General features: G+C 50.2%; 1 protein-coding gene across 1 annotated transcript; it reads right to left on the bottom strand.

Annotated features, from left to right (window-relative positions):
- Window positions 1-14361: 14361 nt before the first annotated feature.
- On the bottom strand, window positions 14362-55494 carry Wnt3a (Wnt family member 3A). The gene is made up of 4 exons (XM_021177986.2): window positions 55424-55494; window positions 39558-39799; window positions 21080-21345; window positions 14362-14841 (listed from the first exon to the last, which is right to left on the bottom strand). Exons 1-4 carry the CDS (start codon window positions 55492-55494, stop codon window positions 14362-14364), a joined length of 1059 nt encoding a protein of 352 aa, XP_021033645.1.
- Between the last annotated feature and the right edge of the window lie 15595 nt (window positions 55495-71089).

Genomic DNA, 71089 nt, shown 5'->3' with positions numbered 1-71089 from the left:
GAGACTTTCTCCATTCACAGGAGGTAACATGGACTCCACCTTGGACAACCAGCTCTGTCCATAGAGAGTAGCCATCACCTGTAGCTCAGCCACGGCCCTCTGTCCCATGCTAACAGTCTCTCTGTTTCCTGTAGAACAGGAACCATTCCTTCTAGTTCCTGTCCGGTTGGGGGCATTCAATCTTCCTAGAGTCCTAGAGTCAGCTGTCCTCTGAAGGAGAAAACTGAGGCCAGAGGACAAGGGAAGCTGTCCAGGTAACTGCAGGGGAGGATCTGCAACCTGAGTCCCTATGGGGGGTTCTTTTATAAAGTGTGTTTACTGCCTCATAAGGAGATGTATGTGTGTACATAGAACATATTACTATATAGTAAGTGTGTGATCCAGTGAGCTTTGGGATATGTATATATTGATGTTATGTTACCCACAATCAAGAAAGACTTAAAACATCTCTTAAGCCAGGCGTGGAGGCGCACACCTTTAATCCCAGCACTCGGGAGGCAGAGGCAGGTGGATTTCTGAGTTCGAGGCCAGCCTGGTCTACAAAGTGAGTTTCGGGACAGCCAGGGATATACGGAGAAACCCTGTCTTGAAAAACCAAAAAAAAAAAAAAAAAAAAAAAAAAAATCTCTTAAACTCTGCTCTGCATCTCAGGACCCTGACCTCCAAGTCTCAGTTTGGTTCTGTTGTTCACAAGAGTATCTTTCTTGTCCCTGAATTACTTGTCAGGGACAACCGGCTCTGTTTTTTCCCCATGATCCCAAACTGTCCTTTTATCTTCAGAGATCTAATTTGTTTGTTTAAGATGGTCTCATGTGCAGGCCTGTGGTAGCACTTAATCTAGCACTTGAGGCAGGGGCAGGTGAATCTTAGGGTTTGAGGCCAGCCTGGTCCAGAATGGCTAGGGCTAACATAGAGAAATCCTACACAGAGAAATCCTGTCTTTAAAAACAGAACAACAGGGGCTGGAGAGATGGCTCAGTGGTTAAGAGCACTGACTGCTCTTCCAGAGGTCCTGAGTTCAGTTCCCAGCAACCACATGGTGGCTCACAACCATCTATAATGGGATCTGATGCCCTCTTCTGGTGTGTCTGAAGACAGCTACAGTGTATTCATATAAATAAAATAAATGATTCTTTAAAAAAAACAGAACAACAAAGCGAAAGCAAAACAAGCAATCAAAGATGATCTCACATAAGGTAGGCTAGCTCAGAATTTACTATGTAGCCAAGAATGACATTTGAACTCCTGGACCTCCATCTCTACCTCCTAAGTTTGGAGGTTACAGGCATGTGCCACAACCTCCAGCTCTGTATATTTGATTTTCCTTCTGGGGGGACCAGAGCTAGCCAACCTAAACAGACTTCTGAGATTTCGATGCCTGGGTGAGAAAGGACCCCTAGTCTATTTCTAGGTCAGTTGTCCTTCAGAAGTCAGAAGAACACTGCCTCAGATTCCATAAAGACAGCAACTTAAAATAGGGCCTGAAATTCCTCAGAGCCACCTGCAGGGTATCCAAGAGACTCAGAGCAAGTAACACAGGCCTCTCTCTTCCTCACCAGATAAAGTAGCTCATCTTGCCATGGGTCTCCATCCTCATGAGGTCTCTGATCCCAAATTACCTTCCCAGTGTACTGCCTTCAAACACCATCAGTATACGATTCAACGGGGTAGGTTTCCAGTCCATGAATTCTGGGGCTACATCCAAACCACAGCTTGTCTTGATTCCCTCTGCTTCTGCAAACCTCAAGGCTTAGAATGACAATCATGTTCGTTCCCCCAATATCCTATCGTTGCAATCAAGGCCTTGGGGTGTCTCCGTAGCACATTTCTTCCTTTCCCATGTGTTCCCTACTCATGGAAGCCACAGAGTAGCAGATCACTCGAAGACAGCCATCTAGGTTGGTCCTCTGGGCATTGCCCATTAGCTGGGGGCTCCACTCTGTCCACTCTGAATATGAGCTGTTATGTTGGTGACTAGTGCAGGGGCCAAAGCAGTTTTCTTCTGGGAAGAAGCCCATCAGAATCAAAAGAAGCATTCCCTGGCATAGAGCTTTGTGGTAACTAGTACTTGGGCACTCAGGTTGGGCAGGGCTGGGTTGGGGAAGCCTGAGTCAGACAGATGAGAGGGACTCACAGTGGCCCCGAAGAAGCCCCCCCACATTCCTCATCCCTCATTCATCACTCCCCAAAGTCCCATGTCTGGAGGAAGCCAGGCGTGGAGAATGTTGGCCCACAGCTGCAGTTATTCAAAGCTGTTGGAAGAAATATGGGAGGCCGTTGGGCAGGCCATGCATACCTGCCTGGTAGCCCCCAGCCTGAGTGCTCTCAGAGGCATGATTAGGGCCAATTGCATCAGGACATGCTGATGCTCAGGACCAGTGTTTGGGTCAAGATGCTGGAAGACATCCTGTCTTCCTAGCCAGTGAGATTCCTAGAGGGCTAGGATGCCTAGCAAATGTTTCTCCTCGCAAGAAACTCATGAAACACCTGTTCTTCCCAAGTGAAGCGCAAAGGCCTTATCCCCCTGCACGCTCGCACTCTCTCTCTCTCTCTCTCTCTCTCTCTCTGTGTGTGTGTGTGTGTGTGTGTGTGTGTGTGTGTGTGTGTGTTAAAATGCCCATAACATTTTTAAAAAATTACTTGGGACCATTGTAATAGGTGGGGAACACCTGCCTGGAATTTGCAGCAGGAGAGAGGCTGGGACTCTACTGTCACCTCAGGATCCAATTTTGTTGTTGCTGATGTTGTTTTGAAACAAGACCTCATGTAGCTCAGGCAGGCCCAGAATCCCTATGTAACTGAGGGTAACCTTGAACTTCTAATGCTGCTGCCTCCACTTCCAAGTGCGTGCATGCGTGTGTATAATAAGTATATGCTTACACACGCATTTGTGTGTGCAGAAGTCAAGGGGTAACTTGCAGAAGTCAGCTGTGTCTTTTACTGTGTGGGTTCCGGGCTTGGTGGTAGCTCACGGCCCTCTCCCAGGGTTTTCATTACATTTCCTGGAAAGCTAATTATGTCGAGAGTCCTCAGTAGTCTTCTGACCATTTGGAGAAAAGCCTGGCTTTCTCTCTTATTTTTGCTTGCAGGCTTTGGCCTTGCTGGTACCTCGGCAACTCAGCCCTGGCCAGATCCTGCTCTGGCTTTTACCAGGCCCTTACCTCTCCAGGTGAGCTCCCTCCCCTTCCTGCTGCTGTCTGCTCCTTTACCAGGTTAAACAGCTCTCCACTGCCCTCCCCCTCCCCGTCCTGCACCCCCCTCCCCCACCCCCTCCCCCGCCCAGCTTGCTTAATCCCATTGCCCATGCACATCTGATGGAATTGTTTGTTTTATTCCTTTTGCCGCTTCTGAAGTAGACATACCACAGATGCTTATTATACCAGGGACCTGCTTATTGAGAGGGTAGCAGATGGCTATTCCAGGTCAGGTGACAAATGAGAAGAGGTCAGAGAGGACAAAGTGGCTCGGAGAGGGGCTGCCTGGCAGTGGACACACAGGCTAGACAAGGCAGCCCTTGGTCCTGCTGTTATCTGGTGGGATCTCAGCCAGACAGGACTGCAGAGTTCTCTGTCATCTACCCGTCACGTGACCGCCTTTGAGCTGAGCAGGGCCTGTTGAGGAGGCGGTCAGGCGGGGGCGCTCCTGCCCAGGCCACTGCACTTTAATTAAAACCAGCTCCTCTCTTTGACCCCACTCTGCCATCGCATTCTGCACTTAATTGGGGCCCTTTGGAGCAGCCAGCAGAGGTTAATTAAAAAGCCCAGCTGAAGCATCCGCAGCCAGCACTCCCGCCAACACGAGCCCCACCCCTAACACCTGTGCCCCAGGCTGGGTCCGTGGTAAAATCTGGACTGTGCCAGGGGCTAGCCCGTCCATGTCTCCTCCTCAGGTGGTCTCCAGAGCCTGGAGCTGTCCAGTAGCCTTGACAGCAACATCCTGCTCACATAGTAAGGGCTGGAGGAATCCCTTGACCTAAGATACCAGGTGCCTCTGTATTCCCACTCTGGCTCTGAGGAAACCAGGCAGGTCCTGACTCCCACCATTAGGGACCAGATGCCGGATGTGGCCCGTAGACCATCACCACTCTGTCCTCTACCTTCAGGCTCAACAGAGCCTCCACACCTGCCATCTCTATTATGAGAGGGGTTTCCAGCACTTACATATGCTGGCCACTGTGTTCCAGCCCACACTAGTTAGGACTGTCAGAGGCGTAGTCAGAGGCTCCCAGAGCTTATTGCAGAGACAGGGATCGACAGCCACATGTATGAGGGAGGGAAGGGAAGGAGGAGGCTGTGCTACCTGCACAGAGCTGTAGCTCAAAGACCGGAAGGTCCCATGATTCCTGAGTGTGGTGGCAGCGAGGGAAAGAAGATAAGAGACAGAGGGAAAGGTACAGGCCATCATCGGCTTCAGTGGAGAGTTGGCAAAGGACACTGTTAACACCTTCAGGATGCCTGCCTGCTTAGAGCCAACACATTGGTCTGGGCAGTCTGTGGGCTGCCAGGCAGGCCTGGACCCTGGCAGAGCTGGGCTGTGGGTTAGGGATAGGGGTAGCCAGAGCAGAAGGGTGGGCCTGTGCCCTTGAGGAGGCCTAATGATGTCAGCACCTCTGTCAGGGATCTGTCCTGAAAAGGATTTCTAAACGGAAGGAAAAGACTGGAAAAGATCCCCAAGTAACAGAGGCAAAGCCGACTAGGACAGCAGTGGGCCCATGGAAGACCCCTGACCCCAGGAAACAGCAGGCTGTCCCAGGACTGTGGTGGGGTTTAGAGGTCCCTCCAACCAGGGCTACTCAAGTATCCGAGGCCTCTGACTCTGACCTAGTTGGCTCAGGGTACAGGTTAGAAAAGACAGCGGCCTTTCTACTCTTGCCTCAGGTTCAGCAGAGTGTAGGGTTGGTTGGGCACAGTGCACAAGACTTGCCTTTGGTTAAAGCACAAGGGAAGAACTGGAGAAGGGGTAGAAGGGTGGGGGGAGGGTGGTCTCCAAAAACCTGCACTTTCAGTACCTTGTAGGTACCATTCCCAGTGTATGTGTCCCTCATAGACCATGGCTAGGCTCATTGTTCTGGGCCACCTGCCTGATAGCATATGCAGGATCCCACCTGTACCATCCTCATCTGAATCTCCTCCACCTTCACCCTCACCACTGCACTGTCTCTGCTTGAACATCCTAACATGCACGATTCTTCCCTGTGCCGTCTTCAGTGCCTTCTCCAGCTTCTTCATCACCTCCTGCATCTTTCTTGCTTGCATCCTCCTTACTGACACCTCATCTGCACTGTCTCCTCAGGCCCGCCCATGAGGTCCTCTCCTGAACCATCTCCACTGTAAGGTCCCCTCCTGCATCCTTTCCACCTTCCCAGACCTCACATGGCCCTTCTCCACCTGTGCTGTGGCCTCATCCATGTCATGCTTGGATTCTGCATGGTTCACCCACTGCATCTGTCAAACAACCTACCATCACACAACAGCAAGGACCGGGCAAGGCCTCGGTTCTGAGGCAGCCCTTCCCGCTCTCACAGGTGTGGGGTCCTCTGGCAGATGGGTCACTTGGAAGCTCAAGCTCTTGGTTCAGCTGTGTATGCTTCAAAGCCCCAGGAATGAGCAAGGTTACACTGACATCAGAATCCCCTCCCCCTCCCCCCACTTTATTGCCATACAGGTCCCTGAGGTCTAGCTGGTACTTCCAGTGTCCCCCCAGAGACAGTGATGGGGGCTCCTGAATGTGACCAGAGGAGATCAAGGAATTGCAACCAGTTCCAGAGTCAGAAGAACCCATTGAAAGTTCAGGACCTGGGAGAGAAAAGGCTAGAGACCCGAGAGAGACTTCTTTTAGAACTGGTGAGAAGGCTGGTGTGGAGGTCCGAGAGCATCTGAGGGAATGAGTGATACAGGCGGGCGTCCGCTGCAGTCTGAAGAGTCATGTCTGTATACAGCTCCTGTGCAGGACAGTCTCTAGGTCTCTCATGCCATACATCAGGACTCTTTTAAGGGGCTAGATTGTCAGGAACGTAGGGTTGAGAAGTTAAACTTCATCTGGTGGACACCGGGAAACCATGGAATATCCTTGAGCAGAGGAGGCGTAGGATCAGGTCCATGGCATATGGATTGTTGCCTGGGTCACGACTCCCACCAGATTAGTCCCTGGTCCCCGAGGTGCAAGCTGGCACTTCACTTTATTGCCCCAACCCAGACCTGGACAATAAAAACAGTCGGGGAAGAAGCATGTGTAATCCCCAGAGTCTACTCCAAGCTACAGATGTCAAATGGCCTTCTTAGAGCTTTGGGACTCACCCCTCCAGGGCTGTGTGTCTGGTGGGCTGCTTAGAAGCCAGCTTGCTTTATAAAGTCTGGCACTGTGGGGTGGCAGAGTGTCTCAAGCTTGTGCCAGGAATGGAGAAGGGACAGAGTGAGGCTGTGGGAACACCCTGGGCATCCTGCAGTAGAGGGAGCTGAGGAGCCTGGGGGATGGGGAAGGGAGGCTGCTGAGCCACCACTGCCAAGGAGTCTGAGGGTTCTGCTCAGGCCTGCCTGCTCTCTGCACTGAGAGGCGAACAACTGGGGAAGTCCCCTTCTCCCGAGAAGCCCTCCCAGCCATCTGCTCGGGCTTGGAATTCCTCTGGCACCTGCCTTCCACACCCTGCACCCCACAAGCATCATACAGAAGCCATACATTCCTGTCTCAAATCTGGGAGGCCACTGGGTAAGAAGGGCCCATGTACTTGGATTTTTCTGTCTCTCTCTGTCTCTGTCTTCCTCCCTCCCTCCCTGTTCACCTCCCTCTCTTCCTTCCTTCCTTCCTTCCCTCTCTCTATCCCTCTCCTCCTATCCTTCAGTACCTCCTATGCTAAATATGGGTCCTGCTCTAGTTCTTCAATCTCCAGTCTCCCCACTGCTAAGGATGACGGAGGAGCCTCTTCCTGGAAGCTCTCCTGGATCAAGCAGCAGAGAGCTAGGCCTGGATGGGACGTGAAGGGTGCCCAGTCCCTGCTGGGCCTGTGCCTCCTTCCCTCTCTCCTCCCTCTTCACTGGCCTGTGTTTTGGTGGACTAGTCCTGGGTCCTCCTCATCTTCACACCATAAACACCAATTTGCAGGGCTCTGAGAGCCAAATGACTATTTACCATGAGTTCTAGACGCTCAAATAAAAAAGAGAGAGAGAGGGTGGAAAAAAGACCAGAGCAAGGAGCCGGCTTAGAGCTAAACAACAATTAGCACCTTCTGACAGCTTGCAGCTCCATCCCAGCTGCCCGTCCAGGCAAAGCAGGGCAGGGTAGGAAGGGTAGCAGTGCCCAAGCTCCTGGAGTTGGGGGCCCTTTCCCTGCACTACTTGTCTTGGCATCTGTATGGTATCTCAGAATTAACAAACATCAGAGGGCAGAAGCAGCACCTTGCTGGAAGCCTTCCCACATGACCCAGTAGTAGCATTGAGAGTACAGTTCAACTCAGGTCTATGAAAGACACTAGCCAACTGGACTATCCCAGACTCATATACCTGTCCAATACTAGACTCCAATAGGATGATGGCATGCTGGCCCCTTAGGGCTGCAGGGGCAGTAAGTGTGTATACCTGGTTTCTACTCTGGCTCTGGAAGTCAGAGGTCCTTAGAGAGGAAGATGATCCTAAAAGGCTATAATCTCAGAGTGTGTTGTTTCTGGGTACCCCCCCCCTCCAAAGAGAGTTTCTGAAAAGAAATTTGGGAACCCCTTAAAGGACTAGGTTGTGGAAGGTGAGCGACTGGTGAAGAGAGGTGGGACCTGGGGCCTGTGGCATGGTGCAGGGTAAAGCTAGGGGGAGGAGAATCTGTCCCAGGACGCTCCGCTCGATGGACTCCAGGGCAGTACCGTGTCCCAAAGTCCATTCAAGGTAGATCATTATGGCTGGGCCAGGTTTGCTAGGACTCAGAGTTGGCCCAGCTATTGATCACCTCAGCTACACAGCAGCAGAACTTCACAGACAGCAGGTCACCTGGGCTCCGTCCAGCAAACCAGGCTTTGCATCATATCATCTACGTAACATGTCATGTCTGGGAGGAGTCCCTGGGGCTGTGGTACCTCTACATCATAGTTTTCTCTCACCCCAACAGAGGGTGGTCAGCTTTCAGGAAGGTCCTAGGGACTTCTCAAAATTGTCTCCTGGCTGCCCTTTTGTCCCCAGTGTTCCCTGGAAAAGGCAGTGCCAGATCCTACTACCAAGACTGCTTGGGCTGGGGACTCCGGCTTCTGGTCATACACATGCCCACATCACGACCAGTTATTCATGGAAAGCTAGTCCTCAGGTCCATTTTCTCAGTCCCAAGCCAGGTGTGGGAACCACAGCTGGCTGCACCCTGGCTGACCAAGAGTAGGTTTTCCTGGAGGCCAGGCCATGGTGACAGCCTCCAGTCTGTCTCTGAAGAGAGGAAACTGAGCCCCAGGACCCAGAAAGTGGGCATCCAGGGGAGGGGGTGACAGAAAAAGGGAGGGTCAGTGGGGCCCTAAGGTGGGGGTTGGCCACACCCTTTCCAGTACTTCAAAGCTACTGAGTGTGAGATTTGCAAGGGGATGGCCAAGCCTGTCCTGGCTGGGTGGGGCCCCCAGCCTCCGGCCCTTTTATATGGTTATTCGGGGGCTGTCTCAACTACCTGTGAACAGGCCTCCTGCTCATTTCCTCCTTCTCTAGGGCAGCGGGAGGGGCTGTAAACTCACCAGAGAGGCTGCTTCTGAGGCCCACAGCTGCGAGCTTGGGTCTGAGTGGGGCCTGGGATTTCCCACCCCTAGGACTGGGGGAGTTGTAGTTCATCCTACTTCCTTCTGTAGGAAGGGAAACTGAGGCTCAGAGAGGAGTGGAGCTTGTTCTTGCCAGGCAATGAGTTCAGGGTTTCATCACCTAGTCTCCATGACTAGGACGTTATCTGGGGTCTATCTTGTGTTCCCCTGGAATGTGGATGCTCTGTTCATGAACCCTTCCCCCTGGGTCTCTACTGACCCTCCATTTTTCTGTCACTCCCCTCCCTGTCCACTTTCTGGATCCTACTCTTGGGCAGCTGGGGTGTAGCCACTCCTGGCTTGGGATGGAGAAAATGGACCTGAAGCCTAGCTCTCCATGAATGGAAATGATGGTATGGGCAAGGGTATGGCTAGAAGCTTCCTTTTCATACCATAGCCATGAGGACCACAGCCTAGTAGTGTATCTCCTGTGGATAGCCAAGACCATCTCTAGGGTAGTTTCTCATCCTGGGCTTATAGGAACTGCTGCTCAGAACTGACACCAGACACCAGAGCCCACCTGTGTTCCTGGCATGCCCTCAGGCCAATGCTCCCTCCTCTGTAGGCCTAGATGCTTCCTAGCCTTATTATTCAAAGGTAAGGTATGTGGGCCTTTGACATTCTAAAGTGATCTGTCTTCTGCCTGGGCATATGGCCTCTGCATCCCCAAAAGCCATGTGATACTGGACCCGACTGGGGTCTTGAGACAGCCTGGCGCTCCATACCCATTGGCCTCTCACTTTTCAGGCCCTCATGACACGCTGGTTTTGCCACTGCCCTGCCGCCTCCCAGTCGAGTCTGTCCCTTTCATCTGGGCACTAGGGCAGCAGGTAGCAATTAGGGTGGCTCCTGCCCAGGGTGCCAACTTAGAGGGACTACTCATCCGTCGGACAGGCTTAACTGAGGACTCTCATCACTGCCCTAGGGACTGATGGCTCTATTATTGTTAGCACCCAAGATGGCCCAGCAGGCTAATTGGACTCTTCCTGAACCTGCCCACTCGCCTGATGATTCACTGCCCTGAGGGGAGAATGGGCGCCCATCCTTCTGCCTTGGCTGGCCCTGGACCATGGCATCCTCTTTGTGGAGTATCCACCTGCAGCTAGCTGCCCCCCCACCCCCCACTGACCCTTGCCCTTACTGGGAAATCCTAGGTAGTGCTGCCAATAGTAGATCAGGACCTGGTGTACATACACCTGCAGCCCTAAGAATGAGGAGAGGGAGCCATGTGTAGGCATAGATGTCATTGGAGTACCTGCCAGCCTGCCAGGAGTCAGGGAATTGGAAGGCTAAAGAAGAGGTACTGAGAATCCAGAACCTGGGCCTCTTCCTCCACAAACCTGGAACAGACATGGCCAGAGGCCAGAGAGCCCCAGGATAGCACTCCTTTCCCAAGGCCACTTAGCTGTCAGCATCCCTCACAGTCTGTGATTTTTTTTTTCTCGTCAGTGCTTTGGTGGAGTGCAGAGCCTCACACATTAGGAAAGTCCTCTGGCACTGAGGTACACCCCAGTTCTTTATCACTTTTCATTTGGTGACACGGTCTCACTCAATAGCTTTAGCTGATCTTCACCTTGTTCTGTATCCCAGGCAATCATGAGTTTGTGGTCCTTCTGCCTTAGATTCTGTGGCAGCTGGGATTATAGGCCGATACCTTCAAGCCAGGCTGGCTGTTCCTTTTGTACCCTACTTGGACTCTGGACACATTGGTATTTAGGTTTGACAGTGTGACCACAGAGAGTCTGGAATCTTAGCATGGTGGACTGAGCTGATTCAGACCATGGATCAGCAGCTACAGGTTGAATCTGTGTTCTGGAAGATCAGAAAGCTTAGCCAGTGGGTTGGTGGACAAAAGATGTGCCTGGAGCATGCAGTGGAGCCATGCCTGGTCTCATCTTTATGCCCCAAGACCTGGGGTCTCCTCAGTATTCTTCTTTAAGGATCTTAGGCCTGCTTGTGATTGCTTTGAAGGTTTAAGGACCCCCTTAAGTGGTCCTGCCACAAAACCAGTGGCAGCCTGCTCTGACAAATGGCAGAGTTTCAGGCAATGTGACATAGTGTTCTGTTACCAGGCCTGTGGACAAGTTCACAGGGCATGTGGACAGCAGCCTCAGCTTTAGCTGTCATCACAGACCAACTCCACAGTGTTGAGTCAAATGGGTCTAGAAGGGCCTTGCCTGTTTCTCCTCTCACTTCACTGCCTCTCTTCCCAGCTTTTAGGGTCTGGGAATTGTCTTCCTCTCTTCTGGGACAGGCAGTCCCACTGTTCCCTGGGAGGATTGAGAGGGCACTTAATGATCTTCCTGGTTGTCCTAACCAGCATTCCCCTAAGTCTACAGTGACTATATTCCAGATCCTTTCCCTTGGTCCTCTAGAGGCCAGCAGGGTTTCCTAGCTCTAAGGTTCATGATGTCATGATGTATCACTACAGCTAAGGGACCTTGGACATCATAAGACACTTCCTAGGCTTATTCTTGTGGCCATCTTCTAACTGGCTTTCAAATCACTTAGATTGGGGTGGGGGCATAAACGGGACACAAGAGCAAGGACTGTGCTCAATTTGGGCTTTTTACCCCCTGGTTTTTTAATTTAATTTTTTTTTTTTTTTTTTTTTTGGTTTTTCGAGACAGGGTTTCTCTGTATAGCCCTGGCTGTCCTGGAACTCACTTTGTAGACCAGGCTGGCCTCGAACTCAGAAATCCGCCTGCCTCTGCCTCCCAAGTGCTGGGATTAAAGGCGTGTGCCACCACGCCTAGCTAATTTTATTTTATTTTTTTATTTTTCTACTTCTTGGTTTTTCAAGACAAGGTTTTTCTCTGTGTAGCCCTGGCTGTCCTGGAACTCACTCTGTAGACCAGGCTGTCCTGGAACTCAGAGATCTGGCTGCCTCTGCCTCCCGAGTGCTGGGATTAAAGGCGTGCACTGCTATACTCGGCTTCAGCTTGGGTTTTGAGAGGTAGGACTGGGATTGCTGCTCTCAGCTTCGCAGGACATCCTTTGCCATGGCATCTTGACATCAGGATAGGACTCAGAGGTGGGGACAGTATGGGGATGGACATGGGGGATCAGGGAGAGGAGCAGAGACATGGTAGGTTTGCTTGGGCAGATGTGTGGCCTTAAAAGAAGTATGGCTTTGTGAGAGATCTCCAGCCTCACTCCCAGGGCACCCTGACACCTGCACCATCATTTGGTTTGCCAACAGGATGATTATCCTTGCCAGTCTTGACTGAGGCCCTGGCGGCCCTGTGAAAGCAAGTGGGAACATGGCAGCTCCTGAGGCAGAGACCCCTCCCTCCCATTGCTTCCTTTGGGTGAGAATCTGAAACATTCCTGGTGACAGGCTCTGAGGACTAAAGTGTGCTCCTAGATTGATGACTTTACACATAAAAGGCCAGCAAGCAGCAAGCCAGGCCACTGTCCTCAAATACCAAGGGCTGCCCACCCAAAATACAATGATTCTGGGAAATGGGCTGTGTGAGCATGAAGTCACAGGGAGGCGATCTGCTCCACATCTCCTCTGCATCCCCAGCATGTGAGGGGGTCTTGGTTAAGCCTCTTCTCCTGTGACTTTTCATCTGTTCACTGGAACTACCAAAGTATCCTAAGTACTGTATGCTTCCCCCGATCCCATACTTGCTTAAACTTAACCCCACTTGCACCCCTCTATTCAAGCTCTCAAATCTACCCTGTTCCAGATTTTTCTACAGTTGACTGGCTCTTTTCTTGACTTAGCTATTTCACTTCTCTTTTCTTGGAATTCTCACCCCACATCCCTCCCTGGAGTCTTGTCAACAGTCTCTACTTGGCTCTGGGACCCCGAACCCAGAGTTGGCCTGTTTAGGTTCTCAGCATAGTGCAGACCCACAAGTGATAAGGGACAGGGAGGTGTGAATTACCCTTGGGGGTGGGGAGGATCATCGAAGAATTCCATACTAAACTCCATTAGTATGCGCACCTAATGCTTATTAATAAAAGGGAAAAATCTAGAACAAACCACAAACTTATTTTTCTCTCTCTTTTTACTTTCCCCATTATTTGAAACAAACATACTATAAACTAAAATAATTTCTTTCATAGAAAGAAAAGAAAAAAAAAAAAAGAAAGAAAATCACTTTTGTCTAAATCCAGTGGTGGGTGGATATAGCAGCATTGAAAATAAAGTTACAAGCGCGAACACAAAGTTCCAGGCAGAAGACAGTCAGTCATCACGCATGTGCAGCCTCTCTTCCTCTTTCCGCGCTCGTGCTCTCGGGGCACACTCCTGTGTGGCCACATTCCCTCCCCTGTCTGGAGGGAGGGAGGGACGGTTCACAGTGGTAGCAATCAGGAAGCTCTTGTGGCAGATGGCCTGTATGTAGCACCTCACTTCCAGGCCAGACAGACACTAGAGAAGCTCGGGACAGGCTGGTGGCCAACGGATCTGGCGACCATTGCCTCAACAGCAGGCTCTGGGGAATCAGATGGGTCCTGAAACAACCCTGGCTCTGCGGCTTGACTGTGTCCCCATGTCCCTGAAGTTCATACAACTCAAAGTGAGGCAACATCTCTGAGGCGTTTGGGGCGTGGACATCACTGACCAGATGAGCTGGGTTTCCCGGAAGATCTGAGTATTAAGTGTCAGAGTGGATGCAGGCTATCGTAGGAGGGTGTCATGCCCCAGGATCCTTCCTAGCAGCCCCCATAGAGGTTCCTAGAGAACCCTCTCTACTCAGGAGAGAGTCTGTTCTGTTCTATAGGTGTTCGCTTGAATCGGGGGACTGCAAATCTTCCTCAGAACAGCTCTGCCAAGGAGACTAGGAACGCCCTTGCAGAAAGGGTGCGGAGCTTTAAAAGAGGTGCCTAGGCACAGGGTTCGTTAGGTCTTGGTATCACCCCTGAATTCTTCTCCATGCCTCATTCTGCCAGGAGTTCCTGCTCTGCGCAGATGAGGCTTGCAGGTTGAACCTTACACCAGGACTGGAAAGGAGCCAAATGGGAGCTGGATGGCCTGCTCAGAGCCCAGGCTCGCTCAGGAACTCCTCCTTCCGTGGAGTTCCATCCCATGAGTCTTCAGTGAAGCCTTGCCCCAGTGGAAGAGGGTCTCCAAAAGTTCCACCCAGTCGGGGTGAAGTCCTGCCCCCACTGGATCCTCAAGCCCAAATAGGGCCCACTCTGAAGCACCCTCTCATGTATCTAGATAGAGCAGTGCCTCTGGGAGGAGGGACCCTAATCTCTCCTCTCCCACCCATCTGCGCGAACCCCACCTAGTTGAGGGAGTAGCTTACCTGTCTCCATTTGAGCCCTGTCGGGTCAAGAGAGGAGTCCAAGCCATTGAGGTAGGACTTCCGGCCCAAATTAGAATTCCATCCCCAATTGGAGCCCCACCCTCGGGTAGAAACCCGTATGTATCCCAGACAGGAGCTTCTCCTCTAAAAAGGAACCCAGATCCCAAATAGGAGCCCAGGTTGAAGGCAGAAACCGGGTCCTTAGGTAAGAGACCCTCACAGATAGGAGCTCCGCCCTCAAGTAAGAACCGAGTCCCCAAGTAAGAGACCCCTCCAAGTAGGAACCCCGCCCCCAGGTAGGAACCTTGCCCCTCGGAATGAACCCTGCTCCCATGTTAGGAGCTTCTCCTACTTGCAGGTGTGCACGTCATAGACACGTGTGCACTCCTGGCAGCTGACGTAGCAGCACCAATGGAAAACACAGTGGCATTTCTCCCTCCGTCGCTCAGTGCGCGCGTTATGCCCGCGCCCGCAGCACAGCAGGTCGCACCCATCTATGCCATGCGAGCTCACATTGCAGGTGCGGTCACGCGTCCCGAAAGAGCCGGTTTCAGGGTTAGGCTCGCAGAAGTTGGGTGAGGCCTCATAGTAGACCAGGTCGCGCTCTGTCGGCACCTTGAAGTACGTGTAACGTGGCCTCAGGGTCTCCACCCAGCCACGAGACTCTCGGTGTTTCTCTACCACCATCTCTGAGGCGCTGTCATACTTGTCCTTGAGGAAATCCCCGATGGTGCGGAAGTCCGGCTGCGACCACCAGCAGGTCTTCACTTCACAGCTGCCAGATAGCCCGTGGCATTTGCACTTGAGGTGCATGTGACTGGCGATGGCCTGAGGAGGCAAGCACAGAAGCCTGTGTCTGCACTGGTCCCTAGTGCGGCTCAACCAGGGGGTCTGCTCTCTGCAGCCCACCTGCTCCATAAGCCCCCCGACCCCAGATTCCTCTCTTTGGACATCTAGTGCTACTATCTTCTCTATGGTGGCCTGGGTCTTCTCTGACAGATCCAAGCCCTCAGGAGCCTGGGAGCTGCTTTCTCCCTGTGGGCCTAGCTAATCCTCTTTGCAGGAGTGTCTAGGACAGAGTACAGGAAGCAGGGAGCTTCAGGTTGGGGATGCTGTAGGGACAATGTGGAGAGCAGATGCTACGGTGTGAAGACTGAGCTGGGCTGCTTAGAGTGCTCCCTATACTCACAGGGCCGGGATGGACAGCAGCTTTCCCTATGAACAATGTAGACCTTGCTCCCTTCACAGGGAAGGAAATAGGTGTTTCAAGAAGTAGGGACTCCTGCCTCCTTTTCTATAGGGAAATGAGTGGGGACCAGGGGGCCTTGTCCATTGCCCTCAGATTCCAAGCCCCCTCCACCCCAGGGACCATCCCAAGTTTCTCTGCTCCAGACATGTAGCCTTCCTGCCCAGGCTGTAAAGCATCTGCTCTGGACAACTCCTGGTGTCTTTCCTCTTACATTCCAACAAGTACCGTAATGTGCAAAGCACACACTGAGTCTTTTAAGCCTCAAAGTAGGAAACACATGCAGGATACTGCATTCAAAATTTCAACATCCACTGCACTACTGAAATAACAAGCTGGCCATGGGGTTAGCTACTGTTTCGATCTGGCTGTGGCCAAGGCTCTCATGCTGGATGCTGGGTCCCAAGTGTGGCAATGCTAAGAAGTAGTAGGAGCTTGAAGGGGCCATCATTGGAAGGGAGGAATAGATATCTGTTGGTATTCTATAGCACAAAGCGCCCACCACAGTAGACAAAGTACTGCTTCAAAATGAAGACTAGGTTTTGAACCTTCAAACAGAAAAAAAAAAAAAATTCATTTTGAGACAGGTTCTCACTCTGTAGCCCTGGATGGTCTGGAACTCAGTGACATAGCCCAGGCTAGCCTTGAACTTGTGGCAGTTCTCCTGACTGTGCCTCCAAGTGCTGGAATGGCAGATAAGCACCATCATGCCTAGTTGAAATGATTTTTCGGGTGATAAGGATGCCTTCCTAGCCTGCTTGGCCACAGTGCATTATGTTCACATATTGAAAGGTCTCATTGCACCCAGTAAGTCTGTTCCATTACCATGACAGGTAAAACATTTTAAACCGAGGCAGGAAACTATTCGGTTGCTAGGGGCTTCCCTCTCAAGGACCTTGCCTGCTTCCCACCTGCTCTGTAAAACTACCATGAGTCTGAGACATGGGTCATAGCCACGTGTCACTGGCCACTGCCTTCCCTATGGTGACAGGTCACTTGTCATAAAATGGACGGAAGGAGGAGAGAGTGATGAAAGATCAAAACCACCCCAGCGTGCTGGAGGAGCATGACTATGAACAATCACAGTGGCACTGGAGATGCTAAGGCTGGGGCACTGAAGGCTGGAGATACACTGTCTGAGCTACACTGTAAGACTGCCTTTCAAAGGACTCAAGTGTATTTTAACTGTGTATTCTTTTTTTAAAAAAGATTTTATTTATTCTATGTATATGAGTTCACTGTAGCTGACTTAAGACACACCAGAAGTAGGCATCAGATCCCATGACAGATGGTTGTGAGCCACCATGTGGTTGCTGGGAATTGAACTCAGGACTTCTGGAAGGAATTGAACTCAGGACTTCTGGAAGATCAGTCAGTGCTCTTAACCACTGAGCCATCTCTCCAAACTCCCAGTGTATTCTTTTTTTGTTGTTTTGTTTTTCAAGACAGGATCTCCCTGTGTAACAGCCCTGGCTGTCTCAGAACTAACTTTGTAGACCACTGGCCTCTAACTCACTGAGATCCACCTGCCTCTGTCTCAGAGTGCTGGGATGAAAGGCAAGTGCCACCACCGTCCGGCTCTAGCTATCCTTTCACTATCTATAACTACCTGAGAGCTAGTAACTATCCAAGCAGCTCAGGTTGTGGCTTGCAAGGATTCGTATTGGACAGCATGGGCTTAATGCTCCGATCATTCTGGCTTCAGCCCGGCTTGCACCTCACCTGACTTTCCACTGCTTCTTTACCTTTCCTGCCTATCAAACTGGCCCGTGGGCATGGAAGGTTAACACCATGCCTGGCTTATCCAGCTAGCCTAGCGCCCACATCCCTCTCTCTTGCAGCCAGGCTTTCCGAGAGGAGACTCTTGCCATCTCTCCTTTTTCACTCTCTTTTACTTGGTCAAGAATCTCAATAGCCACTGAGACCTGCTGTTAAAACAGGGATGGGGCCGGTGCTTGCCTGTGTGGTGTGTTTCCTGACCACGCAAGGAAGTGCCTTGTGGTATGCGGGCTGTCACAGCACTTGTCTTGCTGTGTCTTGATTTTTGAATAGGAGGTATTTTCTGTTGCTTTCTTACCATGAAGTGTGAAAATTATTACTCCCTCTTACTTCCCACTACATAGCCAAACCCTCCCCGTTCCTGACCTGAAAACAGTAGGTGATCTCTCCCTTCAGTACTCACTGCCCATGGTTCTGGCTGTGTTAGCTTACTCTAAGGTGACATTTCCTTTCCCATACAACTTTCTGTTATGTGATTAACACACTCGTTATGGGTCAGCCCTGTATTTTCTCCTCTCTAAGCAACCTCTTTAAGACATCCAATCACCAGGGTTGGAGATGAAGCTCAGTTGGTGGGGTCCCTGCCTAGTGTGCTGGGCATGGAGGCCTGGACTGGATCCCCAGCATCTCATAAGCTAAAAGTGGTGGTACATGTCTGCAGTCCTAGCACTTGGGAGGTAGAAGCAAGAGGTTGGAAGATGGCTACATTGAAAATTCAAGTCATCTTGGAAGACATGAAACCTTGTCTCAAAAAAGAAAAAATTTTTAAAGGGATGGTAAGGTGGCTCAGTGGGTAAAGATCTACCACTAAGCTAGTTACTCGTGTTCCATCCCAGGAAGTCCATGGTCAAATAAGAAAAGCAACTTTTGCAGGGCAGTGGTGGCCCACACCTTTAATCCCAGCACTTGGGAGGCAGAGACAGGCAGATTTCTGAGTTCAAGGCCAGCCTGGTCTACAAAGTGAGTTCCAGGACAGCCAGGGCTATACAGAGAAACCCTGCCTCGAAGAAACAAAAAGAAAGGAAGGAAGGAAGGAAGGAAGGAAGGAAGGAAGGAAGGAAGGAAGGAAGGAAGGAAGGAAGAAAGAGAGAAAGGGAGAAAGGGAGAAAGAAGGGAGAAAGGGAGAAAGGGAGAAAGGGAGAAAGGGAGAAAGGGAGAAAGGGAGAAAGGGAGAAAGGGAGAAAGGGAAGAAAGGGAGAAAGGGAGAAAGGGAGAAAGGGAGAAAAAGGGAGAAAGGAAGAAAGGCGACTTCTGCAGGGCAGTGATGGCACACATGGTTAATCCCGGACGCAGGAGGCAGAGGCAGGGAGATCTATGAGTGTGAGACCAACCTGGTCCACAGAGTGAGTTCCAAGACAGGGAAGGCTACAGAGAGAAGAGAGAGGGAGGAAGGAACAAAGGAAGGAAGAAAAAATAAAGAAGAAAAAAAGCTCTAGAAAGGTGTTCCCTAACTTCTACACACACACTGGGAAACACACACTCATACACACACCTACACACACACACACACACACACACACACACACACCTACGCACTCACAGCCATCTGGTAAACCTTGGGAAATGGTACTGTCTAAAGTCAAACCTTTTCTAATGTAGTAGAAAAGCAAATCTTTCATACTCTAGCTGGGAATAAAATTCTTGGATTAAAATCGTTTTATCACTCAGAATCCCAAAGTGTTGCTCAAATTTCTTCTAGCTTCCAATGATGCCCTTGTTGCTCTCCTCCTCTTGCACTCAACCTTTGCAGGGACATCAAGTGGTCTCTTTGAAGGTTGGAGGGTTTCTCTAGGTTGTGCTCTGAATTTCATAATACATCTTGGGGTATTGGGGAAGATGGCTTCCCTATTTTTGTAGATTAAAAATGTTTTATGCACGTGTGTGTGTGCGTGTGTGTGTGTGTGTGTGTGTGTGTGTGCAGGTGCCAGAAGAAGGTATCAGGTGGTATCTTGGAGCTGGAGTTACAATCAGTTATGAGTCCCTTGGTGTAGATGCTGAGAACCAAATGCTGTTCCTCTAAAAAGCACATCAAGAGCTCTTGAGCCAAGTCATCTCTCTCTCTATCCCCATCCTTGCAGTCCGGCCTGTGTGGTCTAAAACATCCGTTCTAGGAAAGCTCCTGCCTATGTCTTTGCCAGCTTCCTCCTCATGTCCTCCCTTGTCTTTCATGAACATACCCTTCAAAACTCCTGATGAAATGTTGTTGTTGTTATGTATTTACATTATTAAATTTGTTTTGTTTTGTGTTTTTGAGACAGTTTCTTTGTGTAGCCCTGGCTGTCCTGGAACTCACTCTGTAGACCAGGCTAGCCTCAAATTCAGAGATCCTAGCTGTCCTAGAACTCTCTAAGATAGGCCAGGCTGGTCTTGAACTCAGAAAACCACTAGTCTCTGCCTCTGGAGTGCTAAGATTAAAGACTTGCACCACTACCCCCGCACCCCACATTGCTTTCTGGAAATCCCTGCAGGTGGGAGGCAGTTGTCACTCCCCAACACACTCACTGTAAAGTGATCTAACTGCCCTGTTCTAGGCACCCCCTCTGTTCATGCTGGAAGAGCTGGGTTTTCCAGAGAGAATATCCTGTTCTTTGTCTGAAGGATAAGAGCCTTTGAGCTAGTGTTGGGCTTTAGGAAGAGGTCAAAGGTCTGAAGTTCGTTATGTATGGAAGTAAGTTTCACTGTGACAGTTTGTCCTCAGAAAAGCACATCTCTGAATGTCTGCTACAGAGAAAGATAGGCAGGTGCCTGGATACAGTATCTTTTCTTTCCTTTCCTTTCCTTTTCTTTCCTTTTCTTTCTCTTCTTTATTTTTGAGACTAGGTCTTAAGTACAAGGCTGGCTTCAAACACATAGTGAGGCTGACTTTGAACTTCTGATCCTCCTGCCCTGCCTTTGTTGTGTGTCAGGATTACAGGCCTGCACCACCATACCTAGCTTAAAATGCCTTTAAAATACACTGTGAAGAAGTCTCTCTGTTTTGACCCCCACAGTCAGCTCTGTTTCTTTCCATACCTGACACCTGATGATAGGCATTCTTGAGTCGTGCGAGGTCGTTCTCCAGCCCATCACTCAGTTCTTGGCTCTGCTATGCCGCTGAGCACTACCTATCTGGACACTCAAAGAAGGGAAGCAGGGCTCTCTGGGTGAGGGAGGCTAAGCGTATTTGAAGATGAGCTGCTGTGTGGTAAAACACTGTCTGTGCATGAAAATTCAGACCTTCACTTCTCCTGAAATCCCAGTGTTAGCCCCTGAGATCCAGGTATGACCTGGTCAGAGGGAGGGAACCTTCAACATGGCTCCCTTCTGTATTTCCAGATCCTCGTGATAATCTCTCTCTGTCTGTCTGTCTGTCTGTCTGTCTGTCTGCCTTTCTCTGTCTGTCTGTCTCTGTCTGTCTTTCTGTCTGTCTCTCTCCCTCCTCTCTCTCTGTCTTCCTATATCTTTGTCTGTCTCTCTCTCTCTCTGTCTGTCTCTCTGTCTTTCTGTCTATCTCTGTCTCCCTCCTCTCTCTGTCTACCTGCCTGTCTCTTTCTATCTCTCTGTATCTCTCTATCTCTCTCTATTTGTCTGTCTCTCTCCTCTCTCTCTGTCTCTCTGTCTGTCTCTCCCCTCCCTTCCCCTCTCGCACCCTCTCGTCTGTTTCAGTAGCCTGTATCAATCATCTCTATCACTCTAACCCTCTATCTCTGTTCAATCTGTATCTACTACACGTGTCCACCCTCCATCCCTCTGCTCCTGCCTTCACGTCTTGTCCTCTCGTGGACATCTCCTCATCGCGGAATCCTTAGAGACCATGTGCTCTGCAGCTACCTCTGCCACCTGTCTACTTCCAAGAACCCTATGTCCGCAAGTGAGCCTGGCATTCTCTGGGAGCACACTGGACACTTGAGGTACAGCTGGGCACAATGTCCCTTGATTGAAGGCAAGCAGAGCAGCCTGGTCACCAAGAGCACCTCCCCTTTACCTCTTGTCCTGCCCCACTGGACATCCCAGTGAAAAAGCAGCTCTTGCTCTACAAGCCCTGGGCTTCTGTGCACATACCTGGCGCCCAGCCTCATTGTTGTGACGGTTCATGGCAGAGCGGGCATCCGGCCGGTTCTCCCTGGCATCAGCAAACTCCCGAGAGACCATTCCTCCAAATTCAATGTCCTCACTACAGCCGCCCCACTTCCAGCCCTCTCCTGGGGAGCCCTGGAGGCGGCTGCTGCACCCACAGATGGCAGCTGATCCCTCTGCACAGGAGCGTGTCACTGCAAAGGCCACTCCAGCGGAGGCGATGGCATGGACAAAGGCTGACTCCCGGGTGGCTGCAGAGGAAGGAGGTAGGGGGTTATGGAGGCCAGGTAAGGAGGGTTGTAGTCCAAAAGGCAGGAATCCAAAACCAGGGCCAAGAAAGGAGAACGCAGTACTCACAGGGTCTCACCACTGCTCTTCTGAGGATCTTTTGTGAAGAATATTGACCCAAATGATCCAAGTGTTTTTCCTAAGTGAATGTGTGTGTGTGTGTGTGTGTGTGTGTGTGTGTGTTTGCTGTTGTTGTTGTTATTATTGAGGTAGGGAATCATTCTATCTCTCTAGCTAGCCTGGAATGCTCTATGTATACCAGCCTGGCCTCAAACTCATAAAAGGGATCAAAGGCTTCATCACCATGCCCAGGCCTATGCTTTTTTTCCCCAGTAGTTTTAGGTCTTACACGGAGTTGGGTTTTGTGTATAGGAAATAGGAGGGACTGAATTTGTTCTTACGTAGATAGAGATATCCAATTTCCCAGCTCCATTCGTCAGAGAGACTTTTTTCTCCAATGTACGTTCATACCTTTTGCTGAAAAAACAATTGGGCGTGACTATGTGGAGTTAGCTCTCGAACTGCTGGCCTGAGTCGTCAGCTTGTGTGTGTGTCCCTTTATGCCAGCACTGTATGTATGTGCTTTGTTACGATAGCTCTGTAGTGTGCACAGCGAAATGTTATTTAGTCATAAATAAGAACAAGACCCTAGCCATGTGGTGGTGGCACACGCCTTTAATCCCAGCACTTGGGAGCCAGAGGCAGGTGGATTTCTGAGTTCAAGGCCAGCCTGGTCTACAGAGTGAGTTCCAGGACAGCCAGGGCTATACTAAAAAAGAATGAGACCCTGTCACTTGCTGCAGGATTGACAGACCCAGAGGACATAAGTGAATGAGCCAGGCACAGGAAGACAAGAACTTCATGGCCTAATTCAGGTGTGGAATCTAAAAGCACTCGGTTCCTAGCAGGAAGTGGAATGGGTTAGTTACGGAGGCAGGGCCTGGGACAGTGGTGGAGGGAAGGTGATCAGTGGGTCTGAATTTCAGATGATGGTTAAGGGGTCTTGGTGTGCCACTGAACAGTCATGTGAGGACAGTGGACAAGTGAGCGTATTTTTAAAATCGCTTTAAAAGGATTTTGAATGTTCTTTATGGACATGTTAAGAACCCTTATTGGGTCATTTTAAAAACATAATCCTATACTGAAATATTGCACAGCACCTTAAAAATACTTACAATTATGCTAACAGAAGTAGGGCCTGGGGTGCAGCTCAGCTGCTAACGTGCTTGCCTGGCATGAATGGAGCCCTGCGTTCACATCCCTGGCACCACATGAACTGGGCATAGCTGTACACTCTGTAATTCCAGCATCAGGGAGGAGGAAGCAGGAAGATTAAAAAATTCAAGGTCATAGAGACCAGCTTGGGCTATATGAGGCTGTCTCAAAAAAAATAAATGAGTGTGCTAGGGATATGGCTCAATGGGTAGAGAACCAACCTGGCATGCCAAAGGAACAGGGATCAAACCCCAGCCCTGCCTGAAGTGAGCTTGTGAATGCCTATAATGAAATCCCATCACTCCAGAGGTGGAAGCTGAAGAGCAGAGCTTCAGGTTCATCTTTAGCCTGAGACAGCTCAAGGCTAACCTGTGCTACATGATACCCCATCTCAGAACAACAAAAGGAAAATTAGATCTTTGACATAAAATTAGATCTATAAATAAACATTAAAAATGAAGGTAACAAGAGATTTTTAAACCAGAACTTATGTTACACACCTGTAATACCTGCATGTGGAAAACTGAGGCAGGAGGATTGCTTTGAGTTCAAGTCCAACCAGGACAGCTATTCTTGGTTGTCAACTTGACTATATCTAGAATTAATTAAAGGGGAACCTGCTGGGTATGCCTGTGAGGGGTTTGTTTTTTGTTTTTGTTTTGAGTCAGGGTTTCTCTATGTAGCTCTGGTTGTCCTCGAACTCAGATTTCTGCCTGTCTCTGCCTCCCAAGTGCTTGAATTAAAGGTGTGTGTCAACACTGTCTGGCTTTTTTGCTTTAAGACAGAGCCTTTACATAGCCGTGGCTGGCCTGCAACTCACTACGTAGACCAAGCTACCTTAGGTCACACAGAGATCTGCCTGTCTCTGCCTCCTGAGCGATGGGATCAACGGTGTGCAAAGCACACACTGGGAGGGATTTTTCTTGATTGGATCATTTGAGGTCAGAAAACCCACCCTAAATCTGGGCCACGCCTGCTGGTGACAGCCTATACAAAGGACATGGAAGCACCTCTGCTTTTGGCCTGCTTGCCCTCACTCTCCCTGGTAAGTTTATTCCTTCACTGAGTTTAGAGCCCATTTCTTGGGTTTCCAGTGTATACTGAAGAGCTGCTGAGGCATCCAGTCTGTGGACAACACCAGATTCTTGAGCTTTCTGTTGGAAGATAGCCATTGTACTATCCAGATCACAGCCTGTAAGCCACTCTACTAGATCCTTTTTGTATGGAGAGTGATTCACTCTATCCCTTCTGTCTTCCTGGAGAGTCCCGAGCTTGCTGCAAGCCAAGTAGACATAGGGATCACAAAACTTACCAACGAGAGAGAGAGAGAGAGAGAGAGAGAGAGAGAGAGAGAGAGAGAGAGAGAGAGAGAGAGAGAGAGAAGGGGAGGGAAGGGGGGGAGGGGAGGGGGGAGGGGAGGGGGGGAGGAGATTTACCACAGCTGTACTGTAACTGTTCTGTTTGGAGATTGGTCATTAAATCTGACTGTGTCTAACATAGCTGATACTTTATCACAGGTCTGCATAAACAGGAAAAACCACAGTCCAGACTTTGTATTATTCCCGACAGTAGGCATCCACTGTAGGTCTAGCCCAGGGGCCTCAGATTGGGAGGGCAAATCATGTGGATGGATCTTGAAATGATAATATTGTGATAACGAAATATAATATTGACTACAAAAGGCAGCAAAAAATAAATCAAGAGATGAATAGTATCCATTTATATATATATGCAAAACGTTCACTATCGATTCATCTGCTAATGGACAACTAGGTTAATTCCAATTCTTTGCTATAGTGAATAAAGCAGTATTAAACACGGAGGTGCAAATATCCTTATGATAGAGTATGGAGTTCTCTGGATATATGTCCAGAAGTGAAATAGAGTCTTGTGGTAGTTCCATTTTTCATTTTTTGAGAATCCACAAACATTTCTATAGTGGTTGTATTGACTCACACACCCACACACACCAATTGTGCATAGGAGTTTCTTCCTAAGAGAAGACACTCCCTCCTCTACTTGACACCAGATAAAGGTTTGCCAAGTGCTTGCTGCATGATAAGCACGGTGTTCTGAGCAAGATGGATAAGAATCTGACATGTTGACTAGCAGAGATTCTATGCACCCGGCTAGAAACCATTCCAGACAGAAAGCCTCGCAGGATTTCTTGGGCCGGGGAACCCTCTTGGGATTGTGAGACTTTTCATAAAAAGTTGTGGCCTCTTCACCCCTCCTGCACACACTAGCTTTCCATGTTTCCTCAAGCTGCATCTAAGACTCTGTGTGTCCCAAAGCCCAAACAGGGACAGAGAAACTGCAAACAACTACACTCACACTCAGACTGACCCACAAAGCTCAGTCAGCATCCACACATAGAATCAAAGAACACACATTTACTCTCGTCCTGACAATACAGAATGAGCTGTGGTTATCTCTAGCTGGCTGGCAAAGACCTCACAGAGCCCTTGGCTTCTCTTGATGGGCTTGCGCCTTTCCCCCAGATGTCTCTGAGCAGACTCCAGCTGTTTTCTGCCCCCAACCTGGGGCACTATCAGAGCCTGGACAACTTCTGCAGGTTTCTAGGAGTCCAGCTACTTCCCACTCTGGACATTATGATAGACAAGGAACTACCAGAACCACAGAGTAGCTCTCAATTGAACTGTCACCCAGTATTCAGTAGCCTCCACTGGCCAAGCACACAGCCACCCACTGCAGGCCCATCTCCGTGCCCAGAGCCAGTGTGATACACAGCCTTCCTAAAGTTCTCTAAAGGTTTCCTGCCGCCAGCCTTGCCTTCCTCCTCTTCTCAGCACTCACTGGCCACTGGTCATACTCAGCCTTCATTCTTCCCTGGACTCAGGCTCTACCCCAGCCTCAGTGTTACCAGCTTCACTCTTCAGCATGGCAGCCAAGGTCCTGGGCACTGTCTACCCAACATGTCAGCTGTGCCTATTCCTCGGGAGGACTTGTCTTCAGGAATCCACTTCCAGCCCAGATCCTCCCCACGGGTGGGATCTGCATCTTGTCCACTGTTTATTTCCATTCCAGAGCACAGGCTACCCCTTTGAGCCTTCTTTTTTCTTTTTTTCTTTCTTCTTTCTTGTTTTCTTTTTGGCAGGGACTTCAGCCCAAGCTTGCCTAGAGTTTACTGTGTAGCCTAGAAGGACCTTGAACTCCACCAGATGTTAACATTACAGCTGTGTGCTACCACGCCTAGCTTTGCATAGTGTTGGAAATGAAACCTGGGGATTTTGTCCATGCCAGGCAAAGATTCTTCCAACTGAGCTACATCTCTAGCCCCTATTCGATCTTCAAAGGAGCCAAGGCATTCCTCCTGGTACCCCTAAGACTCCAGCCTTCTTTCTTTCTGCATAGAACCTGAGTCTGGGGCCAGAGGCCTTGAGCTACCTCCTCTTGGGTGCGACTCAGAAGTCTACCTCTCTGCCTACACCCTCACATTCCAACTCTCAAGGCAGCCTTGGTTACCTTATCCAGCTCAAGTGTCACCCAAACGCTCCTCCCCCATCCTTCTTGGCTCCAAAAGATAAGGGGGCCAGCACTCTAGGCCTTGCCCTGCCCAGAACAAGGCCTTCAGGCTCCCTGCTTATCAAGACACACGCAAACAGCCTGGAGCTGGTAGACACACTCGAGGGGTAGGGTCCTTGGGAGAAGGAGAGAACAACATAGAACTTGAAGTGGGCAAGAGTTCATTCTTGCTCAGCTCTGTCACCAGCAGGCTGGGAAGTCCTCCCTTTCTGTTGAACCTCAGTTTCCTCTACTGTCAAATGAGGAGGTGGGGCTCCCCATCAAGTCAAGGCAGGGCAAGCTCTGGAGCTGGCTTTCAACAGGCTGGGGAAGAAATAAAGGCCAGAAGTCAGAAAGTCCAAGTAGTCCAGAAACTCCATTTGAGAAGCCAGGGGAGGAACTGTGGGCTGCAAACCCACATTTGGCTAGGTGAATGTGAAATGGAACATGCTAGGAAAAGAAGGATGGAGGCAAGCTGCAGCCAAAAGTCTTAAGCAGTTCCCCACCTCAACCCCACCTCCCAAGATATCACCATCACACACTAGGCAAGGAGTGGAGTTCACATTCCTAGCAGTGAATAGGAGGTGGATGGTATCTAAGAAAGATTGTATCGTCTTCAAGGTTTTCTTGCTAAAAATGTATAGTCTCTACTTAAATGAATTGGAGGCAGCTGCTAGAGCCAGATTAAGGTCCTTCCTATAAATGGTGATGATTTGGGCAGTACAAAAGGGAAGGATGGTGGAACTCAAGGGACATGGAAGCACAAAGACCTGGGTTATCGAAGTCAGGTTGGCGTTCATGATCAATCATAATTTTGATGGATATAGCATGACCATGTACCACAGCAGTGTGCAAGGCTGTGTGTGGGGGGAGGAAGACAGGGACCTGAGATTCCACACCATTCCTGCAATGTTTCTCTATACTTAAGATACCTAATAATAACTGAGAACATGTCTGCAGGAGACTGAGAAAGGAAAGGCTCCAGAATGTTTGGGTGACATCCTAGGATGGCAGGGATTTTAATCCAACAAGATTAGGTCTACCCAGGAGTCAGAGGCAAAACGTGGATCTTGGGAACAAACACATTTTCCTCAGAGAGGAAACCCTTTGCTTCCATCAGAGTCCCATAGGGTTTTAGGCCCACCATGGTGAATGAATCACTCGGCCAGAGCTATGAAGCACTCTCCCAGAGCTATCTCTTTTGCAGAGAGTGAATGGGAATGGGGCACACCGCAGCAAAGTTCCTGGCACACACAGCACCTTTCAGTTTCTATTGACTCAGCAGAAGTGGCCAGCATAAAGGTGAGGGCTTCCAAGAGCACACCTCCCTCCAGAAAACAAGTGCATCACATCAGACCTTTCAAATGGCTATTGATCGTCAAATGAGGGGTGGGTGCCTGAGCACAGGACTCTTACAGACTAGTGTTACCAATCTGGGGCAGTCATCTGGGGGCAGAGCTAAGACGAGCTTTTAGAGGGCTGGAGATACTGTCTATTTATCAGGTACAGGTAAAGATGAAGAAAAGAAACTACCTGAAGAAATTGTTCTATAAAAGACGCAAATTCCAAAAAAAGTGTCATGGTTCAGGCCTGTAATTCCAGCACCAGGAAGGCTGAGGTGGGAGGATTGTGAATTGAGGCCACTGTCTCTTCACCCAGATCCTGGGAGGTGGGGAGCAAAGTCCCCCTGCAGAAACAATCTCAGAAACCAGCTTTGCTGTGCTCTTACTGGGTTTAAGGAAAGTATCACTATCTGGGCTTCCTTCCTTTCCCTTCATCTAGTTCATTATTTATCATACGCCCATCCTCCACCAAAATACCACCCACTCAATTATCTGTCTACTGTCCATCTATCACATACTCATTATCCATCTACTACCCACTTATCATCCATCCACCCACCCATCCGTTCATCTGTCCACCTGTCCATCACCTATCCAGAATATGAGAGTCCATAATGAGCTAGGCACTCGGCTCAGAACTAGAAGTGAAATGAATCATATGGAAGGTGTCTACTTTCCAGAACCAGGTACGAGCTGTGTGAGTGTCCGTGTGTGCATGTGTGTGTGGGTTTATTGAAATTGCCTACTATTAATGAGTTGAGGTTAATCTGTGCCTTTAAATCCAGTAGTACATTTTTATTTATTTATTTTTTTGAAATTGGGTGCACCAAAGTTTGGTGCATGAACCTTTAACATCATATGCTATGTATGCGTTTATTTAGGACCCTCTATCTCTGTTGAAGCTTCCCTGCACAAGACTAGAACCAGGGAATCCCAGCAGATAGAAGGTTCACCCTTACCTATGTCTGCACATTACATCCACCACATCCTCCTGGAGACCACAGAAGGCTTAGGGTTGGCAGCCTGCGCTGAGTTTGTCAGGCAACAACCTCCAGATGGTCTCTGTCCTCTCAATTTCCAGACTCCAACTGGGAGATCACTCTCCGACCTCTGGTGGGAAGAAGGCCCAACTATGGCATAGCCATAATTGCTCAGACTGGCCAGAGCCTGCAAGTCATGGGGCATCACCTCCCTTGGGAGTGTCACTCTCCTGTCACGCTGAGGAAAGACAAACCATCAATCTATCCCATTCCCATCCCGATGTCTGAAAGTGCTTCCATAACACATTCAGTGGGTGGGCATCCCTTCCCCCACCCGTGTTCCGCACAGCAGGCAGAGGGCAGACGGGAGAACCGAGCAGCCCCAGCTGGTAGCTTGCAGCCCAGGCCCCGCCCTGGCGCCTCCCCTCCGAGGCTGCCCACCGTCCCTCCTTCCCCAGGCCCTTTTCCTGGCCTCGAGGAGCCGGGCGGCCCGGAGGGGGTGTCGCGGTGGCATTTGGTAATCACACGGAGGCACAAAAGGCCCCGGAGCCACCTGAGAGCGGAATGCGCCGGTGCCCCACCGTGGCCGCGGCCCCTGACACCGCCCGGGCCCGCGCGGCCGGGCGCCTGGCTGACCTGCTGGGGCTGATGAATCCGGCTTTGTGCGACACTGTCACGCCGCGTTAGCCCCACAATGGCCAGCGATATTTTATATGAATTTCCCCCTGGCCGGTGATTAGGCGATCGCCGGCCAGTCATAGCAACCTGGAAGTATGCGCTGCCCGCCGCGCCGTCGGGCGCGAGGGGAAATCCTCTTTCAGACGCTTTAATTCAACACCCCGAAGGGCGTGTGAATCGCCAACAGCATTTTCACTTTTCCCTTGTGCTTAATCTTGTCGTCCTCGCAGGGACATTGTGCTCCGAGCCGAGCGCAGTGGGATATCGGCCGGGGTCCCCCCTCCCACAGCGGAGAGTTAATGATATACCGGAGAGGCCCCCGGAGCCAGGGGAGCCCCCCACCCCCAACGCATCGTAAATGGTAACACTTTCGGATGGGGGGGGTCAGGGGTCGCAACCTGGATTTGGGGACTCTGCTTCCCTAAAAAGCTGCCCTTTCTGTCCCTCCGGAACCCCTAGGCTCCGGCTGTCTCGCTGGCTGGCCCCATTGGAGTCGATCCTTCCATAGGCTGAGCACACAGAGAGGTGGAGGACCACCCCCTGAGGAGCCACGAAGCTGAGGCCAGTCATCAGGAAGGGGTTTTGCCTGGGGGAGGGGAAGAGGCCAAGCTGTTGTTCCCTGCCCAGAAGCCAAGTAGGGCTTGGGGTGAGTTGGGAAGAAAGTTAACTCCTCAGTGGATTGACCAAGGGCAGGGTTCTAACTAGTCAGCAGATACTGAGAGTCTGATGTTCAAAAGCAACCAACTCTGCCAATAGTTGTGGCAGAGGTTTTGGGTACCCAACAAAGTCCAGCCACTATAGGCTGAGGGTATGGCTGGCCTGGAGGTATGTCACAGGCTGGAGGAAGGGACCACACCCAACACGAGGTAAGAGGCTCTGGCTGGAGACACTGTCCAGGCCAGCAAGGTCCAAATGAAGACTTCGAAGTGAATAAGGGTTGCCTGTACAAGCAGTGAGCCTCCAGGAGTCCTTAGGGACTTGGGGAGACCACCCCTAAGAGGGGTGGAGTGTTGCAAGGTGGGTAGAAGATGCTCCTCCCTCATAGGGAAGCCAGCTAGGAACTTCTGAGGACTCCAGGCACAGCCACCCCCGTACACAGGCAGGTAGAGACCCCAGTTTCCACGGCTGTGGGCTCCAGGCCATGTGCCTTTATGTCTTACATGCAAATGTCACACACAGCCAAAAGAAAGCTGTCCCCTCACAAGGACACATAGTGTTTAAGAACCTGCTTCCTGGACTCTGCCCCCCCCCCAAGTCCTGTGAGTCTCCCACTTGTCTCCTTCCAGTCTGACCAGCTGTTTTATTGACCTTAGTCCTGTGACCCTTGCCTCTGGCCCAGGCTGGCCCTGCAACCACCCCACCCATTTCATCTTGCCAGAGGTCAATACAGGGGAGTCACCTAGTACCTGCCTCCAAGTGTCTGAAGCTTGCCTCAAGGGATATAAACTGTTCACAATCATCCTGTACTCAAAATTCTTCAAATGCTTTCTGATCCCGAGTAGGTAGGTAGGTCGCTCCCTGCTACCTTTGGGTGCAAGAGCAGAGAGAGCCCTCTAGGACCTCGTTCTGCATTCAGGGGCTAGAGCTTCCTCATGCTCAGGTTAGCATCCTGAGTTTCAGACTAGGCTGACACACGGCAGATGGTTCTGGGATTAGATATGAGCAAACACTTGCCTTGTATACACACAGGCACCCATTCACACATGCATGCTCAATGCATATACATATGCACACACGCCTGTACCGTGGACATGGTCACACCCACACAGAGACAGTCAGATACCTGAGCACACATGTACGTGCAGTTGTGTGTAGCTACCATTCACACATCTATACATATATAATCAATACCTGTGAGTACATACACAGGTGCACAAATGTATATGTGCACTGACACGTGCACACGTCTCCACATATTCATACACAGCACATGCAGTCATATACTTACACACATACCCACATAAGGCACATCCACACAAATGTACACTGCCCATGCATGACACACATGCGGACAGACATATTCACTAACATGGGCACAAACACATTCATATTCACAAGTGTGCAGGCCCACGTAAGACATTCATGCACACATGCATATATAAAACACATGCACACACGCTTTTCTATAACACATGGGTGCACAAGCTCGCATACATGCACACATGCACGCAAGAGGCTGGCTCCCTTTCTCCCAGCTGGCTGGTAGATGTTAAACTCTGTTCAACAGAGGCCACCTCGGCAGGGGTGGCCAGGCACCCCTGTGGTCCTTGCCACAAAGCCTAGGGTAACCTTTGACATGATTAGAGTTGCCCTGACCCTAATCCAATCAGATTGATTACTTCGAGGCCAGCGGGCAGCAGGGGGTGGGGGGCACAAGGGCTTCTGGAGCCAGTCTTTCTGGGGGCACACGGAGGGCTCCTTTCTCCCCTGACCACCAGAAGAGAAGGAGAACAAGGACTGAGAAGGGGAGCATGAGCAGGAGGAGGAGGACGGAGCTTTCGGGGACCGGAGGGAACAGAGTGAAGAAGGGAGCAGCAAACTGAGAGGCCTAAGTCATGTTTGCAGGGAGGACAGTGCAGGGGTGCAGGTTGCTGTCTGGCAGGAAATCCTCCAGCGCTGCCATGGGAAAGCGGGATGGGATGCTGAGGCCAGACAGCCTAGGTTCTCTCTGTCCTGCAGGTGGCTTCTAGGAGGCAAGGGTGTAGGCAGAAGAATGTGGGCAGGCGTGGCCCTCAGCCCCAAGGCTGATGTGACTATCTGCTCTCTAGGGTAGGACCTGTGGCAGCTGCTTGTCCCTAGACAGCCTGTGTTTGCCCAAGAGCATACTGGGAGACCCTCAACATTCTGCAGCTCCCCTAACCTCACCCAAAATTATGTGATGGGGCTCTAGCCTCAGGCACAGCCATCCTTTCTCTTCCTCCACGGTGCCTCAGGCTCCAGTTTAGTCAGACTGCTGAGCCCCACTGCCTTCCCCTGCTCCTTCTTTTTCTCTCACCCCAGAGAATTTGTCCTAGAAATCAAGAAAGAGGTGCTTGCCGCTAGCTACAGTACCTTGTGAAATTCTGCTCACCTCCAGTTATGTTTCCCATGGAACTTAAGAAAGGAAAATGAATGGGTGGCCCATGCCTGTAGCCTCAGCTACTCAGAGGGTTGAGGCAGTAGGATTGATTGAACTGGGGCATTCAATAAGAACCCAGACAACATAGTAAGATGCTATCTCTAAGCAAGCAAACAAATAAATAAAATGAAGTTGAGTTGTGTGCTCATGAATTTGGAGAACTTGTTTTATTTTGGAGACATGGTTATGTAGACCAGACTGGCCTCGAACTCACAAAGATCCACCTATTTCTGCCTTCCAAGTACTGGGATTAAAGATGTATACCACTATGTCCCATCTATAAACCATTTGATAATAGATTGTCATAAAAATGTTGGTATAATTCCAAAAGATCAAAAGAATGGATTATTGAAAACAAACTCTCAGGGCTAGAAAGATAGCTTAGCCAGTAAGAGTGTGTGTTACTCTTGTAGAAGATCCAACATTCTAAAGGGCTCTTCACGACCATCTGTAACTCCAGTTCCAGAGGATCCAATGATCCCTTCTGGTCTCCAAAGACACTTGCATACATGCTCACACATGTGCGCACACAATCATGTGTGTGCGCACATGTGTGAGTGCATGAGTGTGTGTGTGTAAAACACTGCTAACTTTAAGGGCTAGAGCAATGGCTCAGCCATTAAAGAGCACTGGCCACTCTTCCAGAGGCCCCAAGTTCTATTCCCAGCACCCACATGGTGTCTCACAACCATCTTAAATGCTAGCTCCAGCGACTCAACGCCCTCTTCTGGACACTGTGAGCACTGCATGAATGTGGTGCATAGATGTATGTATAGGCAAAACACCCATATGCACAAAATAAAAAATAAATAAAATATTTTTTAAAAAGTCCTTTATCTACTTATACATGAATAAAGGGTTCTTACTTCTGAATCTACAAAATTAAAAACTTGGATGGACCCTCAGAAAGCAGTCACTCCAAGGCTGGGGAAATATGGATGCTCTCACCCTGGATATCAAGAAAAGGAATGAAGAGCATCCAGCATGGGAGGAAGAGGTGAGATCACCCTATGTGTAGAGCAGCCCAAGGAACCAATAGTAGACAACAAACAACCGGTTGGAGCCTATCAACAGCTTCAGCCAGGTCACGGAGCAGCTGGTCAATTGTACTGCACCTCATTGAGCTCAACAGATCTCTGCCTTCTAGCAACAAACAATCCAAACACAATACAAAACAGAAATAAAACAATGATGAGCAGGAAGCCTCGTGCACTCCTTTAATCCCAGCACTTGGATGACAGAGGCAGGTGATCTCTGTGAGTTAGAAGCCAGCCTGGTCTACAGAGTAAGAAAAGCGAGATGGGGCTAAGAGATGGTTATCCCAGGAGAGAGACTAGATGCTCCTGGAGAGGACCCAGGTTCAGTTCCCAGCACCCACGTGGCAGTTCACAACTATCTGTAACTCCAGTTCCAGGGAAACCGACACCTTCTTCTGATCTCCTTGGCACTAGGCATGACAGTGGTGCCCAAAAGCACTCAGGGACATAAAATTAATTAATTTTTAAAAAGAGAAGAATGTCACAGTAGAGAACAATGGAAGAAATACTCAGGAACAATTTAGAAAACAATGTACAAGACTCAGAGATGGGAGCCGCCAAGCGTCACTGATGCAGTAGGGCTGTGAAGATGGCCTATGCTCATGGATCAGGAGACAATACTGCTAGCTTGATGGTATCCCTCCTCCTCCTCCCCTCTTCCTCCTTCTCCTCTCCTCTTTCTCCTCTTCCTCCTCTTCCTCCTCCTTTTCTTTCTCTTCCTCCTCTCCCTCCTCCTTCCCCTTCTCCTTCTTCCCCCTTCTTCTCCCCCCCTCCTTCTCCCACACAGTCCCTAAGATCTCCAAGATTTTATCCAAGTGGGAGCTGAAGAGATGGTTTAGGAATCGAGAGCACTGGCTGCTCTTCCAGAGGACCTGGGTTCAGTTTCCAGTACCACACGGCAGCTCACCACTATCTATAACTCTAGTTCCAGCAGATCCAATGCTCTCTTTTGACCTCTGTGAGCACCAAGAACACACACGGTACACATACACACATGTAGGCAAAATACTCGTACACAAAAAATAATAAGTCTAAAAAAACGGACATTACCAGTGGATCCTAACATATGTATGATAACATACATAAACGGCCTCAGATACCAAAGCAACTTTGAGTTTAAAAAAAAAAACACAGGGCAAAGCTATAGACAGGAAAACTGCATGGCACTGCTATGATAATACTCAGTGACCAGTGGAATGGAGCAAACAGCCTATATGTTCATCAATGCAAACATACAGAGTCAGGCGATTTTCAATGAGTGAGCTAAGGCCACTCAAGGGGGAGCAATACTCTTTGTAACAAAGGCTGTTTGAATAACTGCATTTCAACACAGTAAAGAATGAAGTTGGAGCTCTTGCTTGCTTATGCTCTTGTCTCTTGTCCCCTTGTCCCCCCTTTCTCCTTACCCCCTTCCCCCCTCTCTCCACGTGGTCATGGCCTGCCTCCTCTTCTCTACTCTCTCCTTCTCTCCGCCTTTCTCTGCCTCTACTACTCTCTTAACTCCCCTCCCCATGCCCTAAATAAACTCTATTCTATACTAAAAAATAAAAATAAAGAATGAAGTTGGAGGTGGGTGGTGGTGGTACAAGCTTTAAATTCCAGCACGTGGCAGAGGCAGATGGATCTCTTTTAAGCTGGAGTCCAGCCTGGTCTACATGGTGAGTTCCAAGACGACCAGGTCTTCACAGAGAAACATTATTTTGAAAAAACAAACAAACCAAAGTTAAAAAAGAAAAAAAGAGAAAAGAAAAAAAGTTGAAGTTGGATCCCATTCTCATACCACAAGTAAAAATAACATAAAAAAATATATATCAAGCAGGGCTGGAGAGATGGTTCAGTGGTTAAAAACACTGGCTGATCTCCCAGAGCACCTGGGTTCAATTTTCAGCAGCCACATGGCAACAACTGTATAGAACTCCAGTCCCAGGGGATCTTCTAGCCTCTGTGAGCACCAGGCATGTGGTACATAAACATGCGTGTATGCAAACACCCATACACACAAAATATAAATTTAATCAAAAAATTAAAACAAAATCATAGACCTAAATGTCAGATTAAAAGCTATAAGACTCTTTACTTTTTTTTTTTTTTTTTTTTTTTTTTTTTTTTTTTTTTGGATATAAAAGCACTGTAAGCTGAGCCCTGACTGGTCTGGAAGTCACTATATAGACCAGGCTGTTCTTAAATGCATAGAGATCAGGTTTCTGACTGCTGAGTAGGAATAGAGCCACGTGCCATCACTTCTAGCTTGAAGCTGTGAGACTCTTTCAAGGAAACAGAAAAAGCAGGCTCCTGTAGCTGGTATGGTGGTGCACCGCTTTAATCCCAGCACTCGAGATGTAGAGGCAGGTGGATCTTTGTGAGTTCGACGCCAGCCTGGTCTACAAAGTGAGTTCTAGGACAGACAGAGCTACACAGAAAAACCCTATCTGGGGAGGGGTCGGGGGGGGGTGGAGGAGCAAACATCTGTGACCTTAGGTTCAGCCAGATTTTCTTAGAGCTAAAAAGCCAAAGAAAGAGTTGGGGACTTGTCATCAAAGTTAAAGACTCTTGTAGGAGGAGAGAGAGACCAGTCAGCAGTTGATAGCATGGGCTGCTCTCGCAGAGAACCAAGTCCAGTTCCCAGCACCCATACTGGACAGCTACAACTGCCAGTAACTCCAGCTCAGGAAGGTCTGGACCCTGTTTGGCCTCCAAGGGCACCTTCACACAGGTACACTAAACCATACACAGGCTATACACTAAAAGAATTTTTAAATTTTTAAAAAGTAAAAATAAAAAAAAAAACTTTAAATGTCTGCACGTTTTGTCTCCATGTTGTGGAGGCTTGAAGAGAGTGTGAGAGTTCCTGAGGCTGGAGTTATTGAAGGTTGTGAACTGCCACATCGGGGCTGGAAATTGAACCCAATTCAATCTGAGTTCAATCCCTGGGATCCACAGGTTAGGAAGAGAACCAGATTCTTACTGACTGACTTTCACATATTCACCAAGGCAGACATAGGCATTCACACACACACACACACACACACACACACACACACACACAGAAACTAAAACTATGATTAAGAAAAACACAAATAATCAAAACTCAAACCAAATAGAAATAACCTTATTAAAACATGAATAGAAGAACTGAATAGATAATATTTTTTTATAAAGGGCACACATAACTGATAAATTCAAGAAAAAATGCTCACACCCATGAAGACAGCTGCGAGAAAATAACAATAACGAGCGCTGGTGAAGAGGGGAAACTGAGCGCTACCCGCTCTGTTAGCATGACAGGATATAAAAGCCTGCCCCTTCCTCAGTTCTAAACATAGCTGGTGAATCATGGGGTGCCCTCCTTGCTCCTGTGAGAGACTCACTTTAGCATTGTGAGGGAGGTGGTGTGTGTGCATGCTCCCACAGACTCCCCCATGGAGGTGGATGTATTAGTTATAATTGCTGTGATAAAATACCCAACAGAAGTAATGGTTGGCTCATTTCAGTCTATCACAGAGAAGCAGGAGGTTGGAGGGGCTCTGTCTGTGGTAATGGGAGTCAGGCTTGTTCACTGCAGCACAGACTACAGGCAGAAACCTTCAAAGGCCAGCTTCTCAAGATCTCTAAAGGCTCCTCAACTGTCATGGTTTGAATATGCTTGGCCTGGGCAGTGACACTATTAGAAGGCATGGCCTTGTTGGAGTAGGTGTGTCACTGTGGGCGTGGATTTAAGACCCTTGTCCTAGCTGACTGGAAGTGAGTATTCTGCTGGCAGCCTTCAGATGAAGATGTAGAACTCTCAGCTCCTCCCACACCATGCATGCACACAGATTCACATGTGAGTGCAGCCCCACTCTGAAGCCATGTGTGCACATGTATGTACATACCATAACCACACGTGCTGCTATCCTTTGAAATGGAGTGTTGTCTGGGAAGGACTGTTGAGGTGACTGGAACCTGAGCTTGGAACTAATGAGCAGACTTGACAGAGTCAGGATATCATGGTATCATTAAGAGACAGGGACCTCGTGGGGGAAGAAGGTAGAAGCATGCTTGGGATATGTCCTAGAAAGGTCTTTCACCTCTGGCTCCTTCCTGTTGCTTCCTGTGCTTTCTGGTTCCAGTGAAGGAAGAAACCTTTGGTAACACATTCCGGTTACCTTGCCTAAGGCAGTGAAGTCATCTAACCATGGGCTGAACCCTCGGAAACCAAGAGCCAAAATCGATCTTCCCTCTTCAAATTATTAGTATCAGGTACATTGTAATAGCAACAAAACAAAACACAAATAGACAAAAACAAAAACAAAAAGCAACAGAATACATGTGTGCTGCTCATATGTGGTCATGTAGGAAAACATGTGTACACACTAGCATTTTTTATTGCTGCACGTACACACATCACATTCCCATGAAGACACAGGATGGACCACCCGTGCACATACTATAAGGCATGCTTGGTAAACTGTACCGGCCTAGGGACCTGATCCTCCCCTGTATACAGCAGTGCTGTTCTGTGGGGAGCAACTGTGTAATTAGCCCGACTCACAGCTCTCAAGTTGCAAGCTGCAATTACTTTCCCATTTTATAGATAGGGACGCTGACACCCCTGGAAGTGAGCTGGTGAATGCTACCAGGAAGGACAATCAATGGTGGGTCATGACGTTAGGTGAAAAGGGGTCAGAGGAACCACAGGGTCAGGACTGGCGGCATGATGTCATTATATGAGGTGAAGAGCTGGCTTGTGAATGGAGGCTGATGGGACTGGGTGGAGCCACGCTGACAGTGGACTGCTAGAAGTGAAAGGCGGGGGAGGGTTAGACTGCAGGGAACAGAGTTACATCCACTCCAAAGGCTCATGCGGCCATCTGCTTTGACCTCACGGGAAGAAAGAATTTAAACACCTTCAAGGTCACAGGAAGACCACTGCAGGAACCCAGCCCCAGCCTCTTCTCCACAATGCTGTTCTCCTTGGGGACAGTTCAGTGGCCATGCTTCCTAGCCAGGCTTGCAAAGCCACAGGTGCTGTATTTTGACCTCTGCAGCAAACACCAAGACTGGGTGACTCAGGAAACACGGACATTCACTGCTTAGAGTTTTGACCCACTCTCTCCACTTTGGTCCCGCAGAGGACTGATGTCCTGGGCAGCAGAATTAGGTCAGGTCAAAATACATTCTATATGTGTATGAAGATATACATAAAACCCAATACAATAAACATATACCAATAAAAGAAATGAAATCCACAGATGGCATCATCTTTTACATATAAAATTCTTTTTTTTGACATGCAAAATTTAAGATGCACACGAGTATGCACGCATGCTCGCACGCATGTGTGCGCTCACACACACACACACTGAAATGGAATAGTATTCAGTCATCAAAAGGAATGAAGCATTGATATGTATGGCAACATAGATGAACTTTGTAAACCTCACACTCAGTAAAAGGAGCCAGCTACAAAGGGCCACAGAGTGCATAATTACACAGAGAGGAAATGTCCAGAATAAGAAAACCACAGGGGTAGAAAGCAAACCAGTGGTTGCCAGGGGCACTGCATAATGGGTTTGGGATTTCCTTTCGAGAGGATGAAAATATTTTGGAATTAGGAGTGGTAGTGTCGCAATTCTGTGGGTGTGCTAAGTGTGCTGAGATTGTATGTTCTAAAGTGATTTAAATTATATGATTTTCCCTTCTTGTTCAAGGCATGAAAGCTTTCATTTGGTGTGTGTTCTCTCTCCTTCGCCCCCCCCCCCCCCAGTCACTGCCATCTTTGTCTCTCTTCTATTTCTCTGCCTCTCTGATTCTGCTTCCTCTGTCTCTGTCTCCTTCTCTGTCTCAGACCTGGGTCCCAGAGACCGCAGAAAGAAGCCTTTGCCCCACTTCAGAGCCCTCTCTAGCAACTGGTGCTGAGACAGCCTCCTGTGGACCTCCCTGTGGATGGGAAGCAGAGCCAAGCCAGCCCCTGACCCCCGGCAGCAGGAGGTCAACACATGGTAATTACTGCCTTAACCACTACACTTTAAGATAATTTGCTCTTTGCCAGCAGCTAACTAACACCTAGCCCTCCTGCAGTTCTCTCCTTTCCAAACCAGCCCAGGGGTGCTGGCTGGCGAACCACCTCCCCAACATACTCCAAGCCTCTCCCCCACCGCCTGGTGGGCTTATGGTTCCCTTCCCCTCCCCCTTTCTTCTCCAAGGCCCTCCATTGGTCGGGAGGAGCAAGCCCAGCCAGGTAGAGTTTGGAAGGCCTTATGATGCCCATATAGAGATGACCCTAACCACCCAGGGTACCTTTGTCCAGAACAGGGCCAAAGATGGCCAGGCTGTTGCTGACGGTGGTGCAGTTCCAACGCCGGCCTCGGAACTGGTGCTGGCACTCCTGGATGCCCGCTTTGACACCCTCGGCCACGCTGGGCATGATCTCCACGTAGTTCCTGCAGAAGCGCAGCTGCTTGGGCACCAGGCCTGGGATGCTGGCACAGAGAATGGGCTGAGTGCTCAGAGAGGAGTACTGGGGTCCCACAGCCAAGGACCTGGTGGAAAGATAAGGAGGTGATTGAGACCATCTCTGGAAACGGACAGACTCTGGGCTATGAACATGTGATTGGCCCGGAGCTGCTTCCGCCAGGAAGGGCACCTAGAGACAGCATGTTGACCATGTACCCAGGATGTAGACCACATGTCAAACTGTCATGACTCACGGTGCATAAGAACCAGACCTGCATTCCTGTTCTGTACAGGTCCAGGTACCCTCAGCTCGTGGCTAAGACCTCTATAGGCATTGGAGGATACAGACACTGATGGAGAAGGTAGGATGAGGATGGCTCCTGAGGTGTCTCAGTGGAATGGGGCACTAGCCAACTCAGGCGTGGGGGAGGGGGAGAAGCAAATGTCCTCTAAAAAACCCCCGTGTGAGAAGGGGAATTGGGGAGGAAGGTGTTGGTCAAATGCCTGCCAGGTAAGCGTGAGGACCTGAGATACAATCCTTAGCGCCCATGTAAAAACCAGGTTGGCAAAGGTCTGCAGCCATAGCACTGAGGTGGGGAGCAAAGGCAGCCAGGGGAGTTCTGGGTTCAGTGGCAGACCCTGTACCAAAAATCAAAGTGGGGAGTGACAGAAGACGTCCACCATCAACTTTTGGCCTACACACACAAACCCACACGCTCACAGCAGACATTTGGATCTTTGGTATTAAGTAGCATGGTATTTGCACATAGTCCACACATCCTTCTGTCCATGCCAAACCTAGATGACAAGGATTCTAAGGCAGTAGACTGTCACATTACACTGCAGGGAGCCAGCACAGGAAGCCCACACACGGTCAATACACATGCAGCAACCTTCCCAAATAGTGTCTCTCTCTCTCTCTCTTTCTCTCCCCCCTCTCTCTCCCTCTCATGTTCATTTTCATGTTTTTCTTATTTTTAAAAAAGATTTATTTATTATTTATTTGTTTTATGTATGAGTACACCATTGCTTTCTTCAGACACACCAGAAGAGGGCATCAGATCCCATTACAGATGGTTGCAAGCCACCATGTGGTTGCTAAGAATTGAGCTCAGGACCTCTGGAAGAGCAGTCAGTGCTTTTAACCGCTAAGCCATCTCTCCAGCCCTTGTTTTTCTTATTTTTGAGACAGGGTCTCATGTAGCCAAAACTGGTTTCAAACTTGCTGTGTGACCTTGATCTTCTGGTCCTCTGGCTGGAATTACAGGCATGAGCCCCTGGGCCTGACTTCCAACACCCATCTCTCCTCTTACCTTTCTTTGAGACAAGGTCTTGTTATGTACCTCTGGCTGACCTGGTTCTCACTGTGTGGTCTCAGCATCCTGGGATTACAGGTCTGTGTTGCCGTACACGGCTTTTCCAAACACTTAGGACTTTTCTGAAGCTAAGTCTGTGACTATAGAACCCTCACATACAGAGATTTGGCTGTCCCCAACACATCCATCCTTGTGGTCTACAACCCATAGAGCTGGCCTCTCTTATCTCCTGAAATACTCCAGAGACCCGCGTCACACATCATCACATGCCTGGCCTAGGTGCAGTGTGCATCCCTGAGCACACCATGACAGGGCCTGCTCTTTGCTCCTTCATCCTTCCTCTCTTTGCCCCACATTCATAAGAAGGCCAGCCCTGTATAGGCTGGGGACTGCTTCCACTCTCAGCAGCTGTCTCTCCTCTCCAGGCCCCTGACCTCCATGGTTAGTCTGGCTCAGAGATGCCCTCCTCCCTGCCTGCAGGCAGATTCAGCACTTTCTTCTCTAGGTACAGACCACCATGGCTCTCTGTGTGTCCCTGATGGCACTAGATGGGCCACAGAGGAGTATGGGGAGAGCAGACACTTGGCGGGGGAAATGAAGAAATCACTGTCCAAGGTCCTGGCTTGAGGGCTGAGCCACGTCCATATGAAGTGGACTGGGATCTGTGCTCCTTGCCCTCAAGGACAGCAGAGAGGAGGGGCCTGGCTAGGTGCTCTGAGTAGAGAGGAAGAGACTAGACCAAGGTGGAAAGCCACTGCTGTACCTTGTCACTTTTGGCTGGTCACCTTAAAACCAGAGGTCCCATCATGTCCCATCAGGCTCATCTGCTCTCTGCCTGTTACCCACATCCAGAAGGTTCTCCTTCCTTCAACCCCCATGAACCCCACCGCCCACTGCTCCCACACTTGCCAAGACTCTCCTACCTGTTGCAAAGCAGGATTTTCCTTTGGCCTGGGCAACCCCCCCCTTCCTCCTTTCCTCGTCTTCCTTCTCCTCCTCCTCTTCCTCCTCTTTTTTGTTTGTTTGTTTGTTTTTGTTTTTTGAGACAGGGTTTCTCTGTGTAGTCCTAGCTGTCCTGGAACTCACTTTGTAGACCAGGCTGACCTCGGACTCTGAAATCCACCTGCCTCTGCCTCCCAAGTGCTGGGATTAAAGGCGTGCGCCACCATCGCCTGGCCTCTTTTGTGTTTTTTTTTGGAAACAAGTTTTCTCTACATAGCCCTGGCTGTTTTGGAGCTCACTATGTAGATCAGGCTGGCCTCAAATTCACAGAGATCCATCTGCCTCTGCAGTGCCAGGGATCAAACATAGGACTTCACAGATGCTAAGCATTCATTCTACCCACTGAGCTACATTCATAGCTCCCAGAAAGAGGGTAAGGGCATCTGTCTATCCATCCAAAAAGAAGACAATCTTCACTCTATGAATGCAGTTAACTAGGAGACTTAGAGACAATGGAAAGCATGACCATTCTCAAATAGCAGAAAAAGAGAACCTGGCCAGAACCTGGCCATTTCTGTCTTCCCAGCAGGAACTGCCTAGGCTAGTGGCCAGTTCCCAAGAGTAGGTGGTCTCCTTTGTTAGATGCCAGAAACCAGCACTCATCCTGGGTGCTGATGATGTGGGTTTGGAAGAAGAAGATGCTGCTGAAGAGGGGGCTCCTGCCAATGGCATGGAGTGGTCAGATCTCAGCTCCCCACCCACCTTGCTGGGAGTGGCCCCCAAGGAAGGCAGAGAAGGGACTTCCCAGGTCCATGGCAGCGCCCCAGCCCCCTTCCTCTGGAGATGCTGAGTCAGCCTTCTCTGCTTCCCTTCTTCTGGGCAGGTCCCTGCTCGCCACCTCCCCTAGCTAGGAGGCCAGGGTGTGGGCAGCTCCAGCAGGATCCCTCCTGCTCTCTCTCATGGACTTAGAAAGGTGGAAGAGAACATTCTCTGGACCCAAGGGCCTCTGAAGTGCCTCGAATCACAGCCTGGGTCATTTCTTGTTCCCTGAGAGCTGGACCATCAGGAAAGCCCAGGCACAGAGGCCTTGTGGGAAGGAATGCTGAAGACTGAACAGGGTGGCTGTCGTACAATGGAGACGGGCAGGCAGGGTCGAGGAGGTTCGATAAACTTCTGGACTTCACCTGGGCTGTGATGGTCAGCTTAGGTTTGTATTAGTTTGTTTAGTTCTGTCTGTCTGTCTGCCTGTCTGTCTGCCTGCCTGCCTCCTCCCCCTGTCTCTGCTTCCCGAGTGCTAAGATTACAGGTGTAACCTTTTGTGTGTGCGAGGCAAGCATTCTACTAACTAAACTCCGCCCTGGAACTCACTCTCTAGCCCAGGCTAGCTCAAACTCACAGAGATCCACCTGCCTCTGCCTCCTCCAGAGTGCTGGAATTGAAGGCATGTGCTACCATGCCCAGTTTTTCCAAACATGTTCAATTCTCAGCTGGCTAAGCCTGTGCCTACAGAATACAGAAGGAAAGCTGTACAAAGTCAAACATTTATTTATTTTTCTGTTTTTGAGACAGAGTCCCATATATCCCAGTCTCTAATTCTTCATGTAGCCAATGAAATTCTGACCTTCCCCCAGGACTTTCTCAAGTGTTCTAAACTTCTGGCTAACTTACCATTTCCTGGCTCTCTCCCTCCTCCTCCTTCTCCACTAATGAGACTTGCCCCAGCCAGGCAACCACTACTAAGTGACAAGCTCAGCCTAGCTCAGGCTAGCCTGGGCTAGGTAGCCCAGGCTAGCCTCTCAAACTCATGATTCTTTAGACTCAGCCTCCCTCACCGGGGACCACAAGTATGTACTGGTTTACTCTTTCTTAACATCAGAATGAGGGGACACTGACTCCAAGGTGAGTGCCAGGAGCCCTTTGTACAGTCATCAAGACACATTCCAGGGTGGGAGAGAGATTTCAGTGACTAAAGGTGCCTATTGCCAAGCCTGACAAACATCATTGATTCCCTAGAATCCACACCGTGGACGGAGAGAACAGATTCCTGAAGTTGTCCTCCGACCCCCACCCCAAGCATGTTGTGGCCTGTGCACAAGTGCAAATGGACACACACAATAAATAAACAGAATGTATTTAAAATGAAAAACTAAACAAAATGGCCCAGAAGGAAAGTGAAGACAGCACAGCTATGAGGAATCAAATCAGCTGAGCTATAGGAAGGCAAGCAAGGTGGAATATTTTAGGGGGCGGGGGGAAGTCCTGCTATTGTGTGTGCTAGACTTCTACGGGCTGCGCTAAACAGCAACAGCATCTGTAACTTCTTCTCCAGTCCTCACCCACTATAATGATATCTGTCTTCCCTCAGTGATGTGGCTGTAACAGCAGCGTGCCACCTCCTTTTGTGATCAAGGGTGAGGTCCCAGGGCAATGAGCAGAGCTGGGGGTGAGAATGTCATTTCTTGTCCCATTGGGAGCATGGGCACAGGATTAGCACTGAGACACTGCACAGGAGTATGATTCAAGGGTCCGTATGCCCACCAGGTTTCTACAGCTTAGGCTGAGTACAGCTGCTCTCTAGCACACACAGCTACCTGACTCCATCCCCTATCCCCAGAAGCCTCCCCAAGCCCAGAATCTAGCAGCACCTCAAACTCTGAGGTATTCCCAGAGTTCTGAGGTCCAAAACTATGCCCAGAATATCCTATCAGGACTTTGGGGCATACACTGAGGTCTGGAGTTCTAAGTTTATGCTACTCATGTGTGCTTTCAGAAGTTGGATCCAAAGCATGGAGTTTGCCTCCGAGTTTCTGGCTCTGAGACCACAGAGGGACTCTCAGGGGCTACCCTAAGCCACAGCCACCCAGTCCTGGAGAACTCAGTCCTACAAATACACAAAATGACCCCCAACAATGCGAGTGAGGTTAGAAGTGGTTTCCTGGTCTTGCTGACACCTTGAGCTGCAAAAGTTCTTAAATCTGTGGCATCTGCTCTGCTCTGACAGGAACCAAGGGACACAGCCCTGTCCTTCTCACTGCACTGGATTCTTCTACCCCTACCCGAGTCCCAACACCCAGAACAAAAGGCATCTCTGGGAGATGCCACCTTTTAGGCACCTTGTGTCCAAGCTCTAGGGGCACATGACACAAGGACATGCCACAAGCTTGTTGGCTTAGCCTGTGGACAGCTGCTCCTTCCTGATGCTACTCGGGACCTATCCACAGATCATCTCCTGCTGTGTGTGTCCCTTCAGATCTCTCGTCTCATTCCCATATCTGCCCACCCTCAGCTCCAGTTGCCCTGGGTGGAGCTCATGGGTGATATGTTCACAGACCCTGTATGTGACAAACTAGGACAGGTGCGACCCAAGACCACCTGGGACAAGAAACCAAGGCTTGGTGAGTGGAGCCTATATCAAGACTTCAGGTTGATATGGCAAAAACAACGGTCCCAGCACACTGGCTCCCAAGGACACCCCCTCAACGCATTCCTGTTCAGGTGTGAACACATGCACTAGATGGGCAGGGATCAATCTTGTGTGTTGTTCCTTAGGAACTATGTCTTGTTATAGGGTCTTTCATTGGAACCTATAGCTCACTTTAGGCTAGGCTGGCTGGTCAGTGAGCTTCGGGGGCCTGCCTGTCTTTCCATCCTCAACACTGGTATTTCAAAACTATGCTACCAGATAATGTTTTTTTATGTGTGTCCCAAGGATCAAACACAGGTCTTTGTGCTTGTGTAACAGATACGTAATCTACTGACTGAGCCATCCTCTTGGCCCTGATACACTGTAACAGTCTTAAAATGTATTAAGCAAAGTAACATTCATGAATGAGTCCAATACAGAGAAACGCATCAAGCCAACTGTGCAGCCAGCACATCTAAATGAGACAGTGTTACAAAAGGTATGCTTCCCTTACAGGACCACTTTCATCAAGGGAGAGTCACCAAGGGAGATGAGAGCAGTGATCTTAACTGTGAGGACTCATCATCTCATCACTGTGCTGGTCTATTCTGGTCTGCCCACTGAGACTCTTGGAGCCTCAGTGTTCCTAGCTGAACTGTAGGTGACCAACCGTAGGGTTGGAACATAGTGATGGAAACGCAGTTTTAAGCTGCTGATCTGAGGTCTCTTCTAGCCTGACATTCCATAACTGTAAAGATACTCCAAAGACAAGCATTTCTCTAAGGCTTGAGTCCAAACTCGAAACACCTGAGTGCCTTCATGGGCCCTGACCTGGCCTTTGCCACCTGCCTTTTCTGCTTTCTCCACCTGATTCTCCCAGAACTTAATGATAGACATAATTTCCCCTAGCCATCTGAAATCCCACTGGCCTCTTGAGCCATTGCTCTCCCTTAAAGGCCAAGACTTATCAGATCCCAACCCCCAAGAGATATCAGGGGTTGGAGAAGGGACAGGAACCAGTGGGACCTGAGCCCTGGCAGTTAGCCAGTCGCCCTTGCCTGCTTACAAGGCCCAAGAGACAGCCAGACAAACGGGGGTCTTCATCCCATCCAGAACGCACCTAGTCTTTCCTGAGCCCCTGGGCCCACCCTGAGTCTCCAGGAGTGTTGGATGGACTCTTTCCTCCCCTTTCACACAGGATCCCTCTAACGTGTGCAAACCCATGTGCACACAAAGACAGAGAACCCTCAGGTTACTCAAAGGACCCGTGTCCTGACTTAGGCTGCGCCCTTATCTTTTGCCCAGGAAGAGCATTAAGAATAGGAGACCCTGTAACCAGTCACTTCCAATCCACATCCAGCTCCTCCAGTTGCGAGGTCACCGTAAGGTCTGAACCCTGCCTTGGGGTGATGGAAACAGCTAGGGTAGGAGAGCCCTGCCTGGGCCTGGGGAGAAGCTGGGAGGAGGCACACCCTCGCTGCACCCATTTCTCTGCACCTGGCCTTTGTGATTCACGGCGGGAGGAATTCATTCCATTTCCCCTCTCTCTGCCAACCTGGGTGGAGGACAGCCTCTTGGGAGAAGCCTACAATCTTACTTTCAACTAGAATTTTAACTGTCCAACTTGACATCACATTGTAAGGTCCTCTGGACAACCCCCCACCAAATAAAATTAGTGTTCTCCTACCATTCCTTCTCTGAAAGGTCCAGCCACGCCACCCCACCCCAAGCCTTTTCTTGGGTCCTAGCAGAAGGACTGGCAGCCAAAGTTAGGTAGTGGATCCTAAGCACTTCAGACCTCAGGTAACTGCTGAGGCCGCCCTCAAAATGATCCCAAAATGCAGATGTTTAAACTATGCCTTAGAAAGTGAGGCTGAAACTTTTTTAACCTTACAAAAACGTGCACGCACACTTGCATGTGTGTGTGTGTGTGTGTGTGTGTGTATGGTGAGGGTGTGTCAAACAAGAACAAGCCATACCAGTGAAAATGCCCATGTTATGCCAATCATATCTCAGACTCCTCTTGCTTTCGTTTTCACTAATGCTGTTAATTTTTTATTACTTGTTCCTAGTTTGTCTTTAAAGAGGTAGACATCACCGTCTACTTAGAGCTCGCTATGTTTTGGAACATAGCCCCATCCTTAGACTCGGAGTTTCATCCTGTGGCTGCAGCCACGTGAGCCACGCCTGCAGCCGGCAAACACTAATGGTTTTTCTCCCTCCTCCTTCCCTTGCTCCTGTTGAAAGGCCGGGCACCTGGCCAGGGATATAGCAGAGACGCTGGCTGTGACATGCAGTAGAGGAAGAAGGCTGGTCCAGGACTGGGAGATGGGCAGCAGGCCAGCCCAGCCTGGGCCAGCACTGGCCTCCCCGGGCCAAGGCTCCCCAGCTTCTATTTGGTCGCAAGTGGATTTTCCCATCCTTGTGTCGTGGCACCGGTTCCATGTGAGCTAGTGTCGAGCCTCCAGGAGCAAGCAGGGGACCCACTGTTATTTATGGTGGAAGCTTGTGGTCGCAGAGAGGGGCTGTGTGAAGAAGTAACTTGGTGCTGAAGCGGGTTGCATTTGGACAGACATAGGTGAGGAGCCCAGACTACAGTACTATTATTCACTTGAGTACTGTGACACCCTTTCCTGGTGTCCTGGGCTTTAGTTTCCCTATTTACCCAATGAGATGGTAGACTTTATTCTAACTGAGGCTTCAAGATAGGAGTGGGACATATAAGTCTCCATTGCTTTTCTGACTTTGGAGAGTCACATCCTATGGACAGAGCCTCTGCGTGCATGTGCTCTCACGTGTGTGTGTGTGTGTGTGTGTGTGTGCGCGCGCGCGCGCGCGCGCGTGCGCGTATACTTGTGCCCCTGCTACCTCCCTGTCTGGGACTGTCTCTGTCCACCTCTCTCTGCATCTATATCTGGTGCAGGAAGTGCCTTGCTTGCCTGACTTCTCTTGTCTGCTGCTGGCTGCATGCTGGCATGGAATCGGGCACTGCCCAGGCCCAGAGGGAACAAGGAGGACCATGAATAGAGAAGTCTCTGTTGATAAGGGTCCTGGGCCAGGATGCTGTGGGTCCCACTCAGGTCTTTCTTTCTGGAGCACTGAGCCTCTCAGTGACATCACCAGGCTTCCACACTCATACCCGAGACCCAGGGAATGAGGCTCACTCTGTTCATGGACAAAGCACACTGTCCTCTTTTGAATGGGGCTGCCCAGGAACCACTCAGATGGAGAGCTGTCCCCACGGTACCTGTGTTCCTGAGATCCCCAACAATCCGCTGCCTTCCCACACATGGACAGCATCCCCAGAAAATGGAAGCCCTCCTTGAGGATCCAGCACTTTCTGAGTTGGGGAGGGGGTCCCAAGTCCTTACTCCAGTCAGCACAGGGCCCTGCCTGAAGCCTTCCCAGCCAGCGCCTGTCCTGCCCTGCCGGGCCAGCAGGATTACTGACACATACTTTGAGCGAGTCCTGGCAGGCGGGAGGCTCCCGCGCCGGCGGCCATGTGTTTGCCAGCCTCTCTGGGCGGCAGCGGCACGTTCTGCTGCTGAAGGAATGTGGAAGCACCAATGTATCAGACACCTCGAGGGTGTCACCTGGGGAGCCCTGGAGGGAGACCTAGGTAGAGGCAGAGGCCAGGTTCCTCTAGGTCTCAGAGCTGGGAGGTTGTCACGTGGTGGGATGGGGGAAGGTATCAGAAATATTAAAGCATGTCCCCGTGTCCACCATGCTCCAGTACAGCGCCTATTGTCCACTGGAAAGACTCTGTTCAGGCATCCACTCAACTCAACCCATTGGTTGGCTGCAAAAGGGCAAAAGAGCAAGGCCAGGGGAGAGAAAGGAAGCCGTACTGACTGGGTCTGCTTGACTTTGATGATAGGTGTTAGAAGGGTGCTCTTTCCAAAGGGAGTGGTATGCTCCTGGGTACAGGTGGCAAGGCCCACATGGCTAAGGTCTCTCTGGCCATGGGCCTGTGTCTTCTCTCTGAGATTTAGTCCCAGAACTCTCTCCAAATGCAGCATGTGATCAATAGAGCACCACAGAGACAAGTTTCCTCCAGCTGCACACGGTGGAGTTGAAGGCTTTGTGAATTCTAAGGAGGGCTATGTGGCTCTTATGTTGTTAACGGTCTCCTGGAAGTTTCAGCCTTCAGAAGGGAAGGGAAGTGGCCAGTTCCCTTTCTCAGCTTTGGATTCTGCCACTCACCGAGTCCTTGCTAGCAAGACTGGTATGAGGACAAGCCCTCAGGAAGCCTTTTCACGCCCTGAACCTAGGTCAGCTTCCTGCCAGTTCTCTACATCCTTGGCTGCAGCCACTGAGGCCAAGCAAAAGACAAAGCCTCCTTCTCCAGAGGACCGTTGGAGATCCAAATGGTCCTTCCTGAACCCTCTCAGCCCAATAGCCTAATTCTTCTCCTTCCCAGAACAGAGGCAAATGCAGGAATCCCAAAGGCTGGGCCAGCAGTCCTCACATTCGAGAACTAGGGTATAGGGGGAGAAAGAGCTCTGCTGATGAGTTATTTCAGCCTGCTACACAGGCTCAGATGCCTACCAGACCAAACAGAGAAGAACCGGACTTGTTGGTGCACTGTCATTAAGCTGCGGCAATACCCCCACCACCCCCACCACCACACACAGAGAGATGCACTTCTTCACAGAGAGTTGACTGATCTTTTACAGTTAGGCTCTGGTCATGTATCAAAAAGCACTGATCGGGGCTGGAGAGATGGCTCAGCGGTTAAGAGCACTGACTGTTCTTCTGAAGGTCCTGAGTTCAAATCCCAGCAACCACATGGTGGCTCACAACCACCCGTAATGAGATCTGGTGCCCTCTTCTGGTGTGTTCGAAGACAGCTACAGTGTACTTACATGTGATATTAAATAAATCTTTAAAAAAAATAAATAAAAGTCTTCTAAAAAAAAAAAAAAAGCACTGATCATATTCTGATTCTCAGGACCAGGGTGACAAATCTGAGTCCTGTTTCCTGAATCCTGAACCATACCAAAAGAAGATGGTTGGGCTGGTGAGATGGCTCAGTGGGTAAGAGCACCCGACTGCTCTTTTGAAGGTCCAGAGTTCAAATTCCAGCAACCACATGGTGGCTCACAACCATCTGTAACAAGATCTGACGTCCTCTTCTGGAGTGTCTGAAGACAGCTACAGTGTACTTACATATAATAAATAAATAAATCTTTAAAAAAAAAAAGAAGATGGTTGAGTTGCTAAGGGTCTGACCCTCCAGGCCAAAGGTTTTTTTAGTTTTAGTTTTTCCCCTGAGATAGGGTCTATGTGTATAGCCCTGGCTGACCTGGAACTCATTTTGTAGACCAAGCTGGCCTCAGACTCAGAGATCTGCCTCTGCCTCTGCCTCTGCCTCTGCCTCTGCCTCTGCCTCTGCCTCTGCCTCTGCCTCTGCCTCTGCCTCTGCCTCTGCCTCTGCCTCTGCCTCTGCCTCTGCCTCTGCCTCTGCCTCTGCCTCCACAAATGCTGGCATTAAAAGCAGGCTGTGTGCCACCACTGCTTGGCCAGGTCAAAGGTTTGTACAAGGGACCAAATGTCTGTGTATGTAGGGATGTTACCAGGCCATTAATAATTGCCTAAGAGTATACTCAGTGCTATTGACTCACTCTCTGCTGTCTAGCCACAAAGGAATCTGGGAAAACACACACACACACAATATATATATACATATATATACATATATATATATATATATACACACATATACACACACACACATATATATGATATAGAAAGTCATTTTAAGGGGGCATAAAGCTGGGTGGAAGAAAGACACCCAGCCTTGGAGACATCCCCCCCACCCCGCCCCATAACATTTGAAGGGTGTGAGCATCAAAATGTGGAAGAGCTGGGTAAGTTGGTCTCTAGAAAGGGCTGGCTTTGAATGTTCCTCTTGGGGTTAATGATGACAGTTTGAGTGACTGGCAGTTCTGAGGAAGCAACACCTAGTTCAATGCCCCAGGAGTTGCAGTACTAGTAGTAGTGGTGATTTACCGTAGGGTCCTGAAACTGTAGGGTTTCTTTTGCTTTGTGAGTTTTATGTTAGTTACTGACCGAGTGATGTGAGAGACTGGAAGAAGGAAGAAAAGGAAGGAGGGAGGGACCAGAAATATAGAGAACTGACAGAGGTGGGCAGGTGGACAGAGGTGGGCAGGTGGGGAAGGAGCCTGAAGATGAGGGGAGAGAGAGCAGATTTTAAGGGCTGAACCGGGAGGGAGACTCATAAATGACAGCTCTGGAGTGATGTCTGCAGTTCCGTAGCAAGCCAGGAAATTCAGCTTGGCTCTGCCTCAGTATACCTGTCTTTGCCTAGCTGTGCACTCGCATCTCTTCATCTGCTCTGCACAGCAGCATATGCACCTGTTCACCTTGGCAACCTGGCAATTCTACACGGACAGACGGACCATCCACCTCATCTGTAATCTCTCCATCTTACACCTATATGCCCCCTAGTCAGTCTCTCTCTCCCTCTTTCTCTTCCTCTCCTGCCAGAAGAGTTCCACCAGGCTTTGTCCCCACTGTGAGGCAGACTGCTGGCATCCATCACCAGGTCACAAGAAGGTGGGAGGAAAGCTAAAAGCCCTAACTCCTTGGAGGCTGTCTGTGCCCAGCAGTGCACCCAGAGGGGAGGGGGTCAGGGCTGCAGAGTGAGAAGCCAGAGGCACCCATGTGCTGAGAAGAGGAACTAGAGTTGGTCTCTAAAGAAATGGGGCTCGTTAAAGTGTCTCTGGGACACACACAGCACACAGCTTCAGGGATACCAGGGAGAACCCCACAGAGGAAACTGTCAGAAGCTCAGGAGGACTGCCTCTGTCTGTTCTGCAGTGTCTCCCATGCTCAGGAGCTGGTGGCCCAACAGGAACGTGTCCATATGAGAGGGATCCTGAGGAGGAAGGGAGAAAGGGGAGCAGGGACACAGATAGGAAATCCAGGTGGCAGTGAGGGCATGGGATGAATGTAGGGCTGAGAACTGAAAAGACCGTGGCCAGTGAGGGTGGGGACACAGCAGTGTAGCCTGTGGAGTGGACAGAGGGAGTTATGAGTTTGAATAAAGTCAATTCCCTGCCACGAATTAGCGCAGTGACTGGGGAGAAGCAGAGAGATGCCACAAGACTGGCATCTCCAGACAGGACATAAGGAAGTGGGAGGGAGGAGGGGGGCCCCAGGCGCATCTTAGAGTTCCTCTGATGGAGCCTACTTTCTTCTAGCCTCATGAACCGCTCCTCTTCCCTTGGGCTCTTTCCAATCAGTTCTAACCCTGTGAGAAGAGAACCTGGCACGGGAGTGGGAAAGGGAAGAGAACCTTCCTCTGGGATGTGGTTTGGTCCACTTGTCTCCCAGAACAGGCACTCATGGAGGTCTTACTTTGGATGGTTCTGTGGGATCAGGACTGGCAATGGGGTTGAACACATCAACCATCCTTTAGAATTGGTCCAGGGGAGGAGGTAGACCTTCAAGGTTCCACCAGAAGCAGGGAAGCACCAACTTTCTCCTCTCTCCCTCCTCGAGAAGACCCACACCATCTTCAAAAGCCTAATGACTCTAGATTTGAGATTTCCTGGTTTTGGTCCTGCAGGTGAGGAACTTCTCCACGGTTCACTTTCTCACTTTCATAGGAAAGGGGAGCTGGGGTCCAGGAAGGGGGGAGGGAGGCTCAGGCTGGGTGGGAGTTCAAGTAGAAGAATCAGCGTGCAGGCTGAGCGTGAATGTAATAAATCATAAGAAAAGGTCCTGGGTTTTGCCTCTGTGTGAAGCTCACCAGTAGCCCACCCAGCAGAAGCCATGATGTTCCTCCATATTGGGGGCGATGCCTTATCTAGGCCCATAGTGTGGGGAAGAGAAAAGAGGAGACACTTGAAGGTTGGGTAAGTAGAAATTGCAAAACAACCTTTATTAAAGAGCCAGCTACCACACTGTGTCAAGTGACTGCAGCACTGTAGCCTGTTTTTAAGGGACCCTTCCTCTCCATTCTGCAGGGCGAGCCCCGATCCAGCTGACACTTTGAGCCTGCTGGGAACTGAGAGGGAATAGAGGGGGCAGGAGGGGAACTAGGTCTTGTCCCCAGGAAGCCAGCATCCCAGAGCGAGGGGGGCTGCGTCTCAGGAAGCAGAATTGTTAAGTGTGAGAATCCTACGGAGAACAAAGTGGAAGTAGGGGATGGGCGGAGAGGTGGCCCTTGTCACCCAACCCCATGAATACCAGGTGGACTTCCGTATCACTTTCTGGGGCCAAAGGGTTGCCCCGGTCCTTTGAGGGGAGGGGTGGGAAGGCTAAGGGCTTCACTTTTTCACACCCCTCCCCTCTCACCTGGAGAATGCTGGGTGCACCCGAGGGGGGGCTAACAGCCCAGGTGAAAAGGAGGCTATGCTTCTGTGGGCCTGGGTGGACCCGGTTAGTGACCCCCCCACGACCTTAGGGACAAAAGTCCCAGGACCGGGAGTAGCCAGGAGGCTGGCGACAAGGCCCTTCTTTATGGGAATAGAGCGGGGGCGAAGGCGCTTGCTTCCTCTTGAGCCCAGGAATTCCGCGGCGGCGGGTTCTAATTAAAAGCCTGGCGCAGCAGCGGGCAGCCCGCGGGGCTCCCTCGGACGCGCTGCCCCTGGCTCCCCGCGGACGCCGGGACGCGCCTCAGTGTGTCGCGCTCCTAGACGCGCCCGACGCAATCCTTGCTCCCGGAGGCCACAGGGCTCCACAGGTGCCCCTTCGGGTCTTAAAAATCTCAAGGAAGCGGAGGCTCAGCTAGATCTCTGCGGAACGCAGCCGCTGCCCAGCAGCCTCTCTAGCCCCTAGCGACTCCCGGTTGCCCACCCTCCATCCCTGCAGCGGCGCTGGCCCTGCATCCCCACCCCAGGCTTCTCAGCTCTTCTTCTGAAGCATCTCGAAGAGAAAAATGATTATCGGATTAGATGTACTTCGGCTCGCTGGGTCCCCCCTTCCCCTCGGCATAATTATTATAATTCCAGGCAAGCTGTCGGAGTGTTCCTGAGGGGCGGGGTGCGCATGTTTGTGGGAGGCTTCTGTCCAACTGAGTCTCCACCAGCGGCGCGCGCCGGTCCCTAGACGCTCTCAATCCTCTAGCTTGTGTTGTGAGGAGAGATCCGCGCACTGATGGTGACCTTAAGTCTGCGCTCCATGAAGGGAGGGAGTGTCACACACCCCAGGAAGGGACGCCCCAATTTCTCCTTCTCTCAGGTTACGTGCGGGGGACGTAGGGCCTGAGAGTCAGGACCTTCCCTTTGCTTAATCTCACTCCATCCCTAGGCTGAGAAGAGTCTTCCAGTGTGCCTTGTTTGGAGTGGAGGATGCTGTCCAGCCTCTCCAAGACAGAATCCCCAAGCCTCTCACTCCGGGAAACTCAAATCCCTTACTTTACGTACTGCTCATCCCTCCCGGCAGCAGCGTTTCTTGTCAGCTTGATTAAGGTTGTGGACGGCCGACCGACCCTTCCACCCCGACAGCCACGTAGAAGCTGGGCGACAGCGTTGGAGAAGCGCGCACGGCTCCCGGCTGGCCCCGGTGCGCCTTGCCGCAGGCTCCGAGCCACTCCCCGCCCGGTCTCGGACTGTCTTTACGTAACTGCGCTGCCCCGAGCTGTTCAGTCTTGTCTTGCCGACTTTGTTTTAAATTGTGTGTGTGTGTGTGTGTGTGTGTGTGTGTGTGTGTGTGTGTGTGTGTAAGATAAGGTCCCTAAGAAGAGTCTCTTCCTTGCGCTGCTTCTCTTTTACACTCCTTCCTCGACCATTGCCTAGGCGTTAGTGTCATGTGCTGACCCGCTTTCTGCCATTCTTGTTCGACGCCAGGGACAGCATGGACCTTCATTGCCCTCCCTCCCCTCCTGCCAGGGGAACCAGGGTCCCCAGAAGCTCCGCCACCCGCGTCCCAGCTGCGGCCCGAACAGGTCCAAGTGGCAGCCAAGGAAAACAACCCTCCCGCAGCCAGTGCGCGGAGCGACGGTGGGGGCCCTGCGCCAGAGGGGCGGTTGCCCTAGGGTGGCACTGGGGCCCGGGGCGAACGCAAGTAGACTCACTCACCACCAGATCGGGTAGCTGCCCAGAGCCTGCTTCAGGCTGCAGAGCACTAAGAGGTATCCGAGAGGAGCCATCGCGGGCTTGAGCGCGCAGCGGGGGGAGTCCACCCCGAGAGCGCGGACGCCGGGGCTGGCCCAGCCCTGGGAGGTGGCGCGGCTGCAGTGGCGCTGGGCCCTCTGTGGCAGCGGGGTGCGCTGGGTTCCCGGGTGTGCACCGGTACACGGGCTCCGAGGGCGGCGCTGCGCCAGGTGGGCCGGCGGCCGGGCGGCGGGCCGAGGCCCTGGGCGGCGCGGGGCGGCGGGGGCGGGGCAGCGCCGCGGGGGGCGCCCGCCGGGGCTGGGGCCGGGGCGGGGCGGGCAGGGGCGGGCGGGGCCCTGGAGGTTTGGAGCCTCGCGGCGCTGGCCCCTCCCGCGGCCGTGGGTGCGCGGGGTGAATGGGAGAGCTCCTGGCGCTGGGGTGCTGAAGGTGTGTGCAGAGTGCGGAGTGTGTCAATGTTCGTGGAGGGGGTGCTGCGGCACTGCTGGTATGTGCTGGAGTACAATGCGCGTTGGGATGCGCAGGGTGTTGGATGTGCCCAGGTGTGCATGGCGAGTTCTTGTGCAGCGGTTAGTAGGCTTCCAGGACCGCACTGTGCCAGCTGAGAATTGCACTGCGTAGTCCTCGAGCTTGGGCTCTGTTCTTACCGATCTCAACCTATGGGGAGGGGGCGGGGTGTCACAGGACCAGGCCCTGGATCTCAAGCTCCAAGCACCATGAGATCAGCGCAAGACATACATTCTCCCTCTAGGACTTTTTCTGTTCTGCCACATCCTGTCTCTTGCTCTTGGCAACTTTGAGGCTCCATCATCTTGTCTCGCAGGAATCAGTCTGTAGCCACACCCCCTCCCGGAGCAGGGAGCAATGCGGGACCCTGTACCAATGCAGGTAGTTGTTAGGGAGTCCAAGTCCAAGAATCAATCCCTCTACTCTCTCCCTAAACTCATGCATAGGAAGTGGCAGCCCCTGGGCTCGGGTTCTGGAACCACTGCTTTCAAGTCGGCAGTAGCCTACTTAGGGGAAAGAAATCTAATGATTTTGGCAAACATTATTTTGCTGATTGGGAAGGCAAAGTGAAATTTCCACATTGATTCCTCCTAATATTGAGTCCATTTGCAGAATTTTGTAGCCCAGAGAAAAGACCCTAGGGAGTTTTGTAATTTGAGGACAAGGTACAAGTTTGGATGTGCTCCAGCTTCTCCCTGGAGCACCTGAAGGCATGGCAGGTAAGAGACACCTCCCACCAGGGATTGGCCCTCAGTACAGGAGGCTGTAAAGGAAGCTCCGCAGGAATTCTTGTGGCATTTTGCATTGAAGAGAGAGCCACCATGAAAGAGCTACAAATGCAAGTTTCAGGCTCGTTCGTGGTGCCCTGTCCACTTCTAGAGCCTGTGGTCTTGAGTCATGACTCACACTGTGGCTCAGTGGGAGCATAAAGTGGTCTCTGGTGTGCCGTGGGCTGTACAGGATTGCTTCTCAGAGAAAGAGATGCCCAGTTGTTTCTGTAAGCTCAGGACAGACTGATGAAACCAAGGCAGGCTGCTCCCTAGAGCCTGCCTCCTCCTGCCCAGTGTTTACCATTAGCAAAGGGAGCTCACGATATTGAGGATGCCACCCATGTGTTTATAGACCCTGGCTCCAGGAGTCACCTGGAGATGGTATCAAGAGACCCAAGTTTAGAGAGAGAACCATTCTTTTTTCTTACGCCCCACTATTAAGAGTCTGTGCAGTCTAAGTCTAGCCTTTGTTCGCCCTCCCTAGTCTGAGTCACTGCTAGACCTCTACTCTCAGAGGGAAGAACTCTGGAATGAGGCAGGGAGGGGAGGAGAGCTGGCTCATCGCTACTTTGGACTTTCCCTCTCTCTCAGTGAAAATCCCACCCAATTATCGAATTACTGGGGGAGCCTGGGCTATGGATGGGATGGGGGCCTGAGCCCAGCAGGCAGGCTTCCAGCACCTCCACCTCCCCAGTGCTGTAGTCCAGTGGTGGTGGAGGGGGATTAGGGCCATGGTGAGCAGCACTCCAGGGGCTGCTGGTTCTCCAGACACAAAGGAGACTGCCATGCCATGCCGTGCTGATAAGTACCCATCAGCTGGATACTTGTCCTTGGTCTCCGTAGAACTTTTACAGATCCCACCAAATGAGGCATGTAGGTACTATTGTCTCAGGCCACCCCTCCCATCAGGGCTTGCAGGTTGGGCTGTCTCACTGGAGGCCTGGGTCATCACACTGTGCCTTCAGGACAGTGGAGCAAACCAAGCCAGGGCAAGTAGGAGTTGCTGTTGGACTGGGGCATCCAGGACAGTTCAGGAAAAGGCTCTTCCTTGATTCCCTGCAGTTGTATTGGCCCCTACTAGGCCAGCTAGAGGGAGGGGGAGGACAGGGAGGAGGAAGGGGAGGACAGGGAGGAGGGGAATCCAGAGTACTTTGGTGGGAGGAGACATTTGAGGGATCACTAGCCCTCCCAAGGACCCTGAGCCAGGCTTGCAACGAATTTGTAGACAACCGAGACAATATGGGAGGTCCTGCCCTCTTCTGAATCTCATCCCTGGGCAGCAGAATAGCAGCCTTCATGGAGCCCGGGAGATGGCGTCTCATTTAGTGTGGACCATTGTCTCAGAGGGCTTTTCTACTACACTGGAACCTCACGGATTATCTCTCTTCTATCCTTCCATTTTGTTTGTTTGTTTGTTGGGTTGGTTTTGATTTTCGAGACAGGGTTTCCCTGTGCATCCCTGCCTGGCTATCCTGGCACTTGACCTCACTCTGTAGACCAGACTGACCTCAAACTCAGAGATCCACCTGCTTCTGCCTCCTGAGTGCTGGGACTAGAGGCATGTGCCACCACCGCTTGACCCTCCTTCTGTTTTTGTTTGTTTTGTTTTTATTCCTTGTTCCCTTGCTTTCCACTTCTCTTTCCCCTCTCCTTCCTTCCTACCTGCCTTCGTTTTTTCATCCTTGAGCTCACTGCTTAACTCAGTCTGGCCTTGGTCTTGTCCTCTGCCGCCGCCTCTGTTTTATAGGAGCTGTGGGTCATCTCTCCCACCCGTTTCTCTCTTGCCCTCTAACTTGCAGCCTGGCTTTGGAGGACTGTGCAGTGCACAGCACACCTACATTTTGGCTCTTACTGGGAATACATGCATTGCCCATGGATTCCTCCTTGTCTGGAGATCAGGTTGCTTCCAGGAGCGCCCTCTGCTGTCCCCTAAGAGCTGTCCCTTGTCAGTCAATGTGCCTCCAAACCCTGTCTGTAGGGGGAGAGCATCTGCACCCTTGTCAAAGGGTAAGCACCTGGTGAATATGTGGTGGATGCTCACAGGTGAGACCAAGGCTCTTTAACCCCACGTCTTCTCTCAGCACATCTGAGACAGCTGAACTAGGATGGGGCAGAGACATGGGTGGGGCCTCTGAGCCAGTATTGCAAATGGTTTGTGGTGACTGAGAGTGTTTGAGGTTTCTCTGTGGAAACCACTTTGGAACTGGAACTCAAGGAACTGTGGTTTTGATGAGAAAAGGCATTGCTATGTATGAGTGGTCCTGGAGGAAAGTCATTTTCGTTCCAAATAAGGGATCAGTGAGCAGCCAGGGTGCGATTCCATGGCAGAAGAGGCAGCCCTTTCCATCCCTACCCTGCAGCTTGTCAAGTGCTCGCTTCTTTCCTTCCAGGAACATCTCTGGCTGACCCTGTGGGGTCCTTCGCAGGACCTTTTCACAGAGGAATGGGTCCCTCTGAGCTCAAAGACTGAAAAATTGCAGTTTTCTCTGTATTCAGGTTAAAAGAAATACTTACTGGCTTTGGGTATTAAGAAATTAGATCCAGTTCATATATTTCTCTTTGGTTGATCCTCTCACACCCTGTCTTCTCCCCCATCACCCATCTCTCTTCTTTCCTTGATGGCATCCTTTCACCCTTTCTAGTTTTGTGTCTCATGTGCTATATGACCATCACTATGTCCACCCTAAAGCCTCCTGTCCTCTCGTGCTCTCCTTTCCAGTGTCCTGGCTTCTACTCACATACCTCCCCTGGCTAATAGACATGTAAACGAGAAGACATGTGTAAATCTGCATATGAGCAAGATCGTTTGACACTTGTGTTGGAGCCTGCGTAACCACATTTACCATAAGACGTTCAGTTCTGTCCACTGTGCTGAAGTTTCACTTTTCTTTCAGGCTGAATGAGAATCTATATTTGTGTTGTCCATGCATCTGTAGATGACCAACCATGTCGATTCCATTTCCTTGCTGTTGTGAATAAAGTAGCAATAAACATGAAAAAAAAAAAAAAGAAATTAGATCCAGAGCCAGGCATGGTGGCACACGCCTTTAATCCCAGCACTCAGGAGGCAGAGGCAGGTGGATTTCTGAGTTCGAGGCCAGCCTGGTCTACAGAGTGAGTTCCAGGACAGCCAGGGCTATACAGAGAAACCCTGTCTCAAAAAACCAAAAAAAGAAAGAAAGAAAGAAAGAAAGAAAGAAAGAAAGAAAGAAAGAAATTAGATTCAAACAATATTCAGAAATTACCTTTAAAAAATCCACGTAGATGGAAAGACATGCATACTGACTCACATGCACACTAAATGTGTGTGTGTGTGTGTAGTGATGGAGACCAAACTCAGGCATGCAAGCCATCTGACACAAAGCCACATCCACAGCCAAATATGCTTTTTAAATTTTATTACTTTAAAATTGTTTATGTATATGAGTGTTTCCCTGAATGTATGTAGGGTTTCACATTTGTGTCTGGTACCCAAGGAGATTAGAAGTGTGTATCAGATTCCCTGGAACTGGAGTTACACATGGTTGTAAACCTCCATGTGGGTGCTGAGAACAGAACCCAGGCCCTATGCAAGAGCAGCAAGTGCTCTCAACCACTGAGTCATCTTTTGAACTGGAGTTACAAACAGTTGTTAGCCACAATGTCAATAATGGGAATTGAACCCAGGTCCTTTGGAAGGGCAGCCAGTGCTTTTAATCTCTGAGCTATCTCTCTCTCTGCACCCACACCTTCTTGTTTTATTTATTTATTTTTATTTATTTATTTTGGTCTTTTTGAGACAAGGTTTCTCTGTGTAGCTCTGGCTGTCCTGGAACTCACTCTGTAGACCAGGCTGGCCTCAAACTCAGAAATCCGCCTGCCTCTGCCTCTCCAGTGCTGGGATTAAAGGCGTGTGCCACCACGCCCAGCTTCTTGTTTTATTATTTTATGTGTATGGGTATTTTGTTTGTGTATATGTCTGTGCACCATATGAAGGATGCTGAAAGAAGCCAGGGAGTATCAGATCTCCTGGAACTGGAATTACAAATGGTTTCCAGGCGCCCTGTAAGTGCTGAGAACAGAACCCGGGTCCTCAAGAAGCACTTCCATTGCTCTTAACCATGAGCATTTCTCCAGTCACATATGCTACTTTAAGTTCGTTTATTATTGTCCTTTGAGATAGGGTGTCTTTATGTAATTCTGGAACCTGTTGGGTAGACTGGGTGGCCTCTAACTTGAAGATATCTGCCTATCTCTGCCTCCTGAATTCTAGGATTTAAGCCATGTACCACTGAACCTGGCTAATTTCAACACCTGTAGTTCCCCCACAGACCAAAACCAGCATCTACAGGCAGATATGTACACCATCTTTGCTTTTAATGGTAGGAACAGCCTCCAAGCCCAGCCTCACAAGATCTGTGAGAGGCCTTTACAACCAACCAACCATAAAATGAAGCATACCTGTATCTAACAGTCTCCTCAGACAGCAGGGAGCATTCTCCACCACACTTGGAGCTTTCTGGCGCGGTGCACCCTGGGATGCCTTGGCACACACTATTAAGAAAGACAACACAAATGTAAGCAAGTGGGACTGTGCCCTAGGTGGTTGTGTGGGGCTGACAGGAAGGAAAGAAGTGATTCAGCCACATCTGCTCCTGGAGCTGTCCTTGAAGAGTGAACTTCCTTGACCTTGACCTCTGGTCTCCTACTTGGTCCTACCCTCCTCCTTAGTCACTTAGCAGCTGTCTCTCTTAGACACAGCTGTCTGTGTAGATTGTTCCTCCTGTTGTTGGTGTGTTCCTTTCTTCATAGCCGGTGAGCTTCCTGCTCATCTGGGACTGCTTTTCCTCTTGCACCTTCATCCCACAACTGTGTTTCTCCCCCTCCCCCCCCACAACTTCTCCAGAACCAACAACATTACCACATCCACAGCCATACCTCTGGCCATCATTGATATAGAGTGCCTTTGCAGGGCCTTTGCAAGCAAGGCTTCCAACTCAAGATGATCCAGCTCTGAGAGTCACCTCATTTTGCCTTCTGTGCAAGGATGCTTGTATGGTCTATGTTTAGTCTATATTCCATCCCAGCATGCATTGTGGTTGTTCCCAGCCTATGCAGGGCTTTATTCAGACTGGACCCTTGCTTTCTGTCTGGCCTTGTGCTGGGCAGGTCCAGCCCTAGCAGCTGGTCCATTTGTGGTTCTGTGTATACCTGCTGTCTGGATGTCTGCTTCCTCAACTGCACCCCTTGCTTCAGCATCTTGCCTTGCTGACTTTTCTTGGTGTGTATCTGTTATCAGATTGTTTATTTCTTACCTTGGGTCCACCCTCTTTCCTCCCTCCCTCACTTCCTTCCTTGCCTGCTTCCTTCCTTCCATTCTTTCTTGTTATTTGAGATAGCAGCAAGGTCCTGTAACCAAGGTTCGTCTTGATGGAGCTCTGGATGACTTGATCCTGATGCCTTCGCGTCTGTGTACCTTATTTTCTTAGCTTATAGTAATGCTTACAGTCACCTCCTCCCTCAGCCTTTATCCAAAGTTTTACTTTCTGTGGTTTCAGTTCTCCACAGTCACCAAAAGTCCAGAAACTCTGTGGAGGGAAATTCCAGAAATACACAATTCATGAATTTTAAATGTCCCTCCATTATATGTGTAGGGTGGTGAAATCTGACTCTGTCTCATATAGAATGGGCATCATCCCGTTATTACCCCCAACATACCCACACTGTGGACTCTGCCCTCTCTTTAAGTCTCTGTTCTGAGAGTGAGTGTGCCTCCATTTAAGTGATCCTCTCTTTACTCAAGAGCTCCAAAGAGTGGTGACACTGGAATTCAAATATGTCTTATAGAAGCTAGAAACTGTTTCCTTTAAGTAAAATGGTAAAGGTTTGTAATAAAGAAAGAAAAACTGGCAGTATACTGGGCTTGCCAAGGACTACGTAAAACTGAGTTGTCTGTCCTCAGAGCTGAGAGGAAGGAAAGAATTCTGTCTATTCTGTGCTTGGTTGTTTAGCTCCTAGAATTCCCAGTTTATAAATTCAACGTCACCACAGGTATGTGAGGGGAAATTAATATATGTAGGACTTTGCAGTTGTTACTGGTTTCGTGCATTCGTGTGAGTTTTTTTTTTTTCTCCAGAAGTGTTGTGAGATGCCTTTGCTTGGACCTTCTGTGCAGATGTGTGGCATCATGGAGAGAGATGGGTGCAGGACCCTAGCCTCCGGCTTGCCTGCGAAGCCAGCATCACATCCCTTGCCGTGGATGGGATGAGCACACACTGGAGAACCAGCGGTGAGATCCGAGGACCCAAGCAGCTGGTTAGATAGAGCCCTGAACTCTGGAATCCTATGATTCTCAAACCAAAGGGGGCATCTCAGAATAATAAGAAAATGGAATTCGGAGATTTAGAAAGAAATCACAATGCCGAGGCTCTCTGGAGCCCTAAACTTGCGTCACAGCGGGTCAGAATTTATAGATTCATGTTTGGCGTTCTGATTCCCAGGCTTTTTAGCAGGAAGTTTAAGGCTTGAGACCATCTCAGCCTTTTTAGTGACAGAGTTCTGCTTTTCAGTCAATACTGCCACCCTGTGGAGATGCTCAGGGCGGAGTAGCTTAGAAAGGACTCGTGGTCCTTTGCAAGTGAAGCAGGATTCCTGTAGTTGTGGATTTTGTGGTGTCTCCTCTCAGAAATCTCCACAGTTCCATGGCCCAAGTCAGGCTTTGCCTTGTGTGGCTGGTGCATCTCATGACAGTGGAGACCATAACTCCTCCCTGCTGTGTGCCAAGCTCTGTGTGGACCAGGCAGGTTACTCCCCTTGGTAGATGTAGGTGTCACCATCCTTGACGTCTAAGTCAGCGGACATTCCTGCCCTAACCTAGCTATGAATGTGCAAACAGAATGGAGCCGATCTGCTGAAGAGGCATCAGCAGGCTCATGTTCACCACAGCACCATTTACCATGGCCAAGAAACAAAACCCAAGTGGCCACCAACAGAGGGATGGATAAACGACTTTATCTGTCGGCCATGAAAATGGGTGTCTCTTGTGATAGGAATTTGATTAGAGGATGGGATACAGAGCAATTAAGCCAGGCACAGAAAGACAAACAGATGTTCTACTCCATATTGGGAAGCTAAAAATGTTTATCTTAAAGGGGAAGTATGTTTACAATCATGGGAAAATCTCCCTTCCACTTGGGGTTCTTCTAGCCTCACCATTGATGGGCCAGGCCTGCCGGGGGGGGGGGATACAGAGGGGTCACTGGAACCTGAGGGAGAAGGTTTTCCCACGCAGGTTGATTATGTAGACTCTTTCCCTAGGGAACAAGTGTGTGGGGTGAAGGGCAGACAGTGGAGAGGAAAGGTCACTGACCAATGGACTTATCCATGGATTACCGTCTTTCTTGGTTGAGGGAGGCTAAGGTGTCATGACCTTACTCCTCCATTTTCAGCCTGTGGATGAATCATTCAAGGACAGGGGAAAAAGCTAGATATGCCTTTAGGATGTGAGCTCAGCTTTGAGACCTTTCTGTTTCCACAGCCTTGGAAGTTGGGGGCCCAGCTTGTTTTGCCCAGATCAAAAACTAAGTGGTGGACCTCACCTGGTCAAGATAAGCTTGGTTGGGGGCAGGTGTAAGTGACATCTGTAGGGGAAGTGTAGTCTCTTGCTGCAGTGGGGCAGGTGCTTGGCTAACCCTGACTCTGTCATCAGGAATATTTCCAGCCCAGAGTTAACACCAGGGAAAAGATAATGACATGGGGCCAGGGGAGACAAAAAAAAAAAAAATCCTATCTGCAGAAGGTAGAACAGCGCTGTGTGACAGAGACATCCAAAGCACCTTACCCTTGGTGCTTGCTGTCTGTATGTTACATCCCAGAAAAGCTCCACTCTGGTCTTCCCATGTAGCCCCTGCTCTACCCACTACAGTGTGGTCTGAACTTGAGCCCTTGGCACTTCCAGACGTTTCAATCCATCTCCTCAACCCATCTCATTCCTCTGCAACTCTATTTCTCATTGGGGTGGGTTATACCTCTCCTGCCTTCCCTTGCCTCTTAAACTAATTAGCTTGTCTTCCTATAGAGAATATCAAAGGTTTACTTAGAAGCAGTTTGGGAGGCTCAAAGTCTAGCATTGGGCAGCCAAGCTAGACTCTGGAGAGGGAAGCTGAAATTATGATGGGATCCTGTATAGGGATTAAAAAAACAAAAAACAAAAAACAATGCACTTGGACAAGGACTGTAAGCAACTCTACCACTTTAGGTACCGGTGAACCGGTCACCTTCCACTTGATCTCACTTTTTTTTTCCCTTGAAGTCAGGTCTCACTGTACAGCCCTGCAGTCCTGGAACTCACTGTGTAGAGCAGGCTTGATTTGCCTTCTGGGTGCTGGATTAAAGGCTGTGCCACCAGGAAAGGTGAAACAACAGCATATCTTTGAGACAGGCTCTCGTTCCATAGCCCAGGCTGCCCTTGAATTGGCAATCCTCCTGCTCCAATCTCCTGAGAACTGTAATTATAAGAATGTTTCACCATAACCAGCTGACACTTATTGATTTCTCATTTAACGTTATTGTTGTTAGAAAAGGCACATGTTCTATGCTGGGATTTCAGGAGTTAACCCCCAAGCCTAAGTTAGATAGCCCTTCTTTCTTTTTTCATTTATTTTTATATTTTATATGGCTAAGCACCACCTTTATGCAGTGCCTGCAGAGGCCAGAAGAGGGCATTGGCTCTTCTAGTACTGGAGTTAAAGACAGTTGGGAGCTGCCATCCTATGAGGACAAACTGGGTTCTGTACAAGAGCAACAAGTGTTCCTTAACTGCTGAGCCAACTCTCCAGCTCTTGGGCATCATTTCTTTTTTCTTTTCTTTTTTTTTTTTTAAAGATTTATTGATTGATTATATGTAAGTACACTGTAGCTGTCTTCAGACACACCAGAAGAGGGAGTCAGATCTCGTTACGGATGGTTGTGAGCCACCATGTGGTTGCTGGGATTTGATCTCTGGACCTTTGGAAGAGCAGTCGGGTGCTCTTACCCACTGAGCCATCTCACCAGCCCCTTGGGCATCATTTCTTAATGGTCTCCAATACCACTACCTAGCCAAGATCTCAACACATAAACCTGGGGGATACACTCACCCCAAATTCAATTCAGCTCTTCTCCCAAGGGCTTCAAAGGCTCCAGAGAGAGAGAGCTTGGGAGAGAGCCCAATCAGCAAGGCATCTGCTGTGCAGGAAGGACCAAAGGTCTCATCCACACAAAAGCCAGGAGGTGCAGATTACTAATCCCATTGCTGGGGAGACATTGGAGACAGGGACGGGCAGACCCTTAGGATGAGGTACAGGGATGCATGGTTGAGCTGGAGAGTTAGTCAGCTGTAAAGAGTGCTTTTTGCATTTGTAAAGAGCACAGGCTGGGTTCTCAGCGCCCACCTGGCAGGTTACAAGCTGTCTGTAACTCCAGTTCCAGGGCATCCGATGCCCTCATCTGTCCTCCAAGGACATCAGACACACGTGTGTAACCAAAAACACTTATACATGTAAAATCAAAATAAATAATTTTTAAACAAAGATATCTTTATTTATATGAGTACACTGTAGCTGTCTTCAGACACATCAGAAGAGGGCATCGGATGCACATTACAGATGATTGTGAGCCACCATGTGGTTGTTGGGAATTGAACTCAGGACCTCTGGACTTAACTACTTAACTACTTAGCCATCTTAACTACTGAGCCATCTCTCTAGCCCATAACATAAGAGAGAGAGACCTGAGGGTGACCTTTGGCTTCATCTTCTACAACAGCCAAACAGTCAGATCAGCCTTAGCAATCAACAGATGTCTCTCTCTTTCCTTCAGACACGGAAGGTCAACTGTATGAAACAGTGGAAAGTTTAAAAAACAAACAAAAAACAAAACACAAAACAAAAACTATTGATAAATGAAGCAACATCTTTGAGGGCCAATGGGGCTTCAGGCTGGAAGAGCAGCCATAGAAGGTGTGTACACACTACTTAGGCAGAACCTGTAGTCAGAAACTCTCTGGATGGGGCTGGAGAGGTGCCTCAATGGTTAAGAGCACTGGCTGCTCTTCCAAGGGTCATGAGTTCAATTCCCAGCAACCACATGGTGGCTCACAACCATCTATAATGGGATTTGATTCCCTCTTCTGGTGTGTTAAGGGCAGTGTGCTCATATACATAAAATAAATAAAAATCTTAAAATAGATGAAATTCTCTGGATGAAGCAGGGTAGGATGGTGCACAGCTGTCATCTCCACACTTGAGCTGGAGGCAGGAGGATCAGGAGTTCAAGGACAGCCCGGGATACTTAAGACCCTGCTTTTTAAAAGAAACAGAGAAAGAGAGTGGGTCCAGAGGGAGGTATGGGGATTCACTTCCCAGCATGCAACTCGGTGTCTAGTACTGCATAAGATGGCACAATACCCAACTAATCCTTGTATTTGTAAAGAGAGGCAGGAAGATCAAAAATTTAAGTTCCTTAACTATATAGTGAGGTCAAGGACAGGAAGGAAGGGATGGAGGGAGGGGGAAGGGAGGGAGGGAGGAGGGAGGGAGGGAGGAAAGGGAAAGGGGAAAAAGAAGAAAAGAAACAGATAGAAGGGCCTTTCCAGCCATTCTGTGGTTCACCAAAGAGGGCAGAGCCAAGGGCTTTGAGGATGTGGTGAGGGGACCAGCAAGGATAGACGCCATGACGTCTGTGGGTGGGCTGGGGATCCACAGTGGAGATGCTATCAACATTGCTCTCACTATGTGTTCAGCTGGATGTGCTGGGCTTCAAAGCAAAGCTCACCCTTCCCTGGGATGCAGGAGGTAAGACTGAGAGTCCCTGCCTGGCAAAGCAAGCACTGAGGAACCCAGCGATGACATCCCCACTGTCACAACAGAAGAACAGAAGGCCATTTTCTGCGCCCCAGCCCACAGAAAAACAGGGCCTGGGAGTTGTATCTGGCGTCTGAATATTGTCTTGTAAAAACAATTTAATAAAAGTCTTGCACAAAAGAAAAAAACAAACAACAAATTTCTCACACTCATCTCCCAGAGGATGTATTGGTGTGGATTAATGTCTTTCTCACCATGTCTGCCTTCTGCCTGGCATCTGTCCCGAACCAGGTCTTGGGCTGGTGCTGCCCAGACTGTAGGTTATGCACATGCTGGCTGGGATAGTAGCCAAGATGCTGGCTGGGGCAGTAGTCATTCTCTTACTGAGCGGCAGGGGGCAGCGTGGCTTTACAGTTTAGCTTCCCAGGCTTGGCTCCAGCATGGGCTCCTGTGTGTGTGTGTGTGCTCGCTCTCTCTCTCTCTCTCTCTCTCTCTCTCTCTCTCTCTCTCTCCCCTTCCCTCCCCTCCCTCCCTCCTTCATACACACACACACACACACACACACACACACATCACACATCACACCACACATTATCACAGCCATGAGCTCATTCTGTCCATGTCTGGCAATCTGGGTGGATTCATTTCTCCTCACACTCTGTCCAGCTTCATTTCAAATGACTCATGCGTGGTTTTGCCTTTTCCCCCAGGGAGACCCCTGCCCAACCTTCTCAGTTAGGTAGTGTTTCCTGATAAGTGGCCCCTTGCCCCACTCCTTCCAGACCACCCGAGATTGATTCTCCCAGTGTCAAATGCCTAGTGAGTGTATAGGACAGGACAAATGCCACCACCTTAACCTCTTCCTGCCCACTGTGGGTCCTGCTGTTCACTGTCTACTCAGATTATGCAGCCCTAGTCTTGGGAAATGGCAGCAGGGTGGTATTGGGTCCACAGACCCCTCTGTGAAATGGGGTGGACCTAAGACAGTATTGTCACCTGTCCCTCTCAAGCCTGTTGTATTCTCAGTGGACTGGCAGTGACATTTCAGGACCCTGAGAATCCATATGAGTCCAGAACCTGGGCTCAGTGATCTCAAAAAGGACAAGCTGCCCATTTCCTTTCCTCTCGTGGTCGTTCACTTTGGCAAAAGACCTAGAGGCAGGCTGAGAGAGAATATCAGTGTAAATTTTAGGCAACAAGCAGGGTCCTTTCTCAAGGGGACCTGATCTTCCCTTAATAGGGGGGTTCTGGGCCTGCAAGTGGACTCAAGCCTAAAGATCCATCAAAGACTTGTGACTCAGCTTGGTTTTGATCTCTGGATTGTGAATACAGTGGCATCTGGCTTCTTCCCTATAATTTGGATCGCTGCACAGGCCTAGGTGGTCACCAGGGGGGATGACAATGAGTCTTCTGGCCCCTAGCCCAAAATGGAAACAGGGGGCCACTTGGCCGTCAGCCAGAGAACATGGGAGGAGATTGGCCTGCCCTTCCCACACTCTGTAAAGCTGAGAGGGTGTGGATGGAGGAGGGGAGAGGGAGAGGAGGGCGAGGGTGTCCCTTCCTCGACTGCTGCGTGCCCTTGGGCACAAGAGTTCTCCCAAACTCAGAGGGCTCAGTTTACTACTTCTATTGGAATTTGCTTTCTATCTACTTAGTGGCTCCTTTGGGCATTGCATATTGACCAGCCCCCGAAAAGCCCTCTGGTTTCATTTTGGGGTACGGGGCTTCCTGGACCTGCTAACTCTGGTCCTCTGTGCCCTCCTCCCCTGAGCTTTCCTCTCCTTTCTACCCATTTTCATCAGAGACACAGACACGTGTGGCAGAACCTCCATGGGGCAGGGGCCCTTTCCAACCCGATGCTAGGCTGACTGGTGACAGTTTGGGCAGATATAGTAGGACTGGCAGGCTGGTCCTCCTTTGGGACAGCGTAGCAGTGCCAAGCCCTGTGTGAAGAAGCACCTCAAAGGTTTGTGTGGAAGAGAGAGGGGACACTTTGGCTTCCCTGTGCTTTGAAGCAAGGTTGCTATAGCCCTGGGTGAGCAGCATGCAGGTGACAGGGTGCTGGAGCACTGTCTCCTGAAGTCCTGTTGAAGGTGGGACAGGTGGTATCTCCACCATCTGTTGCCACCACCCCATCTATGGAAATAGAAGGCTGGGGAAGTCCTAAGACTTAGATCTGGCATTTCCTTGTGCAAGCATGAGCCCTGCCACCCACATGCCCTGGTCCCCTGGAGATGGGCCAGGGCTCTGAGTTTGACAGGTCACTCAGAGATAGGCTACCCTTACTTCCGGAGCATTGCTGTGATCAGACCTACCCAAGACTAAAGAAAGCAGAACTGTCTCCAGCATCTAAAAGGTAGGTCATCCTCATTAGCAAGCACCCCATCTCCACAGATGTCCAAGGGCTGACTCCAGGCCTCTCTGTGCGTGGGCTGCCCAAGACTGCTGCCTCCTTCCTCCACACTTGCTGGGTGGCCGAGGTGCCAGCTCCGCTCTCACCGAGTGTGCATCGCCTGCAGTGCCTGGCGACACTCGTTTACAATCTCACACATCATTTTTCTTGGAAGCAATCTCGTGCCTTTAAATATGTCATCGCTCAGCGTCTCCCGTCTCCTGCTTCTTCCTAGGAGCGGGAGCCAGGTCTCCAGGTGGAAGTCTCCCTGATGCTAATTCCCCCCCCCCCCACACACACACACCACCCCCATACTGCCATGGCTGGAGCTGCCTTCTGGGTTCATTTTGATGCAGAAGCACCATTGGATGGCGATGTGGGGTGTAGGTGGGTTCCCAGCAATGGGGAGCGATACAAGTCCCCCTGACTGTGTGGTTAAATGGGTCTCTGATGGGGAAACCAAGGCTCAGAAAGGAAGTGATGGGCTCTCCCAACCCCTCACTCAGCCACACACCCACCACATATGAAAGCTTTTCAGTCAGGACAGGGTATATTCACTTGGGTGGTCCACACCCACAGGAGTAACCTGCTTGGCTCTGACCAGTGCGGAGGCTGATGAGATTTTTTTTTTTTTCACTCATTTCCTCCTCTGCTTTCCTTTGGAGCCGTGACAGGTGGCTGAGCAGTTGCTGTGCACGGCTAGACAACTCAGCCTCCCAGAGGAGCTCAAAACCCTCAGACTTGGAGGTCTCCCATCCAGAATCAGCCCCTCTAAGTTGAGAAGGCGCTGGCTGGTAAGGAGGTTTGCCTTCCAGGGTGTGGAGCTTGGCCCTGTAAGCCCAGGTCAGGGAGGCACGCTAGTGTTGGAGGTCCCTGGGTTTTGTTAGCTTGGCTCTGGTGTGTGTGGAGTCACTGTCTTGCACAGAAAGTACTTCTCCAGCACGGAAGGTTGACACACGGTGGGCATGTGTCAGGATCCAATCACTCGGTCCTTATTCTCCAGCACTTTGAATGGTCCTTGAATAAGCCGCCCCTCCCCCAATGTCTGGGGACTAGTAAGCAGTCTATTGGGTGCCCTGGGCAATTGTGTTTCTCTGCGTGTTAGTTCAGGTTTGACTTATAGACAATTCAGTCCACGAAGATG

Source organism: Mus caroli, unplaced genomic scaffold (assembly GCF_978045245.1).
Source record: "Mus caroli unplaced genomic scaffold, Mus_caroli_1 scaffold_13, whole genome shotgun sequence".
In the NCBI taxonomy this organism is placed as follows: domain Eukaryota; kingdom Metazoa; phylum Chordata; class Mammalia; order Rodentia; family Muridae; genus Mus; species Mus caroli.
This window is presented reverse-complemented; position numbering and strand designations above follow the sequence as displayed.

Excerpts from the sequence above, each read along its gene's own strand:
- Wnt3a (XM_021177986.2), bottom strand. The coding sequence starts at position 55,494 with ATGGCTCCTCTCGGATACCTCTTAGTGCTCTGCAGCCTGAAGCAGGCT. Across the intron at positions 39,800-55,423 it reads GGCAGCTACCCGATCTGGTG|GTCCTTGGCTGTGGGACCCC; the intron begins GTGAGTGAGTCT and ends TCTTTCCACCAG. Across the intron at positions 14,842-21,079 it reads ACAATGAGGCTGGGCGCCAG|GCCATCGCCAGTCACATGCA; the intron begins GTATGTGCACAG and ends TTGCCTCCTCAG.